Raw genomic sequence first — 63,690 nt, 5'->3', positions numbered from 1 at the left:
TCATAAAGCTGCCATTTCTGGGACCCTAAACAAGGCCTTTAACCCTCAACTGCTGTGTTATAAGAATGAGATAATTGTAAGTCACTTTGAATAAGGGCATATATGCCCTAAATGCTATTCTTTTATAAATGCTACATCCATGTGTATTTGCCTTTAACTGCAGTCACAGATCAAATGTGATTCATGTTTTGATTCTTAAAGGCAGAATGAAATCTCATGTCATATCACAGTTTATAATGTTATCAAAACACATTATTACAAAAACATATGCATTTATATTAAGAACATGTATCGCCATAACTGAGGCCGATGCATAGCCAATGATACATTACATTAAAGATACATATGAAGCAGTTACCAATGATGCAGTGATGCAGTGCATTCTGATTTCGATACATTTCGATTCACTTTTATTTCTTTGGTTCAGACAGACAGCAAATCATCAATTTACATAAGTTGCAGCTCTACCTCTGCCATGTTAATCTATATTCTGTGGGATCCTCAGAAGATGCCATATTCACGTAGCAGCAGTGGTGCTGAGAGAAGACGCTTGAGAAATGAGCAGAAATCAATCTACAGATTAAATATTGGTCACAATTTATTGGTCATTTTCTAAATAATACAATTATAGCGCATCTACGAATAATGATATATAAATAAATAGTTTTTTACTGATGCAAATATGTTAAAAATGATGTGCCAACTTGTATCTGATGCACACTTTTTTAAATCAATGCATCCCATTGTTAACTCTTTGCCGATGCACCATTCTATTGTTTTGCTAAGCAGCGTTTCAGCCAAGTGCTATAAAAAGTTTTTGCCATTTTATTATTGTGAACACAGTGAGGCAGAGACTTTTGTGAAATAATCACAAGATAATAACATTTTTGCACCAAACCTTTGCCTAGAATTATAATTACAAAGAATGTTCCTACTCCTCCATCTTCATTCTCTCTTGTGGCTTTGGTTTACATTTATCAGACTTCTCTAGCCTGAGAAATTCTGCACAGCTTGGACATCCCTAGAGATTTGTTTCTGTGTTGTGAGAATTTTGGGGACGACAGTTTTTCTGCCTCCCGCTCATACACATGCATTTTTTTTCTTTTTGGAAATAAGCCCAGGAAAACATCTGTCACTTTATTTTCCCACAGTTCAGTTCAGGGAAGAGGTTGGTCTTGGGGTTAAACCCTAATGTTTTTGCAGGTATCTGTGCATCCATATCGTGCTGAAAGAATGCTCAAGTGTCCCAGATATGAGCACCTGGGTAGCATTTACCTTACAATAATAGGAGAGATGAGCTCTTTAAGCTCTTTTTTTCATAGGCTATAAAAAGTGCATGCATATGCAAAGTATCTAGTCAAAAGTGCAAATGATTTGCAAAAGGAGTGTCTTAGTGTAAGGGTGTGTGAAGAGGAAATAAATGTAGATATAAACATATAAGGTGTGCTAAAGATTGCTCAATAAACTCAATGGGATCTGTTTGTGGAGTAATGCTGACTCTAAAATTCCATCTATGGCCAGTAGAGGCCAGTAGAGAACATGACATAGTCAAAGAACAATCTAGAAGCATCAACACCAGACGCCACCAGAATCATGCAACAAAATCCAAATTTTGACTTCAGCTTCTGTTATAAAACGCTGATTGTATGATTTTGTACATATAATAATAATTAAAAACATAATCATGCCCAGAGTTCTTTAGATAAGCTCTGGATCGAGATAAAATGGGTGCCTTTATTATTATTATTATTATTATTATTATTATTATTATTATTATTATTATTATTATTATTTAGTGGCTAAAAATGTTCTCAGAGCTATCTATATGAACACCATTCAGTATACACTAGGGATGTGCATCTCCATGATGCGATTTGCATCTCGATGCATAGCCAAATATACTGTATATTAGATACATATAAAGCAGATACTGATGCGACGTGACACCTATTACTATGCAGTGCTATCTGATTTACAGTTCGATTTAACAAAATACGATTCAATGAAAAAAAATACGATGCTACACAATTCAAGATGGTACAGATAGTTCACTTTTATTTCTTTGCTTCAGCCAGATTGCAAATCATCAATTTTATAAAAACGCCTTCTGACATTCTTATCCTGTGTTCTGTTCTGTCTCCATGAAGATGCAGCTCTACCTCTGCCATGTTAATCTATATTCTATGTGGCTCTCAGGACACGCCTCGGTCTGCGTAGTGTCGCACTTGAGAAACTTTTCAGCGAGGCGAAATCAATCTACATAAAAAATATTGGCCACAAATGATTGGTCACTTTCTAAATGATAAAAGTGTAGCAGATCTACTAATGCAAAAATGTTAGAAAAGATGCATCGCAATAGAAATCCTAACTTCGCATAAATAATGCACATTTTATTTTATTAGAGGTGGAACATATTTGATGTAAATACTGGTCTCAGAGCGCTCAGTGTTTGAGAAATGAGGAGAATTCCATCTACATATCAAATATTGGTCACATTCCATATAATAAAAGTATAGTGCATCTACTAATAATTATGAATTATTATGAATTACTAATAATTATGAATTAGAATATAGATTAACATGGCAGAGGTAGAGCTGCATCTTAAATAAATCGCGTTTTACTGATGCAAATATGAAATATGGAAAATGAAAATAAAGAGATCGATGCATTTCTTCTTGCACACCACTAGGTGGCATGTGTGATACATTCAATCAATATAACTAACTAACTATCTAATAGCAATGCAATCTTTTGATATGTTTATCTATTTAAAATCGTTACACATTTAATCGATTTGAATAAATTCAGCTCTAATAGGAAATAGAGACAAAAAGACCATAATAAATCAATTCTATGTTCGAAAGCTGTAAAGCTCGGCTGGGTTTTGGTCACTGGTTCTGATACACCAACATTGCGCCTCCATCTTCACTTCCACATTCTCACATTCCTGTTTTTGTGCCTGGTAGCTGCTTAGCAACTGTTGCTTTTCCATTAAACCCCTTTTAAAGTTGGATAAAGAGGCAAAGGCATTGAGCTGTCTGGATTATATGCTCGCAGCAACCTGGAATCCAACCAGATTCCTGTTTTATGTACAAATTAATGGATTGAACATTTAATTCTAGCATGTTTTGTGTGCCATTACCATTAATCTAAATGTATATTTTTTTAGATATCATTATCTGTTTTTGTGCTTTAAAAATGTTTTTTTTAATGAAGCCAGGATTTAGAATGTTCTTGGCTTGGTGTTTTATCCTCACTGTTCCTTCTCCCGAGACTGCCTCCTTTTGTGATTATCAGGAGTTTATAGAGAGTGAATACAATCATACTGTCAGGGCTCTATCTGTCTCCCATGAATAATGACGTTGCTATTGACAAGCTTTTTGTTTGCATTGAAATGTAAGTTTTGCTTTAGCTTTTAATAAAATTTACAAGTGAGAAAGAAACCAAACCAAGCTGAGTGATGAGCAGATGATAGTGTTCACAGCTGAGAGATCCTTCATGTAGACCTCTATATCTGAAAAGCTAAATACATTAAGGATCTTATATCATCCCTTAGGCTACATTGAGTTACAATTTCAATGTACAATTTGTTTTTAACTAAGCAGTGACACTGGGGTATTTAAAAAACTCTCAATAATACCCCTCTACCTGCAACACTTGTACCTAGATGGCGCACTCTACCATGTTATCACTACAGTAATACAGTGCTGAGAATATTTCACTGCCAAAATGTATTAATATGGTGGTCATGGTCTCTTACTACAAATGATATACAAAAATGTATCTATTTCTTGTTCGATTTGTCTGCATTCCGTGCCGGATACATAAATCAAAATCAGCCTTTGAATCAGTTCATAAATTTGTTGAAAGTAAGAAAAAAAAAATCAGAAAGGCGTATTATAAGTTTAAAACATATTTTTAATACATTTATATCAATGCCATTTTATAGATTTAGAATGATTACATGCTAAAGCATTTGAAGCATGGATATATCATTTGCAGGACTTCCATGCATGATGAATGATACTTTACAGTTGATGAAGTTCAGGATGATAGACAGTGAACACAAAAAAAGAATAAATAATTATATATCATTCGGCAGACACTTTTATTCAATACACCCTGAAATTGAACTCAATCATCTATAGCTGAAAATTAAATTAAATGTTAAGATAGTCAAGGTAAAATCCCAAAACCACCAAGCTGTCAATGTTGGTCTGGATATCGGATATTAAATAAATTATATTTATTTAATTTATTAATAATAATACATATTTTTTATTTTACCTGAGAGTCACTCATTCTGTCATGATGTGTTTCACAAAATCTAGGAAGGAAAAAAAAAAAGAAATGTATTAAACAATCATGCTGGAGTGTTAAACAGTTTCCATTGATTCCATTTAAACTGTAACACATTACTACCTCCATAATTGATAAAACCGTTCATGTCTTCCTGTCCCGCAAGAATGTGGTCCACTTCACTGACGGATAACCTTTCACCTGGCAGAGGGAAATTACATTATAAATATAGAATATTTAAACAGTATAATGTACAATAAAGGATACAATGAAGGGTAATATGTATTGCAGTGGTGTGAAATCTTCACTTATTAAGATTTCATAAATCCTATATTAAAGAAAGAAAGAGCATTTAGTGACTGAAAGAAGTAGCATTGATACCCTACGAAATAGCGAGACAAATGAAATTAATTCTGTTTATAATTTTATTTAGTAAAACATAATAATAACCCCATAAACCCTCATTATCACATCATTCTTTGAATATTACACTTACATTTAGATTGCCTTACCCATAGCAACGTACAAATATCTCACCTATTCAACTAAACATGTAAGGGTTAAGGGCCTTGCTCAAGGGCCCGGGTGGTGTTTTTTTTTAACTCACAACCTTTTGACAGCTTTGTTGTTGCTAAATTCCTAACCATCTTACAAAATCAATGAGAATGAATTTGTTGCTTTAACCAATCAGATTGGGACTTGGAGACCCCGGATCATCTAGCATCTGTCCAATAACATCTGCATTTTCACTTCCTTAGAATGGATGGTCAGAGAGCATGCAAGTTCAAGTTCAAGTTTATTTCTATAGCACTTTTCACAATGGACTATGGATTGTCTTAAAGCAGCTTTACAGAACTTAAGAATTCAAGTAAAGTATGTGTATGTATTCCTGATGAGCATGCCTGGGGCGACTGTGGCAAAGAAAAACTAGAGGAACCAAACTCAAAAGGGGAACCCATCCTCATTTGGGTAATATCAAGGATGTAAAAGTCAACTGCATCTGTAACAAACTGCCTGATTTGAATATATTTGAGCTTGTGCACTGTTGGGTTTTGAACCTTTTGACAGCTTTTTTTTTTTTTTTTTTTTTTTTTTTAAATCGTCACAGACATCTTGGCTTGGCTTGGCATCTAGCTTCCACCCTTCAGTAACCCATAGCCTTTAACACTAAATCAGGACCGGCCTTTAAAATTTAATATAATTCATTATCTTGACTACTTGTGAGTTTTGTCTGGGTTTTTAATGCTCTTTTAACTCTTTTAAAAAAGTAGCTTCAAGTTGAGATGAGTACTCATATTTTCAAGGGTTTCAAGTTGAACAAACATGGACTGTCACATAATTAAAGCCAATAATGTCTTTAGAATACATATTACAGTAGAAATATGGAAAAAAATATAAACTGTAGTATGACACAAGTGAACTAAGTTTGAACTGGATATTGAAAAAGATATTAGACTGGGTTAAATTTTATTGTCACTATCAGTGACTAACAACTTTATTGTCACTTCCTAACCTAGCCTAACCTAAGCAAATATATTTCAACCGCCTGTTAAATTCTGTAAAGCTGCTTTGAGACAATGTCTGTTGTGAAAAGCGGTATAGAAATAAACTTGACTTGACTTGACTTTACTTGACTTGACTGTTCAACAGCCTGTTCAAACCCAACATGCTTGTGTCATTAAAAACAGTGGTGAACACTAATGAAGTAAATGTAATTCATTACTGTACTTAAGTAGCTTTTTCCTGTATCTTTACTTTACTGAAGTATTTCTATTTATGGAGACTATTACCTCACTACATTTCAAAGTAAAAAAAATCGTATTTTTACACAACTATATATTGCAAAATCAATCGTTCATTTCTATTTATGAGTGGATAAAAGTTTAACCGGTGAAGCACAGGATTGTCGCTTGGTGGTATTTATTAGCACCAACATACAGTTCAGCATCAGTTCACATCAAGCAGAACAGTTTGAGAGGAATAAATGATGAGAGAAACTACTGATTCTAACATGCCACAACGCCCGCAACCTTATTTGTGGTATATTTTTGATGTAGTTGAAAAGTCATGATGTAGTCAAGAGTATTGGGCTCATGAAAATTTTTATTGATATCAGTGTTTGACTTATTAATATCATTCTATTAATAGATTGGTGTGTTAAGAGTAATATTAAAGTCTTTTTACTACAGTAAAAGTTTAAAGGGTGCACTTATACATTTACACAGAGCGAATCTCTACTTTAACCAAACTACATTGTTTGCATACTTACTCCACCAATGATGATACAGTAAACATTATATGCACATGTAGCAATATTCAATATCTAATACCATTGTTTTTTTTAAAATAAGTATTAGCTGAGTCTGTTTTCTAAGTAATATTTGATTTTGAGGAATGACCTTTGGATCCTGTTATATTAGTGCAAATGATATACTGTACATATACAACAAAAATATAATTAACATTTGGAAAAAAAGCAGAGTGCAAAATCTATAATCGAATAGGAATTATGTTCTATAGATATAGATATAGCATGGTAAAGTTTATTACCGAGTGTAAGAAGTATTTGTCGGAGTTCAGCACACATGATTGTGCCGTTGCCTTCCTTGTCGAGAGCCCGGAGTGCCTCCACAAAATCCTCATATTTACCCTGTTTTGAAGACTTTAAGACTTGATGGAACATCGGCAGAAACGTCTCAAAGTCAACAAATATGGACTTAAGCTCTGTAACACAGGAATACAACAAAAAAGCAAAATTGAGTTTGGAGACCTTTGAACAGTAAAGTTAAACATTTTTAAATAACTTTTATTTTTGAGTAGCAAACAAGATGATAACATTATTATAAATCCCAAAATTGGCTAATGTAAAGCTTGCATGCTGCTTTGATAGCCCTAATGTTGAAATGTAAAACTCATAAAATAGAGCATGTCAAAGGTAGGGATATTGTTGTACTTACAACTTACAGTATAACTGTCATGTGACAATGATGGTTTAAAGTGATATCACTGAATATAAGGGTGAGTTATATTGACTATGTGCAATAAATTCTGCTCACTTGATGTTGATGGTCGTGTTTCTAGTATTTTTTATATTACCAACAATGTTGTCATGTTTAAATGAAAGATGATGAAAGATGCTAAGTTTTGACTCATGAATCATATTTTTCGTTCCATGTCTTTGCTGTCGTCTCACCTTCAGCATACTTTTTCTTATAGTCAACTACCTAGTAAAGATGATTACTTGTGATAGTAGTTTATGTACACTGCATTAGCAGCTCTTTTGTTAATGTACTTCATGAAACTACTTTTATTAACCAGTGGGGTCGGTTCACAACATCTCACTGAATAAGACAAGACCTTCTCTGCTGGCCTAAACTCTATTAGAGTTTCTAATAGTCGCCCATGGGCCTTTTTCTAAAAATAGCTGTTTCCTACATTGTTAAATCATTGTTCATAATTATTGTGAGAAATCATTAACATGATCAGTGTCTTCACATAGATGAATATCATTAATTATTAATAATAACATATAATTCAACATGAATTGAGCAAATTTGTTATTTCAGAAGTGTGTATCAAACTGGTAGCCCTTCCTTTTAATCGGTACCCAGGAACCAGCTCTCAGTTTCAAAAAGGTTGGTGACCTCTGTTCTAAGTAAAAAGATTTCAAAAGTACTTCAGAAATCTTAAAATACATGAGACTTAAAATACATGAAAATGAAGCTGTTGCTTTAACCAATGAGATTGGAGACCATCTAGCAGGCATCCGATAACCTCAGCATTGGAAGTTCCTCTAAACGGATGGTCAAAGAGTGCACTAGTCAAAGCTCACATACCGCATCTCTTGCACAAGTTTAAATATACAGTATATTTGTGTGTATTTAATATCTGGTTTTTTTTCATTCCACAATGACTGACAAAGGGGAAGAAATCGATTTGGTTGCAGATACACTCACAAGGCCATTTACAAAAAAAGAGAAAACAGTTCAAAGCAGTTGTTAAGTTTTTCCATAAACCATTTACACCTTTGCGCTTTCTTTTCTGTTGAATTTGCTCAAAAACATTTCAAATTTCCAGGAAAACTGTAATGCATTGAAAAAATTCACAGTATTAACATTTTATGAGGTTAATATTGATGCGTCTATATATAAATCTATATTATTTTATAGAGTCAGTGATAATTTTAAATGAAATGTATATTTTCTGGGAAAGAAAGTTTGCCAGAATGTTATTTTTTATTAAGAGTGATGTATTTAAATTGCTTGAATGATAAAAAGCACATACCATTGTTATATTATCTACCCCACCCCAAAAACAACCCTGACCTGTGGTTAAATTTGCCCCTAATAATTAACTGGGGAAAATGTTTTATTGTTTATAACATCCTTTATGCTCTATACAGGTTTTATTTGTTCACTACTTGGGTTATTAATTTTCCACTTACCCTCACTCTTTGATGTTCCCAGCACTTTAAAAATGTCTGCATTGGTAGGGTTCAAGCCCAAAGACCTCATCACATCCCCACACTGCCCAAGTGAGATTTCACCGTTGCTTGATTTAATGAACAGCGAGAAGGTCTCTCGGATGTCTGGGGTATAACAGAAAAAATACAGCTCTACATTTTTGCAGAATCCAATTCCACAATGTGTAATCTACAGCATCAAGGTCTCGACTAAAGGTATTCTACGTACATGACAAAATTCGTTAATTAATAATAAGAGCAGGTTCAATCGCTTACCTTCAATTTGCACAGCAGTGAAGTCATTCTGCAAAAACGAAGGGTGAGAATCATGTTACCATGCAGCCACTTCCACAAATGGGTTTGCTGACAGGCGAGCTAAAAACTGGCATCATCACTCATCTTGTAATTATTCTGATATACTAGATGAACACATCTGTGGTCTGTGATCCAAGAGAGCGTTTTTTGATTTTATGGTTTTCTAGGAAGGTCATGATTGTGGCAGCTGTCGGCTCGGCTCATACATTCCCCAAGCTCTCTCAAACACCAACATTTCCTCATTGCGAATAACATTTTGGATACCATGACTCCGAACCAGTGTGCTAAACTGAGAAGAATGCACTACAAAGGCCAAATGGCAGCTTCTAAAAGGCAGCTCCAAGTCAGATTGGCCATCATTCATGCCGACATACTCAAGTAATTGAATGTCACATAGAGTGCATGCTTAGCCAACTACTATTACCTTTAGAAAGTCTTAGTTACTTAATGGTTTGAGACTTTGACTTTGGATCTGAAGGTTGAGTTCGAATCCGAGCCACACCCTTTCTGGGCCCCTGAATTTATACGCTGAACCTGAACCTTTGATATAATCTGGGATCTAATTAACTCTTTATTTAGCTTCATGCATTATATATATATTTTTTCAAACCAACTTATATCTGAAATATGCACAATATATTCATTAATATAGCTTAATTAATATAGATTTATATATTCATATAAAATTTTTGTCAGGGTTATGCCATAACAAGAACATGCAAAAAACTAATTTATTCCAATATCAAGGTCAAACCCAGAACCAAAAGATTCAATTCAGTTTACTTTTATTTAAATTTTATAGCACTTTTAACAATGAACAGTATCACATCATCATTTAAAAAGTAATGTAGGGAGAAAATTTAATTTTCAGTGTATTATATAACATACTAATATTTGATAGGGCTTTAAAAAAAATCATATGGTAATCAAAAGCATATGTTTGAGGTTATGGTTATTGTAATTTCTCACTGTACAGTTTTGATTTCTTATAACATGTAAATGAAAAATTATTTCATGTAAGTAAAGATGTTGAAATTACCATGGCAGCAAGGTCAAGTTTTTGCTTCGGTGCTGCTGGAGTAGCTGAAGCACTAGCAGGTGCTGGAGAATGAGCTTTATCCGTAGCTGCTCCTGGTGTAGGACCTGTTTGTGGTGCTGGAGATGAAGCCGTGGATGCTGTTTTCAGGATTTCCTTTTTTGTAGCCATGGTCATTGGATGAAGCAAGCAGGACCGTTGTTGGTGGTCTAAGGGATTAGTGCTTATATACCCTACCTTCAGGCTCCTTCCACAACTATGGCAGGTGGCCAGAGTCATGCAATATTGCACACACTTCCAAAACAGGAAAGATCTGTAGATCCCTGTGGGTAGCCTAAACTCCGAGTGGTCCCCGTTTCCTTCCTCATTGGATTGTTATGTTATGCTATGTGTATTTCTGAACCTGTTAAAAGAAACATAACGTGTTTACAAAAGTATTCTACTTGGACCAAGTTTTAGATACTATTAATAGACACAGGTACAAAACTAATGTCCATCTATTGCCTACTGTCAAAACAAAAACCTATACCAAAACAAAAACCTAAACTTGAAAGAAATTAACTCTATTAAAAGCAAAGGAATGCTTAATGGTTCTTGCTTTTAACAGACACTTTTAACTTCTAAAGGTAAACCAGGTCTTAACCAGGTCTTTCTCCCTAAAACTAAAACATTTAACGTCAGGTGGTCCTGATTTTTGCCAGCATTTTGACCTTTGACTGAAAGTGATATATTGTTGGCTTCACACATCAGGGGGAATACAATGTTCCACATTATTTTCTCATATGTCTACAGAGCACTGCAGATGATAGAAACAGAAGACGTAAATGTGAAATGGAGATTCCTATTTCGTTTATTGCTTTATGTATAAACCCGAAAAGAATTGGGACACGGAGGGCATACAGAATGTACTTATTAATCAAACGATTCAACAAGGTCTTCGAAGGGACACAAAAATAGACTTGAGCAGACAAACTATTAAATCTTTGTCATCTTTGCCATGCTGACCTTGATATTGCTGTATTTTTGTCTACTTTTTCCTTTCTCTTTCAAATAAAATGTGGTAAAATGTTCATATTATTCCTATTTATTCCCTAAAGAATAAAGACAATAAACAAGAGCACACAAGATGCAGTCCTGTCAAATAAGCATGTACATATGTGAGTCAAGTCAAGTCAAGTCAAGTTTATTTCTATAGCGCTTTTCACAACAGACATTGTCTCAAAGCAGCTTTACAGAAATCAACAGTCAAGGTGAACGGTGTGCACTTATCCCTGATGAGCAGCCATGGCGACTGTGGCAAGGAAAAACTTCCTTAGATGTTATAAGTAAGAAACATTGGGAGGAACCAGACTCAAAAGGGGAACCCATCCTCATTTGGGTGACATCAAAAGTTTGATCATAAATCTTTCAACAATACAGAAAACTGGAGAGTGAGAACTAACATGAGTACTAGAGTATAAGATTATAAGTAAATGTTCTTTCTACAGTCTTATACAGTCTATATGGTTAGTAGCTCCTAGTTTTATGAGCGAAGAGTGAGTGAAGAAAATAAGCATTCTTGCAGAGGAACTTGATCTGTGGAGCTGTCCTAGCCATGCCATGCCATTTTTCCCAGGATGGTGGACTATATAGTGTGTTCTATATAGCGTGCATGTTGAAGAGTTATGCATGACCTTATGCGATTAGACTTGAGATCTTCACGTTATTCCTAATGCAAATCTATGTCGACATCACGATATATCTTCTGAAAATAAATCATGATATTGATGTTGATTTAGTAAACATTACGTAATTATTTACTTATGTAACATTTGGAAATGAGAGGACCCATGTGTAAAAAGTTTAGTTTTGAATAAAAAAAACCTATTGGTTCATTCTAAACAAGGAAAAACCCTGGAGAACCCAAAATAACCCCAGACAGACATGGAGAACATGCAAAAGTCAGCACAGACACTTACTCAAGTTTAGGAAGGACCTTGAGACTGTTGTGCTGTAAGGCTGGAATGCTACTGACAATGCCATTAATGCCAGTGCACCACCATGTAAACATATTTTAACTATAATTACATCTCAGATCAGTAATTAAGTGTCAAATACTTATTTTAAGGAATAAGTACTGGAATGTGAAATAATCAGTTTGATTTCTGTGGTAGCCTGAGCACTTTCCTCTGCTTAGACACACAGGTGATCTTGTTTGCTATGCAAAGTTATTCAAACATCGATTTATTTCACAGAGACAAAGGTAGAGACAAGTTGAGAGAGACTAGATTGAGAGGATTCCATCATGTGCAGAGGAGTAACATGGGAAATTTTGGCAAAAGAATGCTAAGGATGGAGCAGGAGGAAAAGCGGAAGGTCAAGGAGGAGGTTTATGGATGTGGTGAGGGAAAACATGCAAGTGGCTGTTTTGAAAGAAGCTGATGTTGAGGACAGAGTGTCATGGAGTGCCAAAAGTTTGCGACACCTGGTCATGTATGGTATGTGCTTTTTAAAAATTGTATTCCACATTTAGCACCATTTTGCTCTTATAATTTCCTCCGATCTTCTGGGAAGATTGTCCACTCGATTTTAAAGTGTGCTTCTGGACATTTGTGTTTATCAGCCATAAGGGTGTTAGTAAAGTCAGTTACTGTTTCAGGTGAGGAGGCCTGGGGTGTAGTCAGTATTCCAATTTATCCCAAAGGTGTTCAGTAGGGTTGAGATCAGAGCTCTATAGCAGAAGATGTAAACCATATGTTCACGGAGCACACTTTAGGCACAGGGGCATTGCCATGCTGTAACAGGTTTGGTTTTCCAAGTTCAAATAAACACAAAATTTGTTTATATGACATCATCCTGGGCCTCCAGCTTTGTGGTAACAGTTTTGAGAAGAACCACATATGGCAGGAAAGGTCAGGTGTCTGCAAAGTTTTGGCAATATAGTGTGACTTGCTGTGGTGACCCCTAATGGGTGCAACCAAAAGAAAAAGATGAAGGACACCATACCTATAAGCTATGGACAGACCTACATCAGGTGAGACACTGGAGGACAGGGGTGTCCAATCTTTTGCACAAAGGGCCAATGTGGGTGCAGGTTTTCATTTCAACCTGCACCCACAATGAGCTTTGTGGAAAAGATTGGACACCCCTGCTTTAAGACTTGGCAAGACTCTGTAGCATGCCTTTAAACATGTACAATGAATGTTCAACAAATCCAGTCGTATGCCGTTCTACTTTGTCACCCTATTATTTTTTTTTATTATTATTGCTATGTTTTTCTGAGTGATATAGGACACTTAAAATAACTACAAGGACCCTAAAAATCATTGGGTACATTTGTCATTATTCCAAGGATGGGCATGTAGGACAGGAAAAAATAATCGACTCATGGCAATGCTGGTTATGGGGTAATCGAGAAGTCCTATGGTGACTGATCCACTCTGACGATCTTAGTGCCCAAAGTTGTTTTGATCTGGTTCTGAGTGAATTCTAAAAAATGATTTTAGAGAAAGCGATATTGGCAAAACTCTAATGGGCTTTTCCGCTGTGTTTGACATGACCCCATTGGCATCTCAGCGACTTATGGATATAATCCTCTGCCCACATGCATTGTACACCACTGTCTATTTTGATATATTGTTTAAAGTAATAATTTGCATGGGCACAGTCTGGGCTGTTTGTAGATCATTGAGAGGGGCAGGACTAATAGTAAACTAGTGAGCAATTGGATGGAATCTGGGCTTGGTTCATGAGTAGGTGCATCCCCATTATATAGTTATATATCCTCAACCTCGGATACAATCTGCAGGTGGGTGGGGGTATGTGCAAGGCGAGGACATGGATGAGCACTGGTTGTGAACTAAGCCAGAGCAAAAGAGAGAGCATAATAGGGATCCTACATCTGTGTGAAATGTGGGCTAACAAATGTTTTGTGTTAAATTGGGCAGCAAGAAAGATGATTGAATTGAAAATTGAAAAGCAAAACTAAACTTGGTGAAAAATAAAGACCCGCCTACCTGCATCCATAACAAGCAGTAATAGGTAAACAAAGCAGGCAATTATCGATAAAGGACTGATAACCAACACATTATTAGGCAGGTGGTCATAATGCTATGCTTGATTGGTGACTATAATGTTATGCCTGATTGGTGTATAATCCTAGGCTAAACTCTGTAGTTTTTGTTTGCTGGTTTGACATTAAATTCTGGCAGTATCAGAAAATTTCAGACTCTTTTCTGCAGTGTGAGTTCTCCTACGATGACTGGGTGGACAGTACAGCAAGAAAAGAAACGTTTTGAGTTATTAAGGAAAAAGGAATGTTTGTATGACGTTCTTTTAATCGAAGCATGTCATTAACAAAATTAACTCTATAGATTGTTTTTGTTTGCTGCTAAGCTACCATTAGCAAGAGAAGGCGGGTCATCGATTAGTGACGTAAAACTTCTGAAAAGTCTTTTTCTTATGTGCATCAGTTTTTAACTGTCGTTCAGTCTGACTTTTTGGCAACTGAGATCCTACAGCATGTCTTCCCTCACCACATCAATAAACCGCCTCCTTGGCCTTCCTCTTTTCCTCCTTCCTGGTGGGTCCATCCTCAGCATTCTCCTACTGATATACGCCATGTCCCTCCTCTGCACAACCATCTCAATCTCGCCTCCCTCACCTTGTCACCAAAACATCCTACATGGGCTGTCCCTCTAATAAACTCATTTCTAATTTTGTCCATCCTCGTCACTCCCAACGAAAACCTCAACATCTTCAGCTCTGCTACCTCCAGCTCCACCTCCTGTCTTTTACCCAATGCCACTGTCTCTAATCCAAACAACATATCAGGTCTCACCACAGTCATATAAACTTTCCCCTTCATTCTTGCAGATACTCTTCTATCACAAATCACTCCTGCTATCACTCTTCTCCACCCACTCCACCCTGCCTGCACTCTTTTCTTTACTTCCCTAACACACTCTCCATTACTTTGCACTGTTGATCCCAGATACCTGAACTCCTCCACCTTCTCCACCTCTTTTTCCTGCAACCGCATCACTCCACTGCCCTCCCTCTCATTCACACACATGTACACTGTCTTACTCCTACTGCCTTTCATTTCCCTTCTCTCCAGCGTGTACCTCCTCCTCTCCAGGCTCTTCTTAACCTGCTCCCTACTCTCACCACAAATAAAAATATAATCTGCAAGCTTCATATTCAAAGCTCATCTCAACCTGTCCAACACCACTGCAAACAGGAAAGTGGTTAGAGCCGATCCTTGATGTAGTCCAACCTCCACCTTGAACCAGTCTGTCAATCTTACTCCACACTTCACTGCTGTCACACTGTCCTTATACATGTCCTGCATCACCCTCAAATACTTTTCTGACACACCTGACTTCCTTATACAATACCACAACTCCTCTCTCGGCACCCTGTCATATGTTTCTCTAAATCCACAAACACACAATGCAACTTCTTCTGACCTTCTCTATACTTCTCCATCAACATTCTTGAAGCAAATAATGTGTTTGTGATGCTTATCCTCGGCATGAAACCATACTGTTGCTCACAGATAGTTACCTTTTCTCTCAACCTGGCTTCCACTACTCTTTCCATAACTTCATGGTGTGACTCATCAACTTTATTCCCCTGTCGTTACTGCAGGTCTGCACATCTCCCTTATTCTTGAAGATCAGTACCAGGACACTGCTTCTCCATTCCTCGGGCATCCTCTCACCTTCCAAATCTTGTTGAACAACCTGGTTAAAAACTCCACTGCCATCTCTCCTAAACATTTCCATGCTTCTAACAGTATGTCATCTGGTCCTACCGACTTTCCACTTTTTATCCTCTTAATTGCTGCTCTCACTTCCTCCTTACTAATCCTATCCACTTCATGCTTTACCATCTCCATATCATCCAACCTTCTCTCTTTCTCATTTTCCTCTGTTATCAGCTGCTCAAAATACTCCTTCTATCTTCTAAACACACTTTCCTCACTAGTCAACACATTTCCATCTCCATCCTTCCCAGCTCGGTCCCTCTGCCTGGCCAATCGGTACAAATCCTTTTCTCCCTCCTTAGTGTTTAACCTCTCATACAGCTCCTCATATGCCTTTTCCTTGGCTTTAGCCACATCCCTCTTTACCTGCTGCTGCATCTCCTGCTCCTGCCTTCTTTTCTCATCTCTTTGTCGATCCCAATTCTGTTTTGCCAACCTCTTTCTCCCTATTCTTTCCTGCACTTCCTCATTCCACCACCTGGTCTCTTTATCTTCCTTTCTATTTCCAGATGTCACACCAAGTACCTTTCTAGCTGTCTTCCTTATTACTCCTGCAGTAGTTGCCCAATCATCCAGCACCTCTTCAACACCACCGAGCCCCTGTCTGTCCGCTTCCCTGAATCTCACACTTCAGTCTTCCTCCTTCAGTTTCCACCATCTTATTTTTCTTTCATCTTCACTCTCCTCCTATCCTTCTTCACCTCTAAAACAATCCAGACCACCATCTGATGTTGTCTAGCTACACTGTACAACACCTTACAGTCTCCAATCTCCTTCAGGTTGCATCTCCTACATAGAACATAGTCCACCAGTGTGCACCTTCCTCCACTTTTATACATTACCCTATGATCCTCCTTCTTCTTAAAATAAGTATTTACCACTGCCATTTCCATCCTTTTAGCAAAATCTACAACTATCTGTCTTGCCACATTCCTCTCCTTAAAGCCATACCTACCAATCACCTCCTCATCACCTCTGTTCCCTTCACCTACATGCCCATTTAAATCTGTCCTAATCACCAATCTTTCATTTCTAGGTACACAATCTACCACTTCATCTAACTCACTCTATAGTACCAACATTTAAAGTACCCACCCTAACCTCCACTCTCCTACACTTATCCTTTTCCTGCTGTCTCTGTAGACATCTTCTTCCTCTCCTTCTCCTTCTTCGGCCAACAGTAGCCTAATTTCCACCGGTACCCTGTTGGCTAACAATACCTGTGGCGGTCATTGTTAACCCGGGCCTCGACCGATCCAGTATGAATTTCTCTTTTGTGATCTGCATATTTGAAATTGGCACATGTTTTACACTGAATGCCCTTCCTAATGCAACCCTCCCCATTTATCTGGGCTTGGGACCGGCACTAAGAGTTCACTGGCTTGTGCAACCCTAAAGGCTATAAATAAGACAAAAATAAGAAGACATTTTCAGGTGTTATGGATAGCTTGTATATTTTTCCTTCAGACCACGAGAGGGCACTATTTACCACCTCCAGAGCACCCTTGTGCACATTTTTTTTAAATGGCTTTTTTGTTGTCACTTCTGTTTTCTGAGTTTTTGTTGCACACCTGTTTTTTTTTTGTTTTTGTTTTTTTACTCATTAACCACATTAGTTAAGTTCTTGTTTTCTGCTGCTCTTAGTTTAGGCACTATCTTGCTAAAAGCAATGTAAGTAAGTTTCTACTTGTTTCAGTTTCATAGCCTTTTCCTAGTTTCAATCTAGCCCTTTGTTCCTCCCCAATGTTTTTTTTATTCATTTCGGGGACATTACGTGAATAGATTTTCTACACTGTGCTGCTGCCACAGTAACATTTATGGCATTTTTGCAGATGCCCCTAATCCAGAGCGCCTTAGTTATGTGAATTATACAGTTGAGGAATTGAGGGTTAAGGACATTGCTTAAGGGTCCCACTGCAGCAGCTGGATAGTGCTGAAATTTGCACCTGATTTGATATATAAATGCACAAGTGTAAAGATGGTCCATGAAGAGCTATGAAAAAAATAAATAATTGAGAGCGTTGTGCAATGTTGTCTGTTTCCAAAAGATGGTGCTATTGGCCTCAAATGTGTAATATAAAGGTGATTATTGAATGTGCTGACGCAGGACTGAGTTCTTATTGTGTTGTTTTATTCAATCCTAGGCCATAACTAGTACGAAAACCCACACGTTGGAACATACTTTATTTGAAGTAGAGCAAAAAAGAGACATTTATAACATTTGGCAACCCTTATCCTAAGCAACTTACTGTAAATTTATCTCATTCATACAGCAGAGCAAATATGGGGTTAAGGGCTTTGCTCAGGGACCCAGGATGGGCAAAACCCTTAACCCCATAACTGCTCTGTTGAACGAATGAGATAAATTTACAGTAAGCTTGGTGTGGGTGGGATTTGAACTTATGACCTTCGGACCTAAAGTCTAATACCTTTTGAGAATTGAGAAAAAAAGAGAAATTGCTGTCATTTTAGTTGTTGTTGATCTTTTTCTTTGCATCAGCACCAATGAGGACAGTTTCCTAAAAGACAGCCTACAGTAATATTGTTAATGGTACATTTATAACATATGAGTACGGAAAGACAAGATGTTTTTTTGTGAGTATTTGTGAGTGACTCTTCTGCTTCTCGTAATTATAAATCATATATCTTGCATGTTTCTATTAGATTTGATTGCAATTATACAAATACAGATATGAATGAATTATTAACTATTATTATTATATTATTATTATTATTATTATCCTTGCTGCTGCTTAACCAGATTATTTAGTAAGCTTGCTGATCGGGAGCTTCACTACCTGAGGCGACTCTCAGGTTTCACTCGAGCTGCTTCTGCGTCAGCAGCAGCTGTGAAGGAGATTGCTGTGGCCTTGAGAACACAACAGCGAAGACTTCAGCTGAGAACTTCAGCTCTTTTACAGAAGACCGAAAAAAAGGACTAGTACATTTTGTGGAAATATCAATCAGGTGTGCAAGGTAAAGTATCTGCTGCTGATGCACTATTTGCTGTGATGGGGAGACTTTTGGTAAAGTTCTCGAAACCTGGAGCTCAATTAATGTGTTGTTCATTAGAATTTATTTATGATTACTATTTATTCGTTGAATGTTGTTCAAACATGTCTGCGCAAGTAAATATTGCTTATATTTGCTTAGAATTGAAAAAAAATTGGATACATTTATTAAATAGAGACACTAAAAAACTAACAGTGTCTCTTTCTCTTGCAGACACACACACATTTGGAGTTTGACTCCACTTTTGCCCAAGTTATATACTAAGGAAACAGACATTTAAACCCTGGCGTTCTCCGGTTTAGGCAGACTTGTGCTGAGTGTATGCTGCGTACAGAGTGCGCTCTATTAGAGTCCATATCTTTTTCCCATCGCCCAAGGCGGGCTGGTGTTAAAAATAGTTGGTGTCTTCATTTTAAGGCTTGACTGATGCTGTTGAAAGTGCTCAGATGTACCCCACCATTCCTCCGCTCTTAATCCGCAATGCACTAGTCAGCAATGTTGTTCTTAAACCATAATAACCTGCAGCGTCTTTGCCATAATGCTTAAACAATTGCTTAAAAGCCAGGCACTCATGAACATAGTTGGAGTTCTTATAGTGTATGCAGGATGAATGCTTGTCTTCTATGCGAGTAAAAGGAAAATGATCTAAGGGTGTTTAAAAAAGTGGAACAGAATAACAGCCAATATATGAAATGTATGGAAGTCTATGTCTGAGTGTGATCTCATATACTAGTGCATACGTGTGCTAGAGTACGGAGCATCACATGCTCTCGGACACCGAAGGCGTTGGTTTTTGGTTTCTTTCACTGGGGATGTGCATGTGATCAGTAAGCGAGTCCCCACGTCTTTGTTAGCTTAATGTGGGCAGTAGGTGGAATAAACCTGAAGACACAGATTTAAAAGATTTATACTTGCTCATGTTTGTTTCAATTGATCTAACAAAGCGACATTAATGACTTGATATGTAGATATATGATATAGACATCAATATACTAAAAGTGGTATCAAAAAGTTTTGAGACTAGCTCTGTTTACAAGAAAGTATGTTATTGATCTATGTTTACACACTATAACTTTCAAAATAGTCCTCTTGCACAGCAAGCGCTCATTCTAGAATCCCAGCATTCTTCTGGAATGTTTCCTGGAAGTGTGAGGAGAGCTTGGTGAAAGGTAACACACGTGGTCAGAATAGCACCAGTTCCACAGCTCCCGATGTACACAGTATAATGTCTGCTGGGACACTGTAGGTTGGTACCCCCTGTGGCTGTGCATGTAGCGTTGTGCTGCCATCTGTTGGCATGTTACAAAACTAGACTTAAAACTTTTTGATACCACCTCGTATTTATAGATTTTCATGCCACACTTTAATGCCATATCTTGTATAATGTAATAATGTATCATTCTGGTCAATTTATGTGCAATAATATCAGTGCAATAAATTATTTTCTTGATTATAATTGTATCATTGTAGTCTGACCTTTTCTTAACATACTGTTATAGTTGCAGGAAAGCACATTATCGTCTAGAATCATTGCAGGTTATAAACTTGATGCTGTTTGTTTAGCTGCATCATATGCATTCATTAGTGTATATTTTTATACACAGGTAAACGTGCATAATTTAGTGTAAAGCTAAAGCTATTTTTGTCTTCCATTTTTTTTATACCTCGTACTCTGTTTCATACAGTCTGCAGATTTGTCTTAGCGGTTAAACTTTGTGTAGCAAACTGTAAATACCTCTGGAAGGTGTAAAACTAGGATTGCTTACGCTTTATAGGAAAATTACTTATCGAGTGCAATATTCTTTTATATATTTGCACATTTCTTTTTCTTTGCTGCTGTAACAGAGAAATTTCCCCACTGTGGGACGAATAAAGGTTTATCTTATCTTATCTTATCTTATCTTATCTTATCTTATCTTATCTTATCTTATCTTATCTTATCTTATCTTATCTTATCTCATCTCATCTTATCTTATCTTAAAGGTCATTTTGTTGATCCTAATCAGCGTGTAGCTGTTGTATGATGGTACAGACACGAATAACTGTTTATGAATAGGCCATAAGTGAACTTACGTCTGTGCAAGGGGTCTATGAAAAAGTAAAATTTTTTAATGTGTAATGTAATGAAGTGTGCTGGCTTTAGAACATGGCACTAAGTATGACATACCTTGGATATACATATATACAGTATATATATATATATATATATATATATATATATATATATGTGTGTGTGTGTGTGTGTGTGTGTGTGTGTGTATGTATATTCAGTGTTTTGTCACTGGTTCATGATCTTGAATGTATGCATGAAATTATATGTTTCTGCATATATATATATATATATATATATATATATATATATATATATATATATATATATATATATATATATATATATATATATTGGTGTAAGGTTACACAAAATTCATGGTTCTGTACATACTTCGGTTTTCAAGTTAGGGTTTTTTACAATTTCGGTATATATATATATAAATATTAATATATACATGAGGGGTGTAACGGTTCATGTATTTGTACCAAAATTTTTCGGTATATTTGGTTATTATGCTTTAGAAATTTTTGTTTGCAAAAACAAAATCTTGCTTCACTGACTTGTTTTGCTTCAAAAACCCCAGCATGCCTGTATGTTTACACACACACACACACACACACACACACACACACACACACACACACACACACACACACACACACACACACACACACACACACACACTCTGAAGAAACAGAAACGACACTCTTACCCACTCTCACACACTCTTATCTCTTGCCAGTTGTTTATGACTTTCACACTCCCACTATCAGATTATCAGTGAAGCCAACCAGCATTTAAACTAAACTCAACTCTGAGTTTCAGCTTAGTTTGCTCCTATTTGATTGTGTTAACGCCACACCTCTTTCCATTTATACTATTATTTACAATAACTTTTTGCTAAATAATTTTAATAAATTTGCTAAAGAAGCATTGAGACAGTAAATGACAAACGATTTGACCAGAAGAGAGCAGGTCTAGAGATGCCACCAGGCCTCAGGAACGGATTCTATCCTATGCGCTGTATATTATTTGCTCATGTTCTGCATGCCAGGCTCTGAATGCTTTTTGAGGAGGGACTTGCATTGAACTGATACTGTTGACACGGTAAAGGAGGAATCGTTGTGTAAGGAGGATTATTTTAAGATGCTGTAAACGCATTTACTTCAGTAGCATTAAGTATATTTAAATCTTGGCAGTATATCCACTGTGTTCAATGTAACGATTTTTAGCTGTCTCTATACATCTCTATATGTCTTTTTCAACTAGATCACTATATCAAGAATATCCTGCAAAAAAATGCTGTAAAATATGAATTTTTCAAGATATGAACACAGTGTAACTGCAAGAGCGTATGTGTGTAAGTGTGTGTGGTGAGAGTTGTAATGGAAAATTAGCAGGAGATGGGCGTAGTATCATCTTTCTTTAGATGAGATACATTTTCCTGGTTAAGTCATGCTACTGGGAGAAGGTCAGTAATAATTATGACTGGTTTCTACAGGATACGACAGCTCAGTGTGCATTACACAAACTGTAATGTCTACGGAGTGTATGCATTGTTGGTATACAAAAATATTGTATGTATCTTATATTGAGCACAGAGGCAATATCTTAGCTTATAAGGTTGATCAGAGGTGCGATCGTAGCTAGTTGACAATGTAGGTTGTGGTAGCTCAGAGGTTAAGGCATTGGACTCTGGATTGAAAGTCTGAATTTCAGCACCACCACCAAGCTGCCACTGTTAGGGTCTTGAGAAAGGCCCATAACCCTCACCTGCTCAGATTAAAGTCACTCTGGTGACAATATGAATCTTGCCTAGGGAGCAAATTAAGCCCTGTGACTATTCTGGACTTATATATAATACATTGTGTGAGCATTGTCTCTGAGCAGCCAGCTGTTTCTTGGCCTGCATCTTTCAATGGTGTTTGTATCAATTCCTAAATATTTTCAGTTAATCTCCTGATTACAGTGATAATTATTTATATATTAAAGAGTATTTCATTCATGCTTTACTTGAGATATGGTGCTCAGGAGACTCTCCTGTGGATGGATTTTATAAACAGTTTTGTGCACAATAGAAATGTATTCCATGTGCCTCTTAGTGGTACATTGTTTTGTCATGCTGTAAAGGTATTTTCCTGGCACAGATTGGGCCCCATAGAGAAGGGTCACATATGAAAGAAAATGTGATAAGAAATGAATCCTATGAAATGAAAGCCCTGTGTGTACATGTAGAGTGTGTTTGGATGTGCACAATTTGGCTTTTAAAATCCTTAATATGTAGAGAGTGCCTAGCAGCTATAAAGAAGATTTAATCCAAGCTCAACTTATAAAAAACTTAGAAAAACTTAATCTCAAGCGGTGGTGTACCTCAAAATCCTACTTGAATAAAAGTGTAGTTCCCTTTCTGTAAAACTTCACCAATACTGGAAATACAGCAAACAAATCATCAATTGCAATATGACTTGAGAAAAAGTCCTCACATATTTGATTTGAACAGTATTTTAACTCATATTGAACGTAGGCTCAAAGATGCACTAGTCCTTGACACCGAGACATGTTAGTGAAAAGCTGTTTTATTTTTAGGTTTTATTTACTAAAATACAAATCAACTTGTACACCTAAACACTGCATTAACAACATTAAGATCAACACAACAGCTTCTTCAACACGGCAGAAAAAACAAGCAATGTTTTAAAAAGTGTGACAAAAATGACAGTATCATGTCACAAAGTATTAGAACCATCATTTAATGGACAAATAAAATTTAATAATTAGGATAAAATAAAACCAAATATTTAGAAACTGTAAATTGATGGACCTCTCAGAGATCTTTTTATTCAACACCAATAAGTTCTCAAAGTTTTATGGAAATGATTCAAGCTCTTTTTGGACTGAAAATGGTGCTGGAGTGGTGATGGCAGCAGATGTGGGTAGTGGGGTGTTAATGACATTTTCAACAGAGAAGCAAAATGTCATTGGTGATGCTCAATATCAATTAAAATATAGTGGGGTGAAAAAGTACATATACTAACTCTTAAATATAGTTGAGTAGAGAGTCAAAGTTATATAGATTTTATACAAAATAAACTAGAAAGTAGGCAAAAGAATGATAGTACAATAGATTAAATACCTTACACTGTTGCTCTCAGGCTATAGGAACTTGAAAAAGCATCTTCATTTTCATTTACGGTATTTAGCAGACGCCCTTGTCCAGAGCGTTCACAGCACAGAATCATTTACATGTTTTTTTTATGCAATGATCTAAAAATACTGCGTAATTGTAGCAGTCGGACAAACAGCTATGATACAGTGACAAGGATGCTGCATTTCTGTCTAAAAATGAGATTCAGAATTGAGATTTTCTTTGTCAGGAACTCAATTTACCGTCAGGAAACTCTCTGTTAATGGGATAATAATGCTGTTTCTTTGCTGTTTTATGAATACTCCATGCTAGTTTGTTTTAGCTAGGTTACTGTTGCTATTGTTTTCAGCTGCATTGCATGCGATTTTTAATGTACAGTCATGATAGTCTCCTACTATGATCTTAACAGCATGCTAATAGGATTTTTACACATTTTTGTCAAGACGTATAGGACAATCTAGAAATTGTGCATCTAGAAATGTTAGCATGTCAACAGAGGGTATTACATGAAGATGGATTTGGACTGTAATTAATAACTCAAGTTTACTACAATGGCTCAGGACCACATGTTCCATGAACACCTATTACTGCACACCTCAACAATGGAACTGCAACGAACCGACATTCGGTGCCACTCAGATGGGTTTTGAGTCTGGCTCCTCTCAAGGTTTCTTTCTGATGCTATTTCAGGGTTTTTTTTCTTGCCACAGGTTTGCTCATTAGGGATTAACAATTGCAATGAACAAATTTCATTATAATTACTTACACATAACTTACACACAATTTATACAACTTGATAACCGTGTTATCTGTATTGAATTGAATTATAACTGACTCAAATTAATTCGAATGTTTTAGAATGCCCACAGGGTTCATACACATTTTGAAAAAGTATGAAAAAGTATGGAATTTTTTTTTGTGATTTCCAGGAATAGATTAGTATGGGGAAAAAAAAACACTAAGCATTGAAAAATATGTGTGTTTTCATACTATTGCTCTATTCAGTTTTCTAGACTAAAAAATTGTCTATGTCTACACTAATCTGGATACTAATCTGGATATGAAAACGACGTTTAACATTCAAAAAATTCTCCGTGTCCACACTGTTGTTTTCATTTGTTTCTTGAAAGTTAATCAACACTGAAAAGTCTGAAACGCTCACGTCCCTGTACTGCTCTGAACAAAAAAAGCTCTGCCAAAAGATCTGAGCTAGACTGAATCCGCACAGTTGTGAGGCAGCAGTTGCCATGACAGTACAGCTCCCCCGACCATGTGACTAAACACATGGAAAACATCAGATTTGTCTGACATACATCAGAGTTGTTTCAAGGCATGTTTTAATTTAAACATTTTAAATCATTATTACAGATGTTAAATATGGTCTTAAAATATTGTAAGGGAAGTCTGCATATTTGAGTCTGGAAAAGTCTGGAATTTTGTTAATAAAAATGAAAAGGAACATTGTGCCCACTTCATCCTGCCACGAACGAGTTTTCAATGAGAAAATTTGTTTCGCCCCCATAGGATTAGCTTTTGATCTTTACGTTTGTCACAAACTTTGCGCAAAAATTCCAGCATTTCATTACGTTTCCATTAAGTCCCTAAGATTTTCCAGATATATACAGGGTTTTTTAAACAGAATGAACCAATATCATGACGCATTACTTCAGTTCTCAAGCATCGTCATGGAATGAGTCAGTGACCATTTGAAAGAGGAGTTATCAAAGTTGAATGTGAGTATAATACATGTGACTTGGCTGGATTTTTTGTATTACATTTCCTTAATAAAATATTGCGTAATAGAATCGGTTCATTCTTTCTGAATAACTCTGTATTTTAAGAAGCAGGGTGTAAAAGAGGCCCCGGAATACGAGGAAATAAAATGGAAGAAGGGGGATGTGTTTCTGTCTTATCATATGCTATTCACTGCCATGCCTCCTGGAATGGAACGCTGTAGTCTAATAGTGGTGGGAAAATGGCAGAGAGGATCCTTCATCCTTGGCACGAGCTTCCGAAGCAGCAATAGGAGACAGATCGGACAAGCAGACATGTGGGGGAGGGGGGGATACCATATGTGAGCCCTTTTTTGGGAATAGGGAATGGGTGGACAGACATGCCCACAATTTTGTGCAAGCGTGTAACTGAGCGTAATGCAGGTTGAATTGTGTTGTGATGTCGATCGAAGAGTATAGATTTTGGGAGGCAGGAATGAGCCAAGTCATCGCGCCTCTGTAACTCGAACCCCATCACTGATGGCCCATGGCAGCTGGGAGGCCAACTTATCTGTGTGTAGGTATATGTGTGTCCCAATAGATTCTCTGTATAGGAGTGATACTGATCGTGTGCCTGGCCTCTAAAGAAAGATTGAATCCTACGGAAAGGCTTGTGCACCTTTAGACCCCACACACTTAGGTTATGTACATGTATGCTTGAACTGACACCGTCTATACATAATGACTTCAGCACAGTCCTCGTCATGCACATCATTTTATACTTTTAGATTTATTGGGCATATCCTACTTTCTGTGGAACTGAAAATATAACTGAATTACACATAGTTAGGAAGTTCCTACAATTTTTTATTGGACTTTGCTAATATAATATGAGATATAGTATGCATGATTCCTGCTAGCTAATAAGTAATTCTTATAAATGCCATATCATTAGTCTTGGGGTCCACTCGTAATCCGACTTTTATCCCCCTTTTGCACTTTGTCATTACCCTGACACTTTTATAGTGGGTTTACTGTTCAAAGATTTGACTGCAGTGTGCTGTAGAAGGGTTGGTAGTGAGGCATCGGGTTTTAATAGGTCATAGTGCACATAGATCAACACTTAACTTGCCACTTGAGAAACATGTAATGAAGGCTAAGCTTTATGGTTGATTTCTACCAATGTCACTGATCTCACAATGACAGTGCACATAATACAATTCCAATAGAAATATAAAGGGCTGCTGGAAGTTACCATTTATATAAGCCAGAGCCATGTCATTCAAATCTTCTGAAAAAGAATGAGTGCCTATTTTTTAAATATTGGATTTCTTTAGGTACAGTATGGGAATGAATATCATTAACCTCTATCCCAAAATGTTCTGTATACTGTACGTTCTTTCTTAGCTAAATTTAGTAAAATGGCAAACTGTTTTTGACACTACTTCACTTATTCAATTTTCTTCACAACTCTTTTCTTTCGAGTTAGTCACTAAAATGTAGTGAAATTTTGCATATAATTGTGCATGCCCTTAATGTCAGACCAAATGTACTGTTTTGCCACTAATCCTATGCCTGCATAAAATTTTCTGATTATACAATCTCTTAGTTTTGACACGTATGCATTGTTTAAGATCTACATTTAAAATATTTAAAACATATTCAAAACACAACATTTTAAAATAATGTTTTAATATTTTTCTTGTCTCTCTCTGTGATTCTCTGTACTTTTGTTACTACAGTATACATAAGAGTAGACTTTGGTGCTCTTCACTTTACTGTTTAGAAGCTAGTAGATGCAGACATGCTTTGTACTAGTAGAAATTGTAGATTTATGTCATGGTGTGGGAAAAGGTCTCCAACAGTGACCCAAGGATCCCACCACTTTAAGTGTCGACATGAAAAAAAAAAAAATTTTTTTATAAAAATTAAGTAATAAAGTAATAAAGTGAGAATTACAAATGATCAAATGATAAATCACAGGATAAAATGTTTTTTTTTTTTTCTTCTCCTGTTTAAATGAACACCGTGAAAAGAGTTTTACATTGGGACCTAAGTCGCCCCCTGTTTATGCCAATGCATGCTGAAATCTTGCATAGAAACCCTAGACAGTAATATATGATGCGCTATTTGCAATGAATATTTCTGTCATACAAGCTCTCCACTCGTTCTCACCTTATACATGTTGGTCTACAGGACACCATACACTAATACACTGTATTAACAGATAACTCCTTTTGGAACTACAGCCATTCTGCCCACCAATTCAATTCAATTTGATGTTCAAGTTGGCTTTTTTATGTAATCACAATCCTTATCACTCATCCCTGTGGTTCCTAGAACAAGAAAACTTCAGGTTTTTATTAAATTCCATTTGAATATATTAGGCATACATGTCTACATTCCTGCCCTCAGATCTGATAGCTATGTATGCGAACTGTAGTGGATCCAGCAAAAGGTTTGTGAAAGGGTTAGAAAAACATCAGTTTGCTTACTATTTTAAACAAAACCAACAGCAAAATGAATAAAAATGTGTAGTTAAATATAAATTCAGTTTTATTATATTATTTATATTAATAAATTAACTTAGTCCAGCCATTGGGGAGGCACAAGCCAGTGCACTCTTAGTGCCGGTCCCAAGCCCGGGTAAATGGGGAGGGTTGCGAGGAAGGGAAGGGCATCCAGCGTAAAACATGTGCCAAATGAAATATGTGGATCACAAATAAAAATTTCTGTTGGCCGAAGGAGGAGAAGGAGAGGAGAAAGATGTCTACAGAGATAGCAGGAAAACGAGAAGTGAAGGAGAGTGGAGGTTCGGGTTGGTACTATGACTGGTAAAGGGAGAGAAATAGCTGATATGATGGAGAGGAGAAAGGTAGATATGTTGTGTGTTCAGGAGACCAAGTGGAAAGGGAGTAAGGCCAGAAACATTGGAGGTGGGTTTAAATTGTTCTATCATGGTGTGGATGGAAAGAGAAATGGTGTAGGGGTGATTCTGAAGGAAGAGTACAATAAGAGTGTAGTGGAGGTGAAGAGAGTTTCTGATAGGGTGATGAACATGAAGCTGGAAGTTGAAGGGATGCTGATTAATGTCATCAGTGCCTATGGTCCACAAGTCGGCTGTGAGATGAAGGTGAAGGAAAGATTCTGGAGTGAATTAGATGAAGTGGTAGATGGTGTACTTAGGAAATAACGATTGGTGATTGGGGCAGACTTTAATGGGCATGTAGGTGAAGGGAACAGATTTGATGAGGAGGTGATGGGTAGGTATGGTTTTAAGGAGAGGATAGTAGAAGGGCAGATGGTGGTAGATTTTGCTAAAAGAATGAAAATGGCAGTGATGAACACTTATTTTAAGAAGAAGGAGGATCATAGGGTGACATATAAGAGTGGAGGAAGGTGCACACAGGTGGACTATGTTCTATGCAGGAGATGCAACCTGAAGGAGATTGGAGATGGTAAGGTGTTGGCGGGGGACAGTGTAGCTAGACAGCATTGGATGGTGGACTGTAGGATGGTTTTGGAGGCGAAGAAGAAGAGGAGGAGAGTGAGAACTGTAAGAAGAATAAAATGGTGGAAACTGAAGGAAGAAGAGTGTAGTGTGAGGTTCAGGGAAGAGGTCAGACAGGGGCTTGGTGGTGGTGAAGAGGTGTTGGATGATTGATTAACTACTGCAGGAGTGATGAAGGTGGCAGCTAGAAAAGTACTTGGTGTGACATCAGGAAATAGAAAGGAAGACAAAGAGACATGGTGGTGGAATGAGGAAGTGCAGAAGAAAGAGGTTGGCAAAACAGAAGTGGGATTGGCAGAGTGATGAGAAAAGTAGGCAGGAGTACAAGGAGATGCGGAAGCAGGTAAAGAGACATGTGGCTAAAAGCCAAGGAAAAGGCATATGAGGAGCTGTATGAGAGTTTGGACACTAAGGGAGGATTTGTACCGATTGGACAGGCAGAGTGTGTTAAGAAGGTAAAGGGAGTATTTTGAGCAGCTGATGAATAAGGAAAATCAGAGAGAGAGAAGGTTGGATGATGTGGAGTTAGTGAAGCAGGATGTGGATAGGATCAGTTAGGAGGAAAAGAGAGCAGCGATTAAGAGGATGAAGAGTGGAAAGTCTGTTGGACCAGATGACATACCTGTAGAAGTGTGGAGATGTTTAGGAGAGATGGCAGTGGAGTTTTTAACCAGATTGTTTAACAAGATTCTGGAAGGTGGGAGGATGCCTGAGGAATGGAGAAGGAGTGTGCTGGTACCGATCTTTAAGCATAAGGGAGATGTGCAGACCTGCAGTAACTACAGGGGAATTAAGTTGATCAGTCACACCATGAAGTTATGGGAAAGAGCCTTATTTGCTTTGAGGATGTTGATGGAGAAGTATGGAGAAGGACAGAAGGAATTGCATTGTGTATTTGTGGATTTAGAGAAAGCGTACGACAGAGTGCCAAGAAAGGAGTTGTGGTATTGTATGAGGAAGTCAGGTGTGTCAGAGAAGTATGTGAGGGTGGTGCAGGACATGTATGAGGATCAGTGTGACAGCAGTAAAGTGTGCAGTAGGAACGACAGATTAGTTCAGGGTGAAGGTTGGACTGCATCAAGAATCGGCCCTGAGCCCTTTCCTGTTTGCAGTGGTGATGGACAGGTTGATGGATGAGGTCAGACAGGAGTCTCCCTGGACTATGATGTTTGCGGATGATATTGTGATTTTTTGGTGAGAGTAGTGAGCAGATTGAAAAGAGCCTGGGGAGGTGGAGCTTTGCGCTGGAGAGAAGGGGAATGAAAGTCAGTAGGAGTAAGACAGAGTACATGTGTGTGAATGAGAGGGAGGGCAGTGGAGTGGTGCGGTTACAGGAAAAAAAGGTAGAGAAGATGGAGGAGTTGGTATATGAATTATATTGGTAGAACTCCTCCACCTTCTCCACCTTTTTTTTACTCTAACCGCACCACTCCGGTACCTGGGGTCAACAGTGCAAAGTAATGGAGAGTGTGTTAGAGAAGTAAAGAAAAGAGTGCAGGCAGGGTGGAGTGGGTGGAGAAGAGTGACAGGAGTGATTTGTGATAGAAGAGTATCTGCAAGAATGAAAGGGAAAGTTTATAGGACTGTGGTGAGACCTGCGATGTTGTATGGATTAGAGACAGTGGCATTGAGTAAAAGACAGTAGGCGGAGCTGGATGTAGCAGAACTGAAGTTGTTAAGGTTTTCGTGGGGAGTGACGAGGATGGACAAGATTAGAAATGAGTTTATTAGAGGGACAGCGCATGTAGGATGTTTTGGTGACAAGGTGAGGGAGGCGAGATTGAGATGGTTTGGACATGTGCGGTGGAGGGACATGAATTATATTGGTAGAAGAATGCTGAGGATGGAGCCACCAGGTAGAAGGAAAAGAGGAAGGCCAAGGAGGAGGTTCATGGATGTGGTAAGGGAAGACATGCAGGTAGTTGGTGTGAAAGAGGCAGATGTAGAGGACAGGGTGGTATGGAGACGGATGATCTGCTGTGGCAACCCCTAATGGGAACAGCTGAAAGAAGAAGAAGAAGAAAAAGATATTAATAAATTAACTTGAGAAGGGTTCCCTTGTGGTCTAGTGGTTAGGATTTGGCACGCTCACCGCCGTGGCCCCGGTTCGATTCCCGGTCTGGGAACCAAACCCAACCATTAGGGTTGAACAAGCCAGTGCACCTTTAGTTTTGGTCCCAAGCCTGGGTAAATGGGGCGGGTTGTGTTAGGAAGGGCACCCAGCGTAAAAACATGTGCCACCTCAAACATGCGGATCACGAATATAGGTGATCTGCTGTGGCGACCCCTAATAAGAGAAGTCGAAAGAAAGTAATAAATTAACTTGAGATCATTATAGATTCAACACCAGCTAGTTTATGCTCTAGCCTTTAAATGTTAAATGATGGAGAAACAGCATATGTAGAATGATAAATGTTATGAAATGTAAAATCTGCCTGAGGGAATTTGGCAGGATTCCACAAATTTGTAAGATCCTTTCATGAATTTTTAACATCCTGTAACATCCTTCTCATCAGACTGAAGAAGCTGTTCAAATGAGTAGCAAAAGGTTATACAACCAGATAGAAGTCTAGTTGACAGTGGATAAGATCCATAATAAAAGTAATTAGCGTTAATTATTTTTGTGAAATGCTTCTTAATTTCAAATGCTAAAGTTACAAATCTGTCTTTGTGTCCTCTTGGACAGCTCAAGGTAGAGATTCCTCAGTGAGGTTGTGTATCTTCGCAATGCGAAGATGGTCCCCGTTACAGGCCCCGAAGCGTTTCGCCGCTTCACTCCGGAATCACTGGCCGAGATCGAGAGGCTCATTGAGGAGAGGAAATCCGGGAAGGAAGCAGAGGGCATGGCGCCAGAGGCTGAGCCATCGGCACCTAGCAGTGACTTGGAGGCAGGAAAGTCTTTACCCATGATATACGGAGATCCACCGGACGACATGCTCAACACCCCTTTGGAAGACTTAGACCCTTTCTACAAAGCGCAAAAAGTCAGTCTTTGGATTGTTCAATTCGCTTTCAAAAGTAGCTACAACACTCTGTATGAAAAGGTTAAGCAGTCTTATTTTATTCATTTCAGTTATGTTGTTACTGTTTCAGACGTTTATTGTAATCACCAAAGGCAACACGATCTACAGGTTTAATGCAGAGTCATCCTGTTACTGTATCAGCCCATTTAACCTCGTAAGAAGAGCCGCCATCAGAATTCTCATACATTCATATCCTTTATGTTCCTCAGAATGACCTCAACTTTTATTTTCATTCATTACCTCAATTGTTCTTTAAAGTTTTTATATAGTAAATATATATATATATATATATATATATATATATATATATATATATATATATATTTATATATATATATATATAATATTTGTAATCAGTCAATTTTTTTATTAAAATATAAATCTGAAAATAATAATCTGTAGAGTTTTAGACATTACTAGTGTTAGGACAGACAACACTGGATTTAATTGAACATTTTCTATAAATTATGCACTATTACTGTATAGGTCCCCTGGTGGTCTAGTGGGTAAGATGCAGCGCTCTCACCGCTGCGACCCGGGTTCGATTCCCGGTCAGGGAACCATCCCCAGCCACTCTCAGTGCCGGTCCCAAGCCCAGATAAATTGGGGTCCCAAGCCCGGATAAATTGGGGAGGGTTGCGTTAGGAAGGGCATCCAGCGTAAAACATATGCCAAATCAAACGTGCGGAGGATCCGCTGTGGCGACCCCTAACGGAAGAAGCCGAAAGAAACTACTACTACTGTATACTGTTCTGAAATAATATTTTGTAATATTTTTACATCTGAAAATGTCTTATACGTACACTGACTATTCCTACACGTTAGCTTTTCATTTGTAATATTCACACAAATCTAAATTCATACTTGGTCCTTAGCAATTGAAAATATCTAGGTATGCTAATAATTATATATATATATATATATATATATATATATATATATATATATATATATATATATATATATATATATATATAGTATCAATCATTATTCTTTCATTATATTTGAATGTGTGAGTTTTTTCCTTGACTCTTTATTAAGCTATTTAGCATGCTTATCATGATTACTATTCTCTCCAACTGTGTATTCATGACGATGAGCAACCCTCCTGCCTGGAGTAAAACCGTGGAGTAAGTGCAGCATGTCTTACACAACAGAATTGTTTTCAAATTCCAAAGTTAGACTTCCTCATTATTTGTGTGAAAAAGTAATAAACAAATAAATAAATAAATAAATAAATAAATAAATATATATATATATATATATATATATATATATATATATATATATATATATATATATATATATATATATATATATATATATACAGTGAGGAAAATAAGTATTTGAACACGCTGCTATTTTGCAAGTTCTCCCACTTAGAAATCATGGAGGGGTCTGAAATTGTCATCGTAGGTGCATGTCCACTGTGAGAGACATAATCAAAAAAAAAAAAATCCAGAAATCACAATGTATGATTTTTTTAACTATTTATTTGTATGATACAGCTGCAAATAAGTATTTGAACACCTGAGAAAGTCAATGTTAATATTTGGTACAGTAGCCTTTGTTTGCAATTACAGAGGTCAAACGTTTCCTGTAGTTTTTCACCAGGTTTGCACACACTGCAGGAGGGATTTTTCCCACTCCTCCACACAGATCTTCTCGAGATCAGTCAGGTTTCTGGCCTGTCGCTGAGAAACACAGAGTTTGACCTCCCTCCAAAGATTCTCTATTGGGTTTAGGTCTGGAGACTAGCTAGGCCACGCCAGAACCTTGATATGCTTCTTACAGAGCCACTCCTTGGTTATCCTGGCTATGTGCTTCGGGTCATTGTCATGTTGAAAGACCCAGCCTAGATTTTGGGGAACAACCTCCTTCCCTCAGTTAGAGCATTGAAGATGGGTCGCATCTTCAATGCTCTAACTGAGGGAAGGAGGTTGTTCCCCAAAATCTCGCAATACATGGCCCCGGTCATCCTCTCCTTAATACAGTGCAGTTGCCCTGTCCCATGTGCAGAAAAACACCCTCAAAGCATGATGCTACCACCCCCATGTTTCACAGTAGGGATGGTGTTCTTGGGATGGTACTTATCATTCTTCTTCCTCCAAACACGTTTAGTGGAATTATGACCCAAAAGTTCTATTTTGGTCTCATCTGACCACATGACTTTCTCCCATGACTCCTCTGGATCATCCAAATGGTCATTAGCCAAGTCAAGTCAAGTCAAGTCAAGTTTATTTGTATAGCGCTTTTCACAACAGACATTGTCTCAAAGCAGCTTTACAGAAAACAACAGCAATTAGCAAACTTAAGACGTGCCTGGACATGTGCTGGTTTAAGCAGGGGAACCTTCCGTGCCATGCATGATTTCAAACCATGACGTCTTAGTATATTACCAACAGTAACCTTGGAAACGGTGGTCCCAGCTCTTTTCAGGTCATTGACCAGCTCCTCCCGTGTAGTTCTGGGCTGATTTCTCACCTTCCTTAGAATCATTGAGACCCGACGAGGTGAGATCTTGCATGGAGCCCCAGTCCGAGGGAGATTGACAGTCATGTTTAGCTTCTTCCATTTTCTAATGATTGCTCCAACAGTGGACCTTTTTTCACCAAGCTGCTTGGCAATTTCCCCGTAGCCCTTTCCAGCCTTGTGGAGGTGTACAATTTTGTCTCTAGTGTCTTTGGACAGCTCTTTGGTCTTGGCCATGTTAGTAGTTGGATTCTTACTGATTGTATGGGGTGGACAGGTGTCTTTATGCAGTTAACGACCTCAAACAGGTGCATCTAATTTAGGATAATAAATGTAGTGGAGGTGGACATTTTAAAGGCAGACTAACAGGTCTTTGAGGGTCAGAATTCTAGCTGATAGACAGGTGTTCAAATACTTATTTGCAGCTGTATCATACAAATAAATAGTTAAAAAATCATACGTTGTGATTCCTGGATTTTTTTTTTTTTAGATTATGTCTCTCACAGTGGACATGCACCTACGATGACAATTTCAGACCCCTCCATGATTTCTAAGTCGGAGAACTTGCAAAATAGCAGGGTGTTCAAATACTTATTTTCCTCACTGTATATATATATATATATATATATATATATATATATATATATATATATATATATATATATATATATATTTGTAGTATAACTAATATTTATATAACTGTCTTTATTTTTCTACATCAAATGTTACTAAAATATATCTACAGCTACATCTATCAAAACATTTACAAATAATTTCAAATTTGCAATTGTTTACAGGTATGTCTTTACTGGTATATATACCTTTGAGGCAGCAATTAAAGTGGTGTCACGAGGCTTCTGTATTGGATCTTTTACATGCCTTCGTGATCCATGGAACTGGCTGGATTTCATGGTGATTAGCATGGCGTAAGTATATCATATCAAACGTAGCACATCAAGCTTTTCTTTAATTTAATATAAGATACTCAATGGATTACACTAAACAGATTTCAACTAAATTTTGCTGACAAAAATCACTTCGGTTTTAAATTGTTGGTTTTGCCACATTTACAAACAAAAGCATTGGGTTCTTGCAGTATTAGAAATTGTTGATTAAAAAACGTGTAGCTGTGGTGCCTCTTTAAAAGCCACCAACTGTTTACATTTACAGCATACTCACTTATCCAGAGCGACTTACATTTTTCTAATCTCATTTATACATCTGAGCAGCTATAAGGTTAAGGGCCTTACTGAGGGTCCCAGGAGTGTGGCTGGGATTTGAAATCATGACCTCTGGCTCCAAAGTTCAATGCCTTAACCACTAAGATACCACCTACCAACCAAATGGTACACTATCATAGGATTATTTGATCTCCGTATGCTACATGCACAGTTATGCTATTCAGGCACCTTCTCAATGACAACCAGCTAATGCTGCCATTTGCCTGAGGTGCCGGACACATCTATATATAGGGCTCATTAAAACATATCATTTACATTAGCAACAACCCTGTTTAAGCAGGTCTTCTCACATGAGCAGAAAGAAAAATCTCTGAACACAACAAAAAAATTAAACGCAAAAAACTGCACAATTTTCAAACATTGTACTTTTTTAAAAACATTTTATATGTATTATATTTTTAGCCGCATGCTGTGGATCATGCAGCATAGCTGATATGAGGTCAGGTAATGAGATAGGGTGGACAGGCTACACAAACAGCCTCACACCATTTTGTGATATAGTCACAAAATATAATCTATAAATTTATGTTCATAGACATGAATTTCCCTCTTTTTAAATGTCACTGAGGATGACTTTCTATGTAATGTATTTGGTAATTGGAAGTATTTTTGGTACCTCCGCCAAAGTTTTCTTCCTGCCACTGGATACCACAGAAGCTACTGGCTATTATAAACCATTGTCAGTGGTTCCTTACAGTCAAAATACAGTAAATATATTCTCCTTGTTAATTATGGAAACTGCGTTCATTGAAGACACACACATTTATTACAGTATAACCCTCTAACCCTAACTGTATATTTTCTGCCTTATTCTCTGATACAAATTGAGAAAAAAGATTACTTTTGCATTTCAGTCAGCATTACCCATGATCCTCTGCCTCCATTGCTATGGAGATAGAGCCAGATGGAGGCAATCTGCTGAGTGACATGAAAAAAAAGGAAATTCTTGTTCATGTACACAAATGAATAGATTAAAGTCATGACTATATCACGAAATACCGTGAGACTGTGTTGATACAAAGAATGTTTGTATAGTTGTCCCAATCAGTAACTACAAAGCCAAATTTTTCTATACAAACAAAAGACAGTGGTTGATCCAAAAGTTTACAATTGTTATTTGTATATATTAAAACATGTATTAGATATTTTATTACTCCTAATATTTCTTTCTCAAGTTTTTAATCTTTTCTTGCTTTTAGGTACCTCACAGAGTTTGTTGATCTTGGCAATGTATCAGCACTTAGGACGTTCCGTGTGCTCAGAGCTCTGAAAACAATCACAGTTATTCCAGGTTTGTTTTTTTCCTCCTTTATATTAATTTTAGAACATACAGATAATGATATACTATATATATATATATATATATATATATATATATATATATATATATATATATATATATATATATATATATATATATATATATATATATAATTTATATTTAAATTACCCCAAAACTTTATCCTCGTTTCATTCTCCTCCTCTTAGGCTTAAAAACTATTGTCGGAGCCCTTATCCAGTCAGTCAAAAAGATGGTGGATGTGATGATTCTGACCAACTTTGCCTTGGCTGTATTTGCCCTCATCGGCCTGCAACTCTTCATGGGGAACCTGCGCCACAAGTGTATTCGCTGGCCCATTTCAAACAACACGATGGATGATGACTATGCCGCTCTGATCTCTAACACCACCTTCATCAACAGCACTTTTGACTTCAAAGCCTACATTGAAAACGAAGGTGAGTTGAGGTTTTAGAGATATTTCTGCTTCTCAAGCTGGAACTTTGGGCCATTAAAGGCTTAAAACAGAGCTAATTCATCAGCATGTTGGTATATATATATATATATATATATATATATATATATATATATATATATATATATATATATATATATATATATATATATGGAAAAAAATATTGAAACACCTGACCTTTATTTTCTATATGTGCTTCTTCACCAAACTCATACCACAAAGCTGGAGGCACACATTTGTATAGGATGTCTTTGAATGCGGTAAAATAAAGTTTTGCATTCACTTGAACTTGGAAACCCAAACCTCTTCCAGCTTGGCAATGCCCTTGTGCACAAAGTGAGCTCCATATGATTTACATGGTTTGGAGAAGAGCTTGAGTGGCCTGCTATAGAGTTTTGATCCCAACCCCACTAAATACCTTTAGGATGAATTGGAATGCTAATTGCACCCCAGTCCTCCTCACCCTACATCAGTATCTGACTTTTATAACACACACTCTATAATGTCCACACTCCAAAATCTATTTGAACATCTTCTCAGAAGAAGCAGTGCTATCTCTGCCATGTTAATCTATATTCTATGTGACTCTCAGGACACACCTTGGTCTCTGTAGGTTTGTAAATCAACATACTCACGTAACAGCAGTGGTGCTGAGAGAACGTGCTTGAGAAACGGGGAGAAATCAATCTACATATAAAAAAAATCATGAAAGTATAGCACATCTATTATTAATTATACATAAATAAATATTTTTTTTACTGATGCAAATATGTTAAAATCGTGATGCACATTTTTTAAAATAGAGGCATCACATCATTATATTTATGCAGATGCACTGATGCGAATCAGTGAATCTTACCATCCCTAGTATATATTAGGATATGTATATGGGAGTATATAGGAAAGTTTTTATGTGCTTGACAACAGTCTGTACTTTTTTGAATTGTTTCAGTGTTTCACCATTTACTGGTGGTCATATGTGACCAGAAAACACAAAATATATTATATTATATTATATATTGCCTTTAAAAGTTAAATCACAAAGTGCTTTGTAAGCATAAAAAAATAAATAAAAATTTCATTTCATTTCATTTTTTTTTCATTTCTTCTTCTCCCGCTTATCCGTAATTCGGGTTGCGGGGGCAGCAGTCTAAGCAGATGCCCCAGACACTTCTCCGTGTCCAGGGATCGGGCTGTCAAGGCCCCCGCCTTCGACTGCTGCCCAATCCGCTCGGCACCAGTCCCTTACGGTCCCTCCTGCAGGTGGTGAGCCCACGGGAAGGCAGCCCCACGTCGCTCCGACGTCACGGTCCTTGGTTTTTATTTTTCTCGTAAGGGTCTCCTGGAGCATAGAGGGTTAAGGGCCTTGCTCAAGGGCCCAAGAGTGGCAGCTTGGCGATACCAGGGCTTGAACCCCTGACCTTCCGATTGGTAACCCAGCGCCTTAACCGCTGGAGCCACCACTCCCCCCAAAATAAAAATTAAAAACATCATATACACATCACAAAAAAGAATCACCTGGAAGCGATCCTGAATAAATACATTTTAAGAGCAGATTTAAAAACACTAAAAGATTCAGCATGTCTGATCTCAACTGGGAAAGAATTCCAAAGTTTTTTCGCACAAGAAGAAAAGGCTCGGCCCATGCAATGACGTGTTCACCTGATCTGGTCTTTGTCAGGATTCTAGCAGCTGAATTATGAAGCCTGCAATTTGTTTAAGGTAGATATAAAAACCCCAGCAAGCAAACAAGTACAGTAATAGATATTTGAAAAAAAAATGCATTGATCAATTTTTCAGCAACCGAGAAAGATAACATGAGGCAAAGCCTTGCAATATCGAAAGCCTGGATTGGCTTGGCTTAATTGCATGTGCCTTGTGTTTTTCTGCTGTCACTAGAGTAAAAGAATATCAAGTTTAAAAAACTACTGAACTGTATATGTTAGGGATTTTAATGACAAATCACTATGTGGATGGATGGATGGAAAGACCTATTGATTTTTATGGATTCATTATTTGATTGATTGATTGATTGTTTGCAGAAAACCAGTACTTTCTGGAAGGTAGCTTAGATGCTTTACTATGTGGCAACAGTTCTGATGCTGGGTAAGTTTGCCATCCAGTCATGGGCATTTCTTCTTTCTATTTGTATCATATACCGTATCTCACAAAAGTGAGTACAAGTTTCACATTTCGAGTGGCAGCGGTTTGCGAGTGGAGGCGGAACCGGGTGATAAATATACTTGTAGCTGGTGAGACTAATCTGTGTGCTCTGTTCCAGTCCAGTGATGCCCTCCATTCATGAACCGCTGCCACAGATATATTTTAGGGTAGTCAATATGCAAATTGTATAGCAGTATAAATTTACTGTCCTCTGAAAATAAATGAACATCCAGCCATTATTGTCAAAATAGCTGGCAACAAAATCTAGTAAACCCTATGTGATAACACCTGCACGTCGTTTAACCATGCAAAGCCACATGTCCTTTTCATCATATTCATGTTTTGTCTGCTTGACAAAAGACCATACAAATTTGTGTATCTTTTATTAGAGAAGATAACATTTGGTCTATTAAGTACAATTCTCTCATACACCACAAAGATGGCAGAGGCTATAAGAAGATCAGTAAGACCCTGAAACTGAGTTACAGTACAGTGATCAGGGTCATACAGAGGTTTTTCAAGAGGGGTTCCACTCAGAACAGACCTCACAAGGGTCCATCAAAGAAGTTGAGTTCTCGTACTATGTGTCAGGTGCAGAAGCTGCTTCAAAAAACAGATGCGTGAGTGCTGCCTGCATTGCTTTAGAGGTTGCAGAAGCGGAAGGTCCACTTGTCAGTGCTCAGACTACAGAGTACACACTGCAACCATCCGGTTTGGCCATCATCCCAGAAGGAAGCCTATTCTGAAGCTTTAGTTTGCTAAAGGCAACCTGTCCAAGAACATGAATTACTAGAACCATGTCCAGATGAGGACAAAATAAACTTGTTTTTGACGGAAACATGGTTTCCAACATGTACTTTGACATTCTAAAGCAGAACATAATGCCCACCTTCAGAAGCTGGGCCGAAAGGCAGTTTTTCAATATAACAACTCCCAAAACACAGCCAAAATGACAACTGCTTGCTAAGGAAGCTGAAAGTGAAGGTGATTGAGTGGCCAAGTATGTCTCCAGACCTAAATATTATTGAGCACCTGTGGCGCATCCTCAAGTGGAAGGTGTTGAAGCTCCATGTGTCTAACATCATGCAGCTCTGTGATGTTATTATGAAGTAGTGAAAAAGGATCCCAGCAACAACCTGTGCATCTCTGGTGAATTACATGCCCAGGAGGATTAAGGCAGTGCTAGATAACAATGATGCTCACACAAAATATTGACACTTTGGGCACAGTTTTGGAATGCTTTTTTTGTCAGTTATTAAGACAATTATGGCTGTATGTTGAGTTGTTTTTAGTGGACAGTTAATCTGTACTGGTATACAAGTTGCGCATTGACTACTATAATGTATATCCAATTTTAATTTCTATACTATTGTTCCCTTTAGATCATATAATGAAATGGTTGCTGAAAAGGGGTGTACTCACTTTTGTAAGATATTGTATATATTGACTTTTTTTCACCAGAAATTATAAAATGAAGGAAAGTAAGATACTGTTGCTGGTGTTTCAACAGAAAATGCCCAGAAGGGTTCACATGCATGAAGGCTGGAAGGAACCCGAATTACGGCTACACCAGCTTTGACACATTTGGCTGGGCATTCCTTGCTCTCTTCAGGCTGATGACTCAGGACTACTGGGAGAACCTTTTTCAGCTGGTAATCAGTTTTTATAATCAAATCTTATTGTTGACTATAAAATAAAAAAAAAAGTAAAGAGTAATTTGAATTATGTCAAATTTGCATCTCTATAAGAATTAGTAAATTATTAAACATTTAAAAGTATAATATTGATAACATTTTGGCTGCAGTAATTTTGGCATAGATGGTGTCTGGAAACATTTGATTTTGTGGATAAATTAAGACTGTATTTAATTCTAAATTAAATACTGGATTAGGTACTGATTTTATTATAACCGAGTAGCTTTTATTATTATTTATTTATATGCACTGCAAAAAATAACAGTCAATATAAGAAATAAATTCTTATAAAAAAAAAAATTCTTGAAATAAGAAAACATAAAATAAGCATTAAAACACTAATTCCAAGCAGTCAATTTAGTCTAATTAACTTAAGCTTGTTATTTGTTTTTAAAACAATTTGTGTGAAAGGATTATAAGATCAGAGCGACTGAACAAAAGAATTCCTCTTAATTCAATAATCATAATTATATATTCTGACTAAACATTTAAATTATAAACGAGATTACTATTAAAATACAGATCACGTATACACACGTATTGTCAACAATTATTCATTTAAATGAAGACTGTCTTGTAACACACAATAGTTATAATGCAAAAACAAATTAAGATCATTGCCTGCTGCTTCTCAGAATACTTACTACAAACCTTTTGCAACATAAAACTTCATTGAATTTATTTTGTCATCACTGAAAGATTTTCAACATAAGAAAGCGATAAGTACTTTGTATAAACAACAAAGTTCTAATAACCATACTATATAATATATGGAAAGAATGTGGCGACTTAATACTGCAGACTCTTTCTTTTATAATTTGTTATTAGGTTGTAAATAAATGTGTTGGTGTTGACATAAAACAAGCATTTGGAATAACTAATAATAATGAACTACTAAGTGTGATTATTGAGCATTTTTTCCTGGGCAACCTTAAAACCAGTTGTTACAGCAAAAATAAAGTTTTAAAAGATACAAGGCTGGCCTCAAATATTTTTTTTACTTTATTAAGTAAGAAGATAAACAATCTTAAAACAATCATAATAATCTCACACAATCTGCTCTTGCATAGTATTTTATTTAAAAAATAAGATCAATTAGATTTTTACGGCTAGAAATAAAATTTTTCATTTCGACTTGATGAAGAGTTTTTGCAGTGCAATCACGAGATTTGAACATTCTGCCGAGATTTTAATGGAATTGCACAATTCATATTCATAAACTGTTTAAATGGACCAATGTTGCAAATATAATCAGTCCTAATCCATTTATGCAATTATAAACTAGCCTTTTCTGTAGCATCGGATAAACTGATTTAACATTATTACCGTATATGTAATTAATGGTGTTTTTTATGTAGACTCTTCGTGCAGCTGGGAAGACCTACATGCTTTTTTTTGTGGTGGTTATATTTCTTGGATCGTTCTACCTCATCAACCTAATCCTGGCAGTAGTTGCGATGGCATACGAAGAACAGAACCAGGCCACGATTGCAGAGGCCAGAGAAAAAGAAGAGGAATTTCAGAGACTGCTAGAGCAATTGAATAATCAAGAGCAACAGGTCAGGTGACTAAAATACCATAAAATACATGTTATGACTGCAAAGTGATTTGAAGCTTTCTGTTGCTCAATTTGCTCCAATTGTCATTGGTTCATTGTTGCTTTTTTGCAGATGCGGGCTGAAAGCAAGGCATCACTGGCCAGTCAGACATCTCATAGCAGAGGCTCGGAAATGGCCGATGATGGCGACGATGTAATAAAGGACTGTAATGGTAGGATCATTCCCCGTCTGGTCATCCATAGAGCTCCAACCATAGTTCAGGTAAAGCTTTGTTTTTATTTATTTATGTTCACTGCCAGGGTTTGGGCTGGTTTGTATTTAGAGATGGTGACTTGAGTCAGAAAACTAAGTGAAATTATGTTTATCCAACAGGTCTTTGGATCCATCATTGTGATTGTGTTGAATTTTTTTATTTTTACAATAATCCAGATTGATGAGGCAAATTTGCTCTCAAGTGCATTACAACTGCAAAAGACAACTTAAAAATTACAATTGAATACGATTTTATATAGAAACACTGATCAGCCATAACAATATAATCACTGACAGGTGAAGAACGTAGCATTACTTATCGTTATAAAATGGCACCCGTCATCTACAGGGATATTTTAGGCAGCTTGTGGATGGTCAGTTCTCAAAGCGACTTCAAAGCAGGACAATGATGAGCATAAAGATTGGTGTGACTTTGACAAAGGTAAAATTTTGGTGGGACAGAGTATCTCCAAAATGACACCTTTTTTTTTAGAGTTTCCTGGGTGGTAACTTAGTGGTTAAGGCAATGGACTTTGGATCTGAAAGCTGAGGTAGTGAGTTTAAATCCCAGTCACACAAAGCTGCCACTTTTTGGCTCCTTAAACAAGGCCCTTAACACCATACCTGCAAGGATAAATGTTTTGTTGTTCCAATTGCAGTAAATGTAAATCTTTGTGCCTACTAAAAGTTGTCCAAGGGAGGATAACTGGTGAACTGGCAACAATCCTATAACTGACCAAGGCTGGCTGATGGGGGGCAAAAGCTAGCTTGTCTAGTCCAATATCTCAAAAGAACTATGTACTGTATAAGTTTCAGAGTAACATATTTATTATATTGACTTGATTTTATTATGAGCTCCTCAGTGAACCAAATAAAATTTTGAATACAGATCTTAATATAGCGACACAAATAATACTAATAATTCACAATGCACATCTTTTTACCTATGTTATTAATTATAGCTATAATATTTTGGATTTTTGTTTCCTTCAACTTTGTATACATTTTGTCAATTGTAGTACTTCTTGCAGCCAGTCTGCTTTTACATGAGCAGAACTATTAACCCAAAATAAAGGAATGAAAATAAAGTGTACAAGATGCAATTTCCTATTTCCAACTATTGTTGTTTAATTGTTGTCTTAACCACAGATTAATTTTTTTCTCCGCAGTCAGGACCAGACGATGATCAAAAGGCTGACAAAAAGTCATTGTCCTCCCAGCATAGCATGATGCGCCTTGGACACCCCGGGCTCTCTCAGAGAACAGCCAGTGCCTTAAGTGTGTGCAGTGCAACTAGGGAAGGTATTAACAGAGATAAAGAAAATAGAGAGCTATAATTTATAATTATTTCATAATATTTAAAGACTGAACATGTAGCAAACAGTCCATTAAGGGGCAGTCATTGGCTAAGATGGTTTTTTTTTTGTTTGTTTTAGAAGGTTGTAAATTTAAACCCTAAAACTACTTCGGTTCTATTGTTTGGGCCTTGAGCAAAGGCCATAAACCTCTACTACACAGTTATATGAATGCAATATTTGTAAATGGAAAGGGATGTCTGCCAAACCCACAAATGTCATGCAATTTTTAAACTACGGAATACTAAAAACGATTTCTTGCATTTGTTTTAAATTTAAATGCCTGTGGTTGCAAGAGACAAGTCTCATCGGTTTGATTTGAAATACATTAGGTTTAGGCAGAGAGAAATGTAATTTGCAGTATAATCGCAGAGATTATTTGGCTATAATTATCCTTTAGCCCTGGCAGTGAGTGTGTATTGTCTGGAGTTTAGCACACAGTTCTGGTGGTCAAGCATGTAGTATATGAAGGAAGCCTTGTTTCCTTACCCTGAGTGGTGCTAAGCTTTGGGTTATTTCAAAGAACCAAGTTTAAAATTAGCATGCAGCATTCATCTGTCTTACTTGTGCCCACTGGGCGTATTAACTATAGTACTGGGACAGATTCAGAAATGAACACTTAATATGAAATTATAGCCATAATAAATAATAGTACTTGGATACTTAAGTACATTTGACAGCAAATACTTTCTACTTGAATCAATTGAAAGTTTCAAGAAAGCATTTTTACTGAAGTAATATTTGACCTACTGTATCTCTACTTTTACTCAAGTACATGCTTTGTGTACTTTGTCCACCACTGGTGGTAACAGGGATGGAGGAGCCGATTAAGTTCTTTATAAGACTTCCAAAAACCTTAATGACCAGCCAGGTGCAGGCAATGGGGCAATAGTGATTTAGGCAGGTTGGCTTGTTATTTTTTTGGCAGAATGATGATTAAAGATTTTTTTCAATCAAGAGGGGACCAAAAGTGTTTTTTCTTAGGGGCTTTTTGTACATCTCAATTGCAAAACCTTTAAACAAATAAACCTCACATCAGACAGAAAATCTCTTTTTGTAGAATTCTTTAGTGTGAGAAACTACATAAGCAACATTAAAACTAAAAGCTTTAATTTTTCCTTAGTATTTGATCTGCATATTTCATGTTTAGGTATATTTTTTATGTGCGTTTAAAGGTAATGCTCCCTTCTGAAGGCACTTTAGTTGGTGATCAGAATAAATGTCTGTTGTGTTTGATGTTGTGGGTTTAATGATTGCAAATTGTCTTCCCTCAGAGCTGGAGGATGCCCAGAGGCCTTGTCCTCCAGGCTGGTATAAGTTTGCTGACATCTTTCTGAAGTGGGACTGCTGTGCACCCTGGATTATCTTCAAGAAATGGGTCCATTTTGTGGTGATGGATCCTTTTGTGGACCTGGGCATCACAATTTGCATTGTGCTCAATACACTTTTCATGGCTATGGAGCACTATCCGATGAGTCCTGAATTTGAACATGTGCTCAGTGTCGGCAACTTGGTAGGTATCTACCACTTTACGCTCTTCCCTTACTCTTATCTCTGGGGTAGTTAAATTCTAACAACTCCTCTTACTCCTGACACCTCCCTTTCCAATCTCACCTCCCCCTTGACACTTAATGATAATATCCAGGGACGGCAGAATCCTTGACACTGGAGCATACAAATTTCCTAAGACTGAAGAAGCTGCTCAGATGATTAGTGAAACATTTCGATCCAACCAGATCGAAGTCCAGAAGTTGACATGACTCAACTTCTAGATCTCCAGAGTAATGTTCTGAAGAGGACTAAACCAAGCTCAATAACGAATCAGTAAAAGTTGAGCACAATGTTTTACACTGTTGTAATCATCTTTTCTATGCAGGTGTTCACTGGGATTTTCACAGCTGAAATGGTGTTCAAACTCATTGCCATGGATCCATATTACTACTTCCAGGTTGGCTGGAACATATTTGACAGCATCATTGTCAGTCTTAGCCTGGTGGAGTTGGGCCTGGCCAATGTGCAGGGTCTGTCTGTCCTTAGGTCCTTCCGTTTGGTAAGCCTAACCAACAACTCTCTTATAGACCTATGATTTTAGACAAGATTGTGTTAAGTGTAAGGCTGCTTTCAAAAGATTTTTGAGATTAGATTCTAAATCGAGAAAAATTACTTTAATCAAGAGAAGCAATGTTGCTTGCATGACTCACATTTAAAATGGGACATTACATTGTGTACCGGTGAATGTCCTGAAAATAGCTTGACAAGTAAGAAGTTGATATTTTTAGTTATTTTACAACATTGGAGAATTGGCAATGAAATGTTTTTAGGTTCAACATGTGATAAACCTCCTTATAATTACCAGCAGCTCTGGTTTTTTTTAAAGCAGATAGATTTCGCTCAATAACAACTTGTACTACTTCTCAGGACAAGTTGGCTGGCATCCATGTTCTTTATTCATCTGATTTGATTGTTGTTTGTGTTTTCATGCAACATCTATTCTACTTCTCTTCTTTTGTATTTACCTTCGAATCAAATCTTTATGAAACCTCATTTAAAAAGGTACTTAGGCAAAGTAAAAAACTATTTTGTTCACCACCCGGCTTGTTATGAGCTCTCAGTTTAAAGTTGCATTGTTGATGGTATGGGAGTGCATTAGTGCCTGTGGAATCGGCAGCTAGAACATTTGGAAAGGCTTCATAAAATGCTGAATGGAAAATACAGGTTTTAGAGCAATAAATGCTTCCATCCAGAAAATGTCTTTTTCAGAGAAGGCCAGATAGTGCAAGACAATGCTAACTGCATACTGCATCTACTCCAGGTGCTGTATTTCCATTTGAAACAGGGCTCTGTTATTTCAGCTATCAAATTCAAAACTACCTAATTTTTATATATTTTTTTAATTATATATATTCTTAGTTTAAACATTTAACATGTTTTTTTTAATTGCTAATTGTTAATAGAATATGAATTTTTAGGTTTGTTGACAGTGTCCCAACTTTTTTTAAATTGGTGTTGTATATATAGTGATATAATAATAGCAAGAACCAATTTTGTAGATTTCATTACCATTATACATTAATGTACGTTGGAATTTAAAAATGTCCATGTAAAAGACAATTTTTGCTGACATAGTATTTTGTGTGTGTGTTTATTTGTGGTTGTGATTGTGTTGCGGAGATAGCTGCGAGTCTTCAAGCTGGCTAAATCCTGGCCCACCCTCAACATGCTGATCAAAATCATTGGTAACTCTGTGGGTGCTCTGGGGAACCTAACTCTGGTGCTGGCCATCATTGTCTTCATCTTCGCCGTTGTAGGCATGCAGCTCTTCGGCAAAAGCTACAAGGAGTGCGTGTGTAAGATCGCCGAGGACTGTGTGCTGCCTCGCTGGCACATGTACGACTTTTTCCATTCGTTCCTCATTGTCTTTCGCATCCTGTGTGGGGAGTGGATCGAAACCATGTGGGACTGCATGGAGGTAGCCGGAGAAAGCATGTGCCTTGTGGTGTTTCTCATGGTCATGGTTATAGGAAACCTGGTGGTAAGTATAACATTTGGAATGGAGATGTTAGTACAGGAGTGTTATGTGGTCAATTCAGGGAGAAGACACCTTTGCTTAATTACACACTCAATAGTACACACTCAATAGTCATTGCTTTCTTTTAAGTCTAAAAAGTAGAAATAATCAATATAATTAATAATCAATAATTAATAGTATGATGTTTCATGATAAAAAAAACCTGTGACCCTTCTCACCAAAGGTCATTTCTTGGTACTGTTTGAATGTGGCTATCAATCCAAGAATAATTTCAGAGATCTAATCCCTTGTGTGTTTAGAAAATGTATTCTGGGGCCCACTCTATAACAGAAGTGTGGACTTCCCTGAGTGCCATGTATTTGGCTTAACAGCATGAAGCTGAGAATAGAGTTGTTATATCCATGCATAATGATATACCAGGGCCGTTCATGTCAAACTGGGAATTTAAATGTTACAGGTATAAAAATAAATGCTAGCATGGCAGTACTACACGCAGTAGTGAGTGGCTAGTGTGTCCTGGAGCAGGCCAGTCCAGGCACAATTAAATAAGATGGCAGACAACAGTGTTAGTGCGTGAATGGTACAGCATGTAGTGTTGAAGTTTGTGAACGACGGCATTAAACTCACGGATATCTACTGAAGACTTAGAACACAGTATGGTGATGAGACTGTCAGCCACACTGAAACATTTGGATGGTGTAAACGTTTCAAAGACGGACATATGTCCGTCAGGGACAATCCTGGTCATGATAGTTCCCTGATGATGAAGTGAACCTTCAGCTGTTTTAGGATTTTTATGCCAAATCTTTCCTGGCATAATTTAAACTCTTGGATAAGTGTATAAATTTAGTATGGGAGTATGTAAAAAAAATAAATGCAGTTTCCACTGTTCTTTTATTTTATAAACTCAAAAGTCCCAGATTGACTTGAATGCCCCTCGTATAGAAAGCACTGTAACTAGCTCATCTTTGGCATCAGCACTTTAACTCAGTGTACAGCAAAATAAAAAAAAAATTCCTTCTGTCAACCTGCATACAAAATCAGCTTTATCATAAGAAAATTACAGTATAAGACGCTCAAATGGGTGAGCTGGGTGGCAACGAATGTCCATTCATAGTCACCAATGGAACTTCTAGTCACAATGGAGTTACTGTTGAGAAGAAAGTATTGCTTTTACACATGTAAAAACAGTGTGTATATTGTTTATTTGTTGAAATTGGGAGGTTTTGAGCCAAGTGAGCACTCTGGAAAACCCTGTGGGTGGGTGTAATCAGAAATAACTGTGGGAGCACAAGGGTGTGGTCAGTGAATTAAAGAATACGCATAGCTCTAGATTGAATTACATCTTAAAGCATGTGCAATAGGCAGCGTATTAGATTGCATTCAGACTTGCCCCATTAAAGCATATTCCTGTTTCATTATTTAGAGCATTCTAAACAGGCTTAATAGGTTTCTAGGGTTCTGGGGTAACTGCAAAAGTGTAAAAAAAAAAAGGGCATACAGATCAAACAGCAGCTAGGCATACTGCAGAGAGGAAATTAAATGGCTTATCAACAAAAACATTGCCACAGAGCATGACAAAAACAAGCTTACGTGACCCATCGAGACATACTCGGTTTTACACACGCCATTTCTCTACTCACGCTTCTATTTAAGACTTATGACCCGAGCCAGAAAACAGTGGCCCTATCCTTGGCTATGCACTTAGACCCGGCTCAAGTGAGCATTCTGGCACACAAGGAACAAACACAGACAGCTGAGAAGCACAGCAGCAGAGGCTGGAGGTCTTGATATGCTCTGGCTTCTCGTTCCACGCAAAACACATCAGCTTTATCTTCTTGGTTACAGGCCACAGATTGCGCAGTTCCAGCCCAGATACTGACGCAGGCTGTAGTATGTAGATTCGTTGCTACAGTGGCATATTTAATGCTGTATTAATAGAGGAGGTTAGATTGTAACATTTGAATTAAAATGTTCGCTGATCTACATGATTTTAAGGTTTGATCTACTTTATCACCAATAGCTATTAATAGAGATTTTTTTTCTGCATTGATGTGATATATATTATACTATTATTACTACTACTAAGACAGAGAACAAGAAGAAGGAAAATGTTTGGGTTGTATTCAAGTCAAACTGGGACTTTTGAGTTTATGACATAAAAAAAAAACAGTGGAAACTGCATTATCCAAGCATTTCAATATAGGCTGGAAAAATTTAGCATTGATTTGTCATTATGCCTGAACCATCCTAGGACAGCCTGCTTCACTTTGTCATCAGGAAACCTCCAGGAGCGAGATTCTTTAGGAAGTTTTTTTTACTTTTGTACACAATAAACTTCTTCACCACGACTGGCCCGCGACATGTGTGCCGCCTATCAGTAATAGGACACACTAGCCACTTACTACTGCACGTAGTACTGCCATGCTAGCATAGATACCTGTAACTTGACCAAACCTGTAACTAAAGTCCCATTTTGACTTGACTATTGTTATAAAAATATAACAGGAAATTGTATAAAATTGCTTGTGCAAAAAAAAATCTGCTCAACTGAGAATAAAATGTTTCGGAACCAACTATCCAGCAACCTTATCAATAAACCCAGATACTGAATAACTTGAAAACTGAATCTAGCTTCCCCAAAGAGATCCTGCAGACAAAATAATATTTACTGACCCCATGTCACAGGACAAAACCCTGATCGCTGTTACTAGCCACACAGTTATTATTGACAATAAATCAGCTTCCGTCATGCTAGTGATAGCATCCAAATATGTTCTAAAATGATTTTTACATTCTCAAGCTGAATCTAAACCGTTTATCCTTCAACGTTTTTTTAGGTGTTGAACCTGTTCCTTGCCTTGCTGCTCAGCTCCTTCAGCGGTGACAACCTTTCAGCGAGCGATGAAGACGGCGAGATGAACAATCTCCAGATTGCCATCGGACGCATCACCAGAGGCATCGACTGGGTCAAATCCTTAGTTGTTGGTACTATAAGGCAGTTGCTGTGCAGGAAGCCTCCCGAGGGTGACACGGGAGGGACGGAATGCGAAGATACGGGCAAAAAAGAAAGCCTTTCGTTGAACAACCTCGACGAAGGAAAGATGGTGGATGGGCTTTCCAACTGTCTGGAAGCTATGACCTTGAACGTACCAATTGCCAAAGCTGAATCTGATGTTGAAGAAGAGGATTCAGGAGATTTCTCAGAAGAAGAAAGTGTGAACAAAAAGAAGGTGTCATTCATTTGACCAGATTTGTTCTTTAAAACACCAACAAGACTAAAATCTTTTTCCATATACAGGTAGTCCCCGAGTTACGATTGAGAAGCGTTCTGATGACCTCATCGTAACTTGAAAAAATCGTAAGTCGAGACATGGCCTAGCCTACCCAAGAGTGATCAGTATGGGGTTGTGTACTGTAATTTATTAACAATTTAAAAAATTACAGTACATAATTTGAAAACAGCAATTTACACTACCATAAACTATAAACTTCAATGTATAAGGGGGTATCAAAAAGTTTGGAATAGATTTGTAACTCGCCAACAGATGGCAGCACTAGGCTGCACGCACATTCGCAAGGAGCACCGAACTTCATAAGTCAGTGTGCCAAAAGATGTTCTGTGTACATCGGGAGCTGTGGAGCTGGTGCTATATTGACCATTTGCGTACCCTATCACCGATCTCTCCTTACACGTGAATTTCTCAACAGAAACAACATGTTCTCAATTCCGCACTCACCCTACTCTCTAGATTTGGGTCCTGCGGACTTGGCCCTCTTTGACACCAATGTGCAGGTCCTGCGTGAATTGCAGAAGGTGGCAAGAATGCTGAGAGCACTGTATTGCTGTGTAAGGGACTATTTCGTAGGTGATAGTGTGTAAACCTAGATAAATAAAGTACTTTCTTTTAAATAGAGCTAGTTTAAAAACATTTTGATAATACCTTATATATATATATATATATATATATATATATATATATATATATATATATATATATATATATATATATATATATATATATATATATATATATATATACAGTACAGACCAAACGTTTGGACACACCTTCTTATTCAAAGAGTTTTCCTTTCATGACTATGAAAATTGTAGATTCACACTGAAGGCATCAAAACTATGAATTAACACGTGGAATTATATATGGAATTATATACATAACAAAAAAGTGTGAAACAACTGAAAAATGTCATATTCTAGCTTCCTTAAAAGTAGCCACCTTTTGCTTTGATTACTGCTTTGCACACTCTTGGCATTCTCTTGATGAGCTTCAAGAGGTAGTCACCTGAAATGGTCTTCCAACAGTCTTGAAGGAGTTCCCCGAGAGATGCTTGGCACTTGTTGGCCCTTTTGCCTTCACTCTGCGGTCCAGCTCACCCCTAAACCATCTCGATTGGGTTCAGGTCCGGTGACTGTGGAGGCCAGGTCATCTGGCGCAGCACCCCATCACTCTCCTTCTTGGTCAAATAGCCCTTGATGCCTTCAGTGTGACTCTACAATTTTCATAGTCATGAAAATAAAGAAAACTCTTTGAATGAGAAGGTGTGTCCAAACTTTTGGTCTGTACTGTATATATATATGTGGGTGCATGGACAAGCACCAGTTTATGAGTGGAGGGTGGAGCCAGTCACGCTCTGTTTCAGTGTAAAAAGGAGAGAGACAAGAGCTAATATTGGGCTTCGAAACACTGAAAAAGCAAAGACAAAATATGAGCTTTAACACCGAGACAACTGAACTTTGTCAACCACTGGTGAGAGTAAGGCATCTCACAAGGCGGGAGATGCAAACATGCTGGCAGCTTCCCAACGTATCGTACAACATTTTTTATGTTGCACAAAAATGTTTATATATTTTTCAATTTTGTTGTATCGCTATCGCCGTCGTAAGATTGAAAGATCGTAAGTGGACCATCGTAACTCAGGGAACACCTGTACTGGAATCAGTTACACTGATTTTTCTCTTTATTTTAAAATGATTCATTTTACATTTGTTTAAAAGTGTCAAAACGTGTAGTATTGACTTAGTTAATAGACTAAAAGTTAATAAAGATAAAAAGCAATCGTTATTTAATTACATTTAATTAATTAGATTTTGGGATTCATAAATGTTAACCCAATAGCATTTTGATATAGTGAATTAAACCTTATTAAACTTTTTTGTTGATTGGTTAAAATTATTTCTAATGTGAAGTAGATGACCAAAATTCTTTTTGCTATAACTCTATTCCACATAGCCTCTTTCTCTCTATAGGCTAAGGGTATTCTCAATGATGACGACTCTTCAGTGTGTAGCACAGTGGACTATGTACCTCCAGAACCCCCAGCTGAGCAAGAGGAGGAAGAGGAACCTGAGCCTGATGATCCAGAAGCCTGTTTTACTGAAAGTCTGTACCTTTGTTACATAACTCCATTTTCTTCCTATTATATTTGATAGGACACTATTGACAGTAAATCAATTATCACACAACCAAAGGCAAACATCATCATAGTTTAACCTCTGAAATTTCTTTAAAGGCCGTTATTTTTACCCCTGTTCATCTTGTTCCGTGTGATAGATTGCGTGAGGCGATTTCCATGTCTGAACGTAGACATCAGCCAGGGAAGGGGAAAGAGTTGGTGGAATCTGCGCAGGACTTGCTACACTATTGTGGAGCACGATTACTTTGAAACCTTCATCATCTTTATGATTCTTCTCAGTAGTGGTGCCCTGGTATGTCGGAATCTTTAAAGCAATAAATACTTTACTGAATTGCGACAGTATTTAATTTATTGTGAATGAACTTATAGCAATTTCATTAAAATAGATATTATTGGGATATAGTGAGGAGTGTAACACAGGTTTTGGATTTTAGGGGAACTTTAGTGTCTATGCACCAAAATTGTCCACAATTTGAGTTTAAAAGGACTTTGAGTTTAAGAGAAGCTTTGGGGCTCTATTTCAGCACTGTTCAGAATGAGAATAAAACCCCAAGTATCACTTTCACAGCTTTGGCCTTGTTTAAGTTCACGTTCAAGTCCAAGTTCATGTTCTCTTTATGTTCAAGTTCACTGATTATCTCGTCATCATGGATTTTAGCCCCAGAGTAAATCCTGATATGTGTGTGTGGGATGTAAGATTCAAAAACAGACAGATTTTGACAGAGTTTGAGGAATCCCTCTTGCATTATTTTGCAGATGGTCTTTTTTGATACTCTTTTTATAGACTAGAAAACGAAAATAAAAATGTAGTCTTTAGGGTTTGCATGGCCTTTTGCCTCATAGAAAATTCAAGTTCACACTCCTTGCATGTGCTTGTGTTGTGTTCAGGCTCTTCAAGGTCTGCTTAGCAGCCCTTATTAAAGGTATATAGAAATCTTGTGTAGGGTACTGAAAAGGCTAGAAACATCCCTGATTACTTTTAATCCTTATTGTATATTGTATATTATTTTTTATTACTATTTGTTTTTAGGCTTTTGAGGACATATACATTGAGCGCCGCCGGGTAATAAAAATCATCTTGGAGTATGCAGACAAAGTCTTCACGTACATTTTCGTAATAGAGATGGTCCTGAAATGGGTTGCATATGGCTTCAAGACTTACTTCACCAATGCCTGGTGTTGGCTGGACTTCTTAATCGTTGATGTACAATTTATCGTTTTATTTATATTTTTCTATTACAGATTTTTCTATTATTGATATTTCTATGGTGTAATAAATAATGATGGCTCAACAGATTTCTTGTTCCGTTCTTTCAGGTGTCACTGATCAGTTTCACGGCAAATCTAATGGGCTATTCCGAGCTGGGACCGATCAAATCTCTCCGCACTCTTAGGGCACTTCGACCTTTACGTGCCCTGTCCAGATTTGAAGGAATGAGGGTGAGGATGTCTTTTGGAAATCTTCCAACGTACACTATGTGTCATTGTTTGTATGCAGTAACACCACCTGCTTATCGTGCTTGCCTTTACAGGTTGTTGTGAATGCGTTGGTGGGTGCCATTCCTTCCATCATGAACGTGCTTCTGGTCTGTCTGATATTCTGGCTGATCTTCAGTATTATGGGTGTCAACCTGTTTGCTGGCAAATTTTATCGCTGCATTAACACCACCACAGATGAGCTTTTCCCCATAGAGCAAGTGAACAACAAGAGTGACTGCCTAGCATTAATGTATACCAACGAATCACGCTGGGTCAACGTCAAGGTCAACTATGACAACGTGGGCTTCGGTTACCTTTCTCTGCTACAAGTGGTGAGCGCAAATTTATAAAAAAATTTTGTCCAGATAATTCGATTTAGCAAAAAAATGCATTATGCAATAGATGTAAATCTAAATATAGACATGCATATCAATTAGGGGTGTAACGGGACACAAAATTCAGCGGTTCGGTTGTTAAATCATGGTTCACGGGAAGAAATGCAAAACATACAATTTTTTATGTTTATTATTAGCGCAGTTTATTATTACTATCAACATTTGTGAACATCAAAGAAAAATATATTTTTATAACATCTTATAAAACTAAAATATATATCAAAATAAAATTGTCTAAATCAAATTAATGCAATATACTTTTTATTATGTTGATTAAAATAAGTAATTGATTAAAATGCCACACATTAAATTGATTAAATAAAAAAAATAAAATTTTTTTTTACATTTGTTAGACCCTATTTGGGTAATACAGATGTAAATGTGTGTGTGTGTGTGTGTGTGTGTGTGTGTGTGTGTGTGTGTGTGTGTGTGTGTGTGTGTGTGGGTGTGTTTGACATTTAATATTTAATTGACTTAAGATATGTTCTACTTAGCTTTTCTACTTATTTCAGCATATTTTAACAAATGTCTTCATTTCTATACATCATTCAATTATTTACTTGCAGAATTGTCAGGATCTTCTTTTTTAAGAGAATCTTTTTAAGCTGTACATAAAGCGTAAAAGAATCCATATCGCTAGACTGTTGTTTTCAAGTTTATTATAATAATATAAAAATAAAACAGCAAAACTGTTCACGAATAGATGTACCATTATACCCCTAATATCAAAATTAATTTTGTTGCATGAATCTCTTTTTATTTCTTGTTCAATAATAAACATATATTTTTTAAGTTTTGCAATATAACATTAATGTCCTGTCTTTATTTCCTTGCATCAATTGGCACATGGTAATTTTCACATGCATTTTCCAATTCTTAGTGTGTAATAATTTTTTTTTATAGTCAAATACTGAAAAAACACTTTTATGTTCATAGGCTACATTCAAAGGCTGGATGGATATTATGTATGCTGCAGTAGATTCCAGAGAGGTGACCTATTTGTCTAATTGATAGCTTCTTTCGTATAACTCTATGTTATACACTCTGGCCCAAATGTATTAGTAGTGTCTCTATTGACTATGCAGGTGGGAGAACAGCCATCGTACGAGATCAACTTGTACATGTATCTATATTTTGTCATCTTCATCATCTTCGGCTCCTTCTTCACCCTCAACCTCTTCATTGGCGTTATCATTGACAACTTCAATCAGCAAAAGCAAAAGATGAGCACCATTTCTTTTATCATTTTTATAGGGTTGCTTTACTACAATCATGTTCCATGTGAAAAAATTAATAAAATATTCTTATATTAACACATTAAATTATAAGCAATACAATAATAAAGTCATAATATTTTGAGAATATTTTGGTCAACTCCTATTGGTTCGATTTGATATATATTTATTTGACATATCCTTTTTGAATAGTACACAGATTAAACTATTGATATACTTGGAGTGAACCACTGGTCGCCATTCAGACTGTACAAAAAGCAATTTCCTCAATGTCCATCAATTTTTTTTTCTTCCAAATTTCAAAGTTTTCTATATAACTCTTGCAGTGTCCTTTAAATAATTATAACACCTTGTTGATGTGCCAAAAGACAAAGAATTTCCTTATTGCTTGATAAATCCAAAATACATATCCATTTTACGCAAAAGTTTCTCGCAATTCACTGTTTTTTTTCCTCAAAATATTACCACTTATTCTTAAAATATTTTGACTCCATCCTTGTATTGATATGACTTTATTTTCATAAGTTTTACTTTAAAAAAAAATATATTATCACTATAGTCAAACAAAAAAACACTTTTTATACACTATAATCTCATATTGCTATGACTTTATTCTCATAATATTTTGAATTTATTTATCTTTTATTTATTTATTTATTTTTTATCATGGCACTAAAACGCTGTCGTACTTTACCGTAGGTCAAAAGAATAATTGTGTATTTGATATTTATTCTATACTTTGGTGGGGAAGATCTCTTTATGACTGAGGAGCAGAAAAAGTACTACAATGCGATGAAGAAACTGGGTTCCAAGAAGCCTGCCAAACCCATACCTCGCCCTGCGGTATGCAGAACACGAACAAACAAAACACTGTTGACTGTTTAAGACTTTTTAAACGATTCTAATTCGGGTATAGACTAAATGTTTTCTGTTTTTTCTTCTTCTGACAATGTTCTATTATGTTCGTTATCTTCCAGAATATGATCCAGGGCCTGGTGTTTGACTTAATCTCTCAGCAGTTCTTCGACATCTTCATCATGGTACTCATTTGCCTTAACATGGTTACCATGATGGTTGAGACAGATGACCAAAGCACTGAGAAAGAAAATGTTCTGTACCTGATCAACCTCGTTTTCATTGTTGTCTTCACCGGGGAGTGCGTTCTCAAAATGTTCGCTCTGAGACAGTACTTCTTCACAGTGGGATGGAACGTTTTTGATTTCATTGTTGTCATCCTTTCGGTTGCTGGTAGGTTCTGAGCAATTAAATTGAATTGAAATCAGTTTTTGTTTACTCTAGTGCATACAATCCTGGTCTGACATGTGGTCTGAATTCTTGCCTTGATAATTTAATATTGTTTACCCACTGATTCAAAGTTGTGCATTGCCCGGTAGCCTGAAATGCACACTGCTATTCCAATTGCTGCTGAGACACTTCAGATTTGTTCTTATATTGTTTTTGTTTGTTTTTCCAAAGGACTGATGCTGTCAGACATAATCGAAAAGTACTTTGTGTCTCCCACCCTGTTCCGTGTGATCCGCTTGGCTAGAATTGGCCGGGTGCTGCGTCTTATCAAAGGGGCAAAGGGCATCAGGACGCTTTTATTCGCTCTAATGATGTCACTTCCTGCCCTGTTCAACATTGGCCTGCTTCTCTTCCTTATCATGTTCATCTTCTCCATCTTTGGCATGTCTAACTTTGCCTACGTGAAAAAGGAAGCTGGCGTGGATGACATTTTTAACTTTGAGACATTTGGGAATAGCATCCTTTGCCTATTTGAGATCACGACTTCAGCAGGTTGGGATGGGCTACTGCTGCCCATTTTAAACAGCGGCCCTCCTGACTGTGACCCTGACATTGAAAACCCGGGAACAAGTGTGAGGGGCAACTGTGGCAACCCAGGCATGGGCATAATGTTCTTCTGCAGTTACATTATCATGTCTTTTTTAGTGGTGGTGAACATGTATATTGCCATCATCTTAGAGAACTTCAATGTTGCCCAGGAGGAGAGCAGTGACCTGTTATGTGAGGATGACTTTGAGATGTTTAATGAGACTTGGGAGAGGTTTGACACGGAAGGCACCCAATTTTTGGACTACAACCACATTTTTGACTTCGTTGATGCACTGCAAGCACCTTTGCGTATCCATAAACCTAACAAACTCATCCTGATCAACATGGACCTGCCGATCGTAATAGGAGACAAAATCCACTGTCTGGATATCATGTTGGCCGTCACCCAACATGTGCTCGGAGACACTATCGAAATGGCAGCCATGAGGGAGAGCATGGAGGCAAAATTCAAGATGAACAACCCAGGTCCTAAATCCTTTGAACCCATCATCACCACCCTGAGGAGAAAGGAGGAGGAGCGGGCAGCCATTGTGATTCAAAATTCATACCGCAGACATCTCCTGAAACGCTGTATCCACCATGCCTCATTCATACAACGCTCCAAGAAAAGAAAAGTGAGGCGACAGGAGGAGGAGGAACCTTCAGAGAAAGAAGGGCTAATAGCTCGCAAGATGAATGCTCTCTATGGTAGCAACGCAGACCTGGCAATGGCTCTGGAGCTTAAGTCTAGGCCTTTGCCAGCAAAACCTTTGTCCTCCAGTTTTAAAGTTCCAGGAACCCACCAACGGACCCAAGGTCGACAGAGAATCGTGCCGGTAGAAGTCATACATGATATAGTTCTCCGTTCTGCACCCACAACTCTGCGGAAGTCTTCGAGTGTAGAAGCCAAAGAATCAATAATATAATCTATTTTTGTTTTTTGTATTTCAATGCAGAGAATGATGTGTTAAACGAGTGTCACCTGCACACAAAGAAACCATAACGATGCTCTAAAACACACATCCCTTTTTATAGAGTTATTAAAGTGATATTTTGTTTAGTTCTCTCTTTATCACACTGAATTTTATTTCCACATCTGCTTTGGAGCAACCTGTTCCTTGCGAACTGTAGGACGGTCAGACTACTACTACAGACTGCTTTACCCATACTCAGTGTCTTGTGCATTTTATGTGCACTGTTAGAACTCATTCACTTCCTGGTATTACCTTATCTTGAAAACATGTCCACACACTTCACCCTAGAGCTGCTGCGACTTGTCCCTGATTTGTGTTGGGGCCCCAGTTTCCTTTTGCACTATTTTTAGACATCCCCCCCCACCCAGTTTACAGCAAGAAGATAGAACGAGTAGAAGCGGCGCTGATCGATTACATGGGGGGTATACTGTCACTGTCACATTGTGCACTTAGTGCAACTGCATAAGGCATACATAACCAGTACAGTACATGTTTCAAATGAATTAGGGCTGTTATTACAGTAGGTGGTGACCTAGAAAACTGGTGCAAAAGGGTGTGGCTGTGATATTTACTTAAATAAGCTAATTCATTTCAGCACAATTATGCTGTCATAGTGCATTTTTTTTTTTATCTTACCATGCTCTTTTGTACGTGTTTGCACACGTTTGCAGAATCTTCTTCTCTATATGTTTCTGTGTGTAATTAGACAAAATTATTTAATAGGATATTAATAGGATATTAGAAGTTCGAAGTTAGGTAATCTTATGAAAGAGTTCTATTTTGCAAGGACTGCTTGAACTCAGGAAAGTGTCATTTTGCATGAACATCATTATTATATATATATATATATATTATTATTTTTTGCAATATAAAACACTCATATAACAATAGTATACTGTAGTGAGCTAGGGACTGGGAGGATCGAGAAATTATTAAATATATTTATATAAGATAATAGCGCTCTTAGACATTTTACACAAATGTCACAAACTTATTATATTTATAGATTTAACATATTAGTACAAATAGTATAATAGATTCAGTTCAATCGTTCCTCATTACACAGAGCCCTCCTTTTTATGTATGCTTAATGAAGTTGTGCAACGACGTGCACTTTGTGACCAAATGTATTTAAAAACAACTTTTTTTTAAACATGAAATTAGTGTTTTTGTAAATACATTTCGAGACATGCTTATTACAATAAAGTGGCTGAAAAGTAAAGAAAAATACACTGAGGCATCCTCAAAAGGGTTTTTCTCAAACCAAGTGTCGTTAAGGAAAATGTAAGAAGAGAATTTAACGTCGTTATATAGGAGTTAGGTTAAGATCAATCAAACGTATACAGTATAGTTTTTTTTTACTTGTTCAGAGCAGCACTGAGGAGTTACTTTTAATTAACTGTTTTATGCAATTTTAGAATGTTTACAGTGTTTATTGTATTGTTTTTTTGCTTTAAATTTAGCAATTTGATACTTAAGATCTATGCATTAGTTGATCCCCAGCCTGTAGTTTATGTTGAATAAATCTTAATCCATAGTTATTGCTAGTTAAATGAATTAATAATCCTGGCAAAATATTTTAATATATTAACAGTGCCAAAGAGTTTGTATGTATAACTTGTATTTATTTTGTAACGCATCAGCGTAACTTCACGTTTTTGGAAGCCGATCCATAAGTCTTAACCTGATTATTAATGTCTTACTCCTGAAAATGTGCAAATGAATACATGAAGCACTTTTGGTTGATCTTTATATATATATATGTGTGTGTGTGTGTGTGTGTGTGTGTGTGTGTGTGTGTATATATATATATATATATATATATATATATATATATATATATATATATATATATATATATATATATACATACACACACACACACACACACACACACACACACACACACACACATATATATATATATATATATATATATATATATATATATATATATATATATATATATATATATAAATATATATATATATGTGTGTGTGTGTGTGTGTGTGTGTGTGTGTGTGTGTGTTTATATGTATATAAAAAAATTATTATTATTATTATTTGGAAACACTTGTAAAACTTTTGGGATTGTTTACAATTTGCACGAAGAGAAATGTATGTGCTTGAGTCTTGCATTGCCTGTAAATACATCACGTAGATGCTGTTTTACCCTTTTCCTTGATTTATATCATTAAAATTATTTTAAATAAAATTGAAATAATTTTTGTGATTTATCCTTTATAAAAATGTACAGCTTACATTAAACTTCCTGTTTAAGAAATTATTTAATCTACTTCACTACCTTGTGAAATATATAATTTTTCAAGACAGTATATACATACTCAAAGAGGTCCCCTGGTGGTCTAGTGGTTAAGATGCAGCGCTCTCACCGCTGCGACCCGGGTTCGATCCCCGGTCAGGGAACCATCCCCAGCCACTCTCAGTGCCGGTCCCAAGCCCGGATAAATTGGGGAGGGTTGCGTTAGGAAGGGCATCCAGTGTAAAACATGTGCCAAATCAAACGTGCGGAGGATCGATATATATATATATATATATATATATATATCTTTCTTTCAGCTTCTCCCATTAGGGGTCACTACAGCAGATTATCCATATTCATGATCCACATGTTCAATTTGGCACATGTTTTTAAACTGGATGCCCTTCCTAACACAACCCTCCCCATTTATCCAGGCTTGGGACCGGCACTAAGAGTGCACTGGCTTGTGCAACCGTAACGGCTGGGGTTGGTTCCCTGACTGGGGATTGAACCCAGGCCGCAGCAGTGAGAGCACCGCATCCTAACCACTAGACCACCAGGGAACCTACATATAGATATATTTATTTACTAGCGGAAAGTACCCGTGCTTCGCTACGGAAGGAAGAACGCTAAGCAATATGTCAATAAGCAGTAAGCACTGAGCAGGACTGGATGATCAGAGATCAGAACGTAACGTCAACAAATAACGCACTACCCCTTTGTAGTACCGATACAGGGCAAACTACTTTGAAAATAATTTTTATCGTGCATCTAACATCTAATAAGAAACAATGTATTAAGTTTCATTAGGATCCGTAATGTTATTTCAAAGAATTTACAATGCGTGAGAAATCGCGTTTTTTGCGAGTTAGCCGCAATCCAGGGCGAATTTTTCAAAACCCTTTCTTAGTGAGCACCTAAGACCCAAGAGGAAGGTATGTTCCAAATTTCATTGCAATCCGTTCAGTGGTTTTTGAGATTTCGTGATGAGTGAGTGCGTCAGTCAGTGGTATTTGAGCTTTATATATATATAGATTATATATTTAAAGCAGACAGATGATATGAAACAGAACAAAGTTTCTGCCTTTTACATATGAAATACATCTTTATTTCCATGTGCACTAGTGGGAATCTATATAACTCAGAAAATGCGATGCTTTGACTTGTTTTAAAAGGCATAAATATAACTATACTTTTGTAAGAACACTATAAATGTGTCCCAGGTGAATTTAATTAGAACACTATATAGGCTCTAGAAGCTATATCCTATGAGGTTTATAAGGGGACAAAAAGATTTTAAGAATGTAATTATATATAGTGTAAAAGAGTGTGTTTTATTTTAGGTGTAAGATTATAATCTTGCATATTTTCTCAATAAACCAATTGTTGTATCTGGGGCAGAGTAGTATGATTACAGCTTATGTTCCAAAAGGAAGGTATGTAAATATTGTGGTTTATCAATTTGACTATTGCTGGTTCTATATATAAACCGTGACAGATAAATTGTGGCTGGATTGTAAGTAAACCGCTACTCGAAAAAGCATCAGAGGTGGAAAGAGTAATAAAATATTCTACTCAAGTAAATGTTCTGTTACTGTTCTGTTCTGAAATTTCACTTTAGTACAAGCAAAGTTACTGGTCTAACAATCTACTCAAGTAAAAGTAAACAGTAATTTATTTAATATTTACTTAGAGTAAAATTTGCCAAATGGGGGATTCTACTGTAGTTTAAAAAA

General features: G+C 37.0%; 2 protein-coding genes and 1 pseudogene across 3 annotated transcripts; 2 read left to right on the top strand and 1 right to left on the bottom strand.

Annotated features, from left to right (window-relative positions):
- Positions 1-4,286: 4,286 nt before the first annotated feature.
- LOC310734773 (myosin light polypeptide 6) lies at positions 4,287-10,516 on the bottom strand. The gene is made up of 6 exons (XM_083557203.1): positions 10,119-10,516; positions 9,041-9,068; positions 8,747-8,890; positions 6,853-7,026; positions 4,426-4,503; positions 4,287-4,330 (listed from the first exon to the last, which is right to left on the bottom strand). The coding sequence occupies exons 1-6, from the start codon at positions 10,392-10,394 to the stop codon at positions 4,302-4,304; spliced, it is 729 nt and encodes a 242-aa protein (XP_083413329.1). The 5' UTR covers positions 10,395-10,516; the 3' UTR covers positions 4,287-4,301.
- Positions 10,517-12,236: 1,720 nt separating this feature from the next.
- On the top strand, positions 12,237-32,534 carry LOC310734932 (sodium channel protein type 4 subunit alpha A pseudogene; annotated as a pseudogene). Its single transcript, XR_014538182.1, has 3 exons — positions 12,237-12,592; positions 31,984-32,281; positions 32,391-32,534. The product of XR_014538182.1 is annotated as a sodium channel protein type 4 subunit alpha A pseudogene (transcript).
- An 832-nt stretch (positions 32,535-33,366) lies between these two features.
- Positions 33,367-60,181, top strand: scn4aa (sodium channel, voltage-gated, type IV, alpha, a). The gene is made up of 23 exons (XM_083557065.1): positions 33,367-33,450; positions 35,590-35,718; positions 37,233-37,324; positions 37,522-37,770; positions 39,830-39,893; positions 41,461-41,602; positions 43,003-43,203; positions 43,315-43,464; positions 44,625-44,757; positions 46,085-46,323; positions 46,687-46,860; positions 47,986-48,342; positions 51,180-51,572; positions 53,609-53,741; positions 53,913-54,067; positions 54,806-54,979; positions 55,093-55,215; positions 55,308-55,586; positions 56,586-56,639; positions 56,735-56,872; positions 57,623-57,727; positions 57,862-58,132; positions 58,361-60,181. Exons 1-23 carry the CDS (start codon positions 33,371-33,373, stop codon positions 59,641-59,643), a joined length of 5,118 nt encoding a protein of 1,705 aa, XP_083413191.1. The 5' UTR covers positions 33,367-33,370; the 3' UTR covers positions 59,644-60,181.
- The last annotated feature ends 3,509 nt before the right edge of the window (positions 60,182-63,690 follow it).

This window comes from Silurus aristotelis (genome assembly GCF_946808225.1).
Source record: "Silurus aristotelis genome assembly, chromosome: 12".
In the NCBI taxonomy this organism is placed as follows: Eukaryota; Metazoa; Chordata; class Actinopteri; order Siluriformes; family Siluridae; genus Silurus; species Silurus aristotelis.
Note: the sequence above shows the minus strand (reverse complement) of the source record. Positions and strands in the feature narration are given on the sequence as shown.

Coding starts and splice junctions, on each gene's coding strand:
- scn4aa (XM_083557065.1), top strand. CDS start 33,371: ATGCTTATCATGATTACTATTCTCTCCAACTGTGTATTCATGACGATG. Junction 37,771..39,829: donor AGCCTACATTGAAAACGAAG/GTGAGTTGAGGT, acceptor GATTGTTTGCAG/AAAACCAGTACTTTCTGGAA. Junction 43,204..43,314: donor TGAATAATCAAGAGCAACAG/GTCAGGTGACTA, acceptor GCTTTTTTGCAG/ATGCGGGCTGAAAGCAAGGC.
- LOC310734773 (XM_083557203.1), bottom strand. CDS start 10,394: ATGACTCTGGCCACCTGCCATAGTTGTGGAAGGAGCCTGAAGGTAGGG. Junction 4,504..6,852: donor ACAAATACTTCTTACACTCG/GTAATAAACTTT, acceptor TCCCTCTGCCAG/GTGAAAGGTTATCCGTCAGT. Junction 4,331..4,425: donor CGGTTTTATCAATTATGGAG/GTAGTAATGTGT, acceptor TTTCCTTCCTAG/ATTTTGTGAAACACATCATG.